Genomic DNA, 72,089 nt, shown 5'->3' on the forward strand with positions numbered 1-72,089 from the left:
CCCGTACCGTGCCGAGGCCACCTCCGGCTTCGCAGCTCCACGCCGCACCCCGGCCTCTACCTCTCCCCCCTAACCGCCGCCAAATCGCCACTCCCACCACCGACCCGAGCTCCACCACTGCCTGCCGCACTCCGGCCGCCTATTATCGCCATCCCCGTCCACCTCAGGCTTCGCCACCGTCACCGTCGGCGTCGCCACCACAAGGGCAAGCCCGGCCGCCGCCTATTTCCCCCTCTCCACCGCCGAATCTCCACCTTCATCACAAACCCGAGGCCGCCTCCGCATTCGTCGCCTCCGGCGAGCGGGAACGTGGGCCGAAGGCGGCGGTGGAGGTGCTCACGTGTGAGCTATTAGAAGATGATTGAGCTATTAGAGGATGGCACATATCTAGCCTTGAGCTTAATCGATATCGTGAGGCAAACAGGTTCATACAAGTATGCACTAGAGGTTCAGCCGATATGATCTTTATGTATGCCCGGTGGGTCAATACTTTCTGCTAGGGGCCGCTGTTGACGCGTGGACCGAAAAGGAGTTTTCAGGTTACAGCCGAGTGTACATGAACCTATAGGGTCGCACGCTTAATGGGCAGAAATAAGGGGATTGGATGGAGATCCAATTTGAGTTTAATTCGGATAGCGATCTGAATAGGAGTCCTACGGGCCTTGGAGGCCTGAGTGATGGATCCTATATATTCATGAGGGGTGTGACCGGCGGAGGTATTGCATCACGTGAGAAACCCTAGCCGTCACTCCCCTCCCCGAGCAAAACCCTAGATGCGCGCGGGTGCTAGCACTTCTGCGCGTGGCGTTCCGTCCCTGTACGTGTGGATACCGGTAGAGGCGCCACTGGTTTGCGGTGCTGATCGGCGTGGGAATACGGCGAGGAGAACGCACGAGGAGGAGAAGGTCGAGACGGTGCGATTAACTACTTCCTCTACATCGACGCGCGCTACTTCGCGAGAATTCCTTCGACTTCTTAGCGCCTTCTTCCGCTGCGCAGTGCGTTGAGTGGTAATGATCTACGATCTAATACTTGCATGGTTCCTGGTTTACGCGATACAAAATTTTAATTTATGCTATCGTAGCCTACACATATCCCAACATCGCCTTTCTTGTTCAACAAACACGCACAGAAATTGCAGTATTGAGGGATAGGAGGGGAATCAAACACAAACCCCAAGTGGAGGGAGAATCGAAATTTTAAGTCTCCTTGTGTCACCAACATGAAAGCCTACAGAGATGACAAGATAAAACTTTTATCAATAATAATAGAATAAACAGTTGATTACAAATGAATTATTGCAATAGGATTAAAGTGGAAATTAATCGGGAGTAAAGACGGAATGTTGCTGCCTAGGATTGAAGAGAAGGCAACAATAAGGAGAAAAAGATTCTTATGACCTTAATAAGGTGGTATCACCCTATTAACAGCAAGAGGAACAGGTGTACATGTGACATATTTGTTGTTAAAATAGACATGGAATAAAATAAAAGTTGAGTACTTAATGTAAAAATGTGAAAGCTATCCTTTTTGCCCTGAGAGGCAGCTATGGTGTTAGTATTTCCCTCAACCAGGTCCTCTATCGTCATACCATATGAACTACCTGAATGGGGTGATGATGGGATTCCATCTTATTCATTTTCAGCCTTTTGATCTTGTTGTTTAACATCAACCTCGGAGTCTTGTTGTTCAACATTATTTTCAATAGCAGCCAGTAAAAATGTAACCTTCAGCAAAGATATTGGAAAAAAAAGAGAAATCATCTACCATACTGGAAATTAAGAAACAAAGGAATTTTGATAAAATGATGTGCCGTAGCTTCAACTTTTGCTTGACTGTAGGCGTATCTTGATTTGTAATTTGATCTGCAACATCATTCCGCTATTTTCTTTCTGAAACATTTGGCTCCTGACAAATGTCGGGAACAACTTCTGTGGTATTCTGATGACAGTGTTAACTCTGAACCACCAATTGCATTAGACTCCCTGTTAAACAAGAAAAATATACATGCCATTATGCATCAAAAGTACCAGTGTATGCGGAAAATAAGCATGTGTTCCACTAAAGAGGATTACCAGTAAAGTAAATAATAGTCATTTGAATTTTTAAGGTTTTTAGAATATGCACTTGTTTAGTATTAGAATATATTTTTCATTCACTTGGTTACTAATACTATTTTGATCAATTAGCGCATCCTCTATCTTCGGCATCTTCAATTTATACTACTAGCCAAAAGACAAGACTTCAACACATCGCACTGCAGAATGTAAATTTCAAAATACAAATACAAGACTTATCAAAAGGTTGATATTTAGCTATGTGCACCTTTCCCCATCAATCTCATTAGCCTTTCCCTTTACAAAAGCATGGAGAGTAAGCACACCATCATAACATTTGATTTTACTTTATGTGGGCTTTTCAAGTACTCCTCTTATATATGGCTGAGTTCCTGCATCACTTTAACTCAAGTAATACCAGAGGAACCATACAAATATCATGCGACCGATGAATGAACCTTACAAAGTTCCTATGAAAATCATCCGGAATCTTAAGATATGCAAACAATAATTGTTGATCTTAAGAGATAATATAGACGCGATTCCAAAAAGAGTGAGCATAGAAGTCATATAGAAGAACCTATACTTGTTCTTATTTAAGCAAAAACTTGTTGCCACTGATGGAGAAGACAATTCTAGGGTTGGACGCAAGACTCATGCAATCAAAAAATGATTCTCTCATAGAGCTAGGAGGACGGTCACATGTAGTTGCGAAAGATGGATTTTTTTCACAATTCCTAAAATTATGCACTGTAACATTGCTCTTACAAACCTGTAAATTATGCCATATGCTTATGATTATGTGAAGTTAAGTACGCATCCATAACACAGCTATCTCGGAGGCATTGCGCATTGCACTGTTGGACCATTTGATTTCCAACTTCATCATCCTCCACACTACGATTACATGATGTTGGCAACTTTTTGTGACAAGTTGACAAGCACGATCGCAGCACCTAACGCTTTGCGGTGATCTTAGAGTCGCCAACCACCTTAATCTAGCAAAAGCTAAACCAAGATGGGTTTTGATAACAAAACCGGCTAGCGGAGCTGATTTTAGATAACTACCCATCATGTGGGCAAAACGGAAGGTTTTCAGGATAAACCTACAAAGAGGAGTCGCACTCTCGCAGTGGCGGCGGACGATTTACGGTGCAAATCGATAAAGATGGACAAACTAAGGAAAACTAAAAGCAATATGAAAAATGATTCAATTGATTGATTGTAGATTGATTTTTACAATGAACTGACCATGCCCTTATATAGGGGTTGGTCTTGCCCTCTACAGGCCCTCCTCCATGTCCAGTTCGGGATAGAATCCAAAGGAAACCCGAAACATGCCTTCCCGAGCAAGGAAACTTCGAGACCCGACGAAACAGTCCCGAACTCGGACTCTGCCAGTCAGACTGGCCACACACCGCCGGTCTGACCGGCCCACTGTCGGTGATCTGACCGGTCTATACACGATGGTCAGATCAGCCCTCACAGAGGAAAACCGGCAGACTCCCATACTTTGGCAATTTTCCCTATTTTATCCCTAGGTGCCAAATATGGGTGTAAACACATGCCCCCTGCCTTTTTTATGAACAACGTGAATCTAAAAGCATAGAACATGTTTTTGATCTTAGGGCGACAATTGAATTACCGGCCATAGAACCTCCTAAACGTCTTGCCAAACGCTCGGGAAGTATTTCTTCAAATATTTCCCGTTGATTGCTCGCTAAAAACGCTGCTCCTTGAAGTGTCTCCAAAAAATATGTGTTCCATCGAACAATACCGCATACTCGATAAGGACCCTCCCAACTAGGAGACCACTTACCGAACTCCCTGGATCGAGTACCCAAAGGCAAAATTGTCTTCCAAACCAAGTCTCCAACTTGAAACAACTTTGCTCTCACCCTTTTGTTGTACGACTTGGCCACCCTCTTCTTCTCTTTCTCTATCTCTTCCAAAGTCTTCAAACGCTTGTCGATGACTTCATCAAGATTGTCTCCCATTAATGTCTTGTAATCTTCACTTGATAAATCATCTTGCTTGATATAACGAAGAGAACCATGATTTACCTCAACCGGTAAAACGGCTTCTTGACCATAAACCAACTCAAAAGGAGTGACTTTAGTGGCACCATGTTTAGATATCCTATGTGCCCACAATGCTTCAGAAAGCACCTCATGCCACTTCTTTGGGTATTCCTTAATTTTCTTTTTCACTAGCTTCAACAACGTAGTAAGGAGAAGAACTCAACAATTTAATACCATAAGATTCGGCAAAACTCTTCACTTCCTTAGACATAAAAGAAGCTCCTTGATCTGTAGTCAATGCTTAAGAAATACCGAATCTATAGATAATATGCTTCTAAATAGCCAAAAATTGTGTTGGCAACTTTTTGTGACAAGTCGATAAGCACGATCGCAATACCTAAACGCCTTGCGGTGATATGGAGTTGCCAACCACCTCGATCTAGCCAAAAGGCCAAATCAAGATGGGTTTAGTATAAAAACGGTCAAACCGGCTAGCGGAGCCGATTTAGAGATCAAAATCAGCCTCTAGGCTGATTTAGATTGATATGAGGATAACAACCCGTCTCGTGGGCAAAACGGAAGGTTTTCAGGACAAACCTACAAAGGGGTGTCGCACTTTCACAGCGGCGGCGGAAGGTTTATGGCGCAAACTGACAAAGATGGACTAAACTAGGGTAAAATAGAAAACATGGTAAAAGAACGATTCAAGTATAATGTATTCGGGGTATTACAATTGAACCGGCCTTGTCCCTTAAATAGGGGTTGGTCTTGCCCTCTACAGGCCCTTCTCCACGTCCAACTCGGGATAGAAACTAAAGGAAACCCGAAACATGCCTTCCCGAGCAAGGAAACCCGAGACTCGACGAAAACAGACTCGGACTCGGACCCTGACGGTCTGACCGGCCACATACCTGTGGTCAAACCAGCCCTACTAGCTTTTCAGACCTCCCGCATACCTGTGGTCTGACCGGCCCTATGAAGGAAACCCGACACTTTCCAAACTTTGCCAATTTTCCCCTATTTTGTCCTTAGGTGCCAAATTTGGGTGTAAACACATGCAATGCAATTACATTGCGCTCAAGACATCATAAGTAATAGTGGCAATTATCAAGATATTGGAAAACAATTGCACGACCTAAACCCGCTTCACTTCTGTGGGCGATGCAGCTCGCGGTTTTGGTCCTTCTACTATTCATTGATGTACTATGCCTATCCTCTGTGTTTTGTGGTGATAGAGTGACTTATAACGGTCCTAGAGGTTAGCAGCGTGTGTGGTTCCATGGGGATTGATCCACTATGGTGCTTAGGTTGCTGAGGGGTGGCGATGCTCGTTGATAACTCTGCCACAAAAATGGCTAGCTTTGGTGGTTCGCGAGCTGGTTTAGGTGCTGTGCAAGCCGTTATGGAGATTCGGGGCATCGTGTGTTAATTCCCCTTGGGGCAAAAACACGGCATTAGTGTTGGACAGCTGTTGTGAAAAGCGAAAGCGATAGACATGTTACGTTGATCTAAATGTTGTAATTTCTTTTGCAACTCCCGCTAGTAAGAACTTGGAACAAATCCATTATGCATGGCTAGCTTTAACCTATACCATTTTTCAGACTGCAATTGATTACTTTCTCTCACAGTCAACCAAACTATAGCAAAATCCTAACATGCTATTTTCTTTCAGACTGCTTATTTTTCCAATTCCATGTTCCTATGTGAAAGTTATGGTTGTTTTAAGGTAGGTTTGTAAGTTATGGTTTCATGCTCACCATGTTGTAGCTCTGGCTAGGGTAAAAATTGCAGAATAGGTTATCCGGCCTAACAAGGAGGCTAGTGATGCAAGGCGATTGACACAAGGTGGCTTGCGACCTATCTAAGAGGGCTTGCGAAAGCGGGTTATTAACACAAAACGGCTTGCAATCCGAAACCAAGTAAAATTCAATCTCTCAATGCAGGCTCTCGCACAAAGCAATAGGTAGATCTAGAACTTCGAATGCGACTCTAACCAACGATCATTTGACTTGATCTAAGACACAAACTCGACACTAAGGACTCTGAAACAGAATTATGCAAAAGACTAAACGTTGTTGTAGGATAGGAAAACCTAAGACTACTATATTTTTGGCTTTTTCGTGAACTATTGGATGAAAGCGAAAATAATACTAAGGTAAAGATGAACCTAACATTATACCTAAAGCTCTGATACCACTTGGTGGCAACAAAATGCCCAATCTCCCGTCAGGTGAAGGTAACTATTGATTTAGCGGAAACTTGACACACATAATCTGGCTTCTGATTAACACGATTTGAACCCTGCAATCGTAGCACCATGTCTTCTCTAGTTATCAACCATGCTGAAACTCGATTGACCTCACCTAGAAGGCTAATCCTTGCATGTGAATCAAAGAAATAGTCTGCACTAAAATCGTAGCCCAGATTGCATTCGGACTTTGATTTCGATGTTCTACATATGTATGGAGAGCTAACGGGGCCACCTATCCAATGGATCTAGTTCCACTTCAAAATTCTTTTGAAGTTGACGGGTATTGTCGAAACAAGAAGGCGTCCACAATCTGTTCGAATGTTGCGTCACCGTCTTTGGGTTGTTGGGTTGTGTATTGTGTCGGACTCCAATACGAACCCATCTATAGGTGTCTAAGGTCGACCCTACAACCTATATATTCAGTAGTCATCATTGAGTTAGGGATGGGTTATGCTTAGATTAATTTTGCCATTGCAGTTTCGGCGCTAGTTCATTTTTTTAAACCCAAACTTTGAATTCTTGATTAATCATTCATCTGCAATTGAGTTGTCTTTCTTGGAGCCCTAGGTGGACTCGATCTTGATATGAGTTTGGCCTCCATCTTGGCTTGAACTCCCACGAGGACCTTATACATCTCCTAGCCTCTCTTCATGTGCTCCATGGTTCTCTCCATAGTTCCTAATCATAATTAAATCATTAGGTAGTAATCTATCCTCAAAGTCACATAAAGAGGTACTTAGGAATGACCTCACCTGTAAATTCAACTATTGGGCATGAGCTCTAGTGATTGGACCTTGCGTAGCAACTTGAGCAGTATTGTGTGCATCCAAAAAACTGATGTCCTCATCACAAGAATTTTTTTAGAAACAATATTATTTTAATGGAAAATGGCAAAATTAGTAGGCGCCGGTGAAATTTTGCAGAAATAGGACCCTATCGAACAATTGCAGTTCGATAAGGCTCCTATCGAATGGCCCGGGCGCGATTGAAAAGCCAATCAAACGGCTGCCGTTCGAGTGGGTCCTATTGAACAACTGGCCCCTGTCGAACAGCAGCCGTTCGACTGGCCCATTTACAGGAGGAATATTTTTTATTAATGTTTGTTTGATTAATTTTGTTGGCAATTATATGTTATATTAAAAATATGTGGATTTCAATAATTTATGTCAGGTGGGAAATTGTAGTATTTATTTGTTTCTTAAAATATTTGGATTATTGAGTTATGGGGAATTTGTAGTATTTATTTGTTTCTCAAAATATTTGGATTATTGTGTTATTAATTATTTATATAATGTTTATTAGTTTCGTAGGTTTTTTTGGTTTCATGGCTTTGTCGCAATTTATTTACCCTCATAAGACAATCACAGGTTGAAATCGCACTAGGGGAAGGTGAATAAAGAATAGAAGGGGAATGAAGACATTGCAGCGGTAGCACAAATCAACATAATATATGAAAAAGAGAATTAAACATAAGCTAACACATAGATGAACATAACCCATTCGTGCCGGATACAACAACATAACATACGAAAAGGCCGAACCGGGCAAATTGGGCTTAAGCTTCTCTACTACCCCCTTCTACGTTGTTCAGCGCGTATTGCAACTTGGTGCTCCATCAATCTCTTACTCCTGAATTGTTTGTAAAAATATTGCACCCATATGTCGAAGCTTCTGTACCACCGATAGCAAACCGGCATGTCAGTCATGTAGAACACAAACATTTGGTCTGTTTTGAACAATACACAATTTAATGTGCCGCAGAAATCAAAGCTAGCTTGATGTGTTCTTGCTTTCAACAAATGCAAAAGCAATAGGAACGAGATGGCACTACAACAAAACAACCTAACAGAGACATCTTATTTGTAGGATAGGGACGTTTTATTTCATCTCCCACAGATAACTGAGACGCTTTTATAAAGCGTCGTAGGAACGTCTCTGTTTGCACCATCTCAAAATTATAGAGACGCTTTTTAAAGCGTATCTATATTATTTAAGACGTTGCTAGAGACGTGTAAATTGCATCTCTATAAATATAGAGACGCTTTTATAGAACCACCTGCACAACGTCTTAATTAATATAGGCACGTACGTAAAGACGTTTTTTGCTGTCTCAATAGGATTTTTCTGGCTAATACTGTACGTATTTTTTTGCTAGTACATTGTATTTATTTGTATACAAACTTGTATTCTGATTTAAATATTCCATATATTTATTATCTATATGTATTTTTTATAACTATTATCTATATGTACATGGAACAATTGCACGTGAATCATATTCCTAATTGAAAGAGCAAATCTCATATTAAAAATTAAAATGTTGTAGGAACAGGGAGTTTACAACTAAATAAAAGGTCCATAGTTCTCAAACTAAATGGAGAAATAATTAACGTGCAATATGAACATATAAACATTCTGCAGTCTTGACTCGAGTCTCTTTCTTTTTCTAAATTGCTAGAATCATTCCACATGACTTCTTCAAATAGACAGTTGTGCGATCAGGCATTCCTCTATTCTTTTTCCTTTTCATAATCCTCCATTAATATCCTGCAGAGAAAGCAATAATAACTTAAAGTTGTGGACATGTGCACTAATAAAATCCAACAACTCAAATTCAATTAATCAAGTTAGAATTGGCCAACCTTAGTGGGTAGAATTTGTACTCCTAAGCTTTTTTACCTGAAAAGTGTAGATATTATAAATAATGTGACATATGCAAATATTACTGTGTGAAAATTATACTTAGAGTTGACATAATTAATCTTACATATGCGCGAGGCCAAGCAATGACATAACCAATTGCATCTCTTAATGTATTGCAATTTTCAAATGGTGGTCTAGGTAGCCTTTCATCACCAATATTTGTAACAGTATGAATAGCCACTCCATAATACTCATTTCCAAGCATGTTCCTTCCAACCACATGTGTGGCATCTGTGGTCACTAAATTTCCCTTTGCCACTAGTTTGTCTTTGTTTATTGCATTCAGTGAAAACAAGTAAACCTCCCTTTGACCCTATAAATTTGAGAAACAGGACATTATCATTCAAGAAACTAGAGCATTGTCGTTTATGAACATATGGGTACTTGGTTTTATCATAAACAATGGCAAACACATACTGATTTAGATGAAGTATGCTTGAGTACAGCTTCCTTTCTCTGAGGGACCTGTATTAGAAATTTTAACCAATCAAACTAAATGGATGTGCTTACTTGATTAGCATCACTATATATTGCAAGCAAGTATATGACCAGAATTCTTTGAATCTAACCTGTTTGGTTTTATCATGTGGTAAAATTGACTCCGCACAACTTTGACTGGTTCTAGGCCTCTTGACAGAGCTTTGAATGATTGACTGCTGCAATTGAAAGTTGACTCTATCATATAAATGTTAAAAAAGCCTCACATGTAATAGAGGAAGATTTTCATAGCACACCTTTGTAGTCAAGTTTTGATATGGTAAATCTTGACTAGAATAACTCTCTTTAGGTCTAGTTGAACTAACAGACTGTAACCTCTGCAAGAAATGATAAATAATAGAGTTAAGAATTTGGCAAAGTTTGATTCATTAATTTATGAAGTAAATACTTCTGTACCTGCACATTATTTTGTATGGCATTCCTATTGGTATGTGAATCCTCAAAGTTATTAACAGATCCATTTGTAATATCATTACGACTGTCTTGACCAAAACTATAACCCTGCAGTATTTTTTAAAAAGAACCATAGTATTGCCAACAAATGGCAGTGCATCAACATTCATTACTTGATCTCTACATATTTAGTTTTTACATACCTCATTGGTTACATGCTCATGGGTCACCAGTGATGATTCCGCGTTCCTCTGACTTGTTTTGGTCCTTTGGGCCAACTTTTCCAAACTCAGTTGCTACAATTAAACAGTAAAGTTATGTACATGTTTCAATCAAGCATAATCGATTAGCATGGTGGGATTTCTGTAGGTCACCTTGGCATTTGTGCGTTCATATGGAATAGATGGATTGCCCCGACGATCTTTGGCATTAGTACATTTAACAGAACATACTTGCTGCAAGTTATGATAAAGGACCATATTTAGAAAATGTGAAAGCTTGAATTAAAATTTATCAAGTAAACACTTCCTAACCTGCACATAATTTGATGTAGCATTAACATTGGCATCTAAATTCTCAGGGTTATGATCAAATCCATTTGTACTATCGTTATCGACTTGTTCAAATATATCAACCTACAACAATATAAATTAATCATAGGATTGGTAGATATAGAGCTTCAATGTTCACTAATCACACTTAGTTTGTATATACCTTTTTATTTCCATTGTCATGTGCCCTAGTTGATTCTGTGTACATCTGGCTAGATTCAGACACTTTGGCAGAGCTTATAATGCCTGATTACTACAATTGAAAGTCAGTTAGATTGTATGCACCAGAAAAATAGCACATGGTACAGCATAATGAGACTTGCATAAGGTACCTTGGTTATCATGTGTTCATGTGGTAAGGATGGTTTGCCACGACCATCTTTAGCTTTAGTATAACTGATAGAATGCAGCTCCTGCAATTTATGAAAAAGAACAGCATAAGGACTTCAGTAAAACATCAATTTTAAAATTATCAAGATAATACTGCACAACCTGCAAATTATTTGGTGTAGGATGGACATTTTCATATGATTTGTCAAGAATGTTTTCAAACTCATATGGAATATCATTACCAACTTGTTCAGAAATATCCACCTGAAACAAAAACATAAACCACATGATTCTTACATATTGTTTTGGTTCATTGACCTTTTCACAAAGAAATTAATATGGTGAATAGATGCTTACTTCCTTATTTTTTCTTGCAACCACAATGTTTCTCCAATTCTCTCCAGGGTATTTTTGTTCTATGAAGGTGCGCATGAGATTCATATCATCACTCATATCCTCTAATTTATCATCCATTGCCTTTATTTTTAATTTAAGCATTGCTTGTTCCTCAGATTGCCCAATAACATCTAGTCCCTGAGAAACCTTTAAATGGCTCCAATTCTTATGATCATAGTACCCTCGAAGTTTTGTCTTTTTTCCAACAACACTTCGAAAAACATCATTATAATCTTTGGGTGAAAGAACACCACTACTATCAGTTTTCCTTTTAGCTAATTCATGATAAGCCATGTCCTACATATAAATAAACATGCATGTAGTTCATCACAAGTGAAACAAATTGTATATAATGAAAGCAACTAATAACAAGAAAATATACCAGTACTGCCTTCATATGTGCATCTTTTTTCTTATGTGCTTCATCCCATAAATCAATCTCATGGACCTTCCCCCTCTTTTTTGCTTCCTAAGCAACAAAGTAAATTAGAAGATGGATCAATTATACCATTAGGAAGCTTCTAGTTTATAATAAGATCAATGTTTTAGTCAAACAATTACCCCCATCTCTTTAAAAAGCATAGCATGGCTTTTTCTCCCAGTTGTATGTGGATTCCTCTATTGTTTTGCACATTCAGAGTTTTTTTCACATAATTTCTATAAACAGAAACCAGAAAATATAAATGATTAGCCAACTAACTTGGGCTACAATTTTAAAATGAAAATAGAGACATCACCTTATGTTTATCTTGACCCCAAATTTCAAGAAGACCAACCCATTGAATTGCATTAACACCTTTTGGGACATCTTCTGATATTTCATTCAGAGTTCTCACATCAAGATTATAGTATCTATCCCTCAAACGATGTTTGTAAGACCTCCAACCTTTGCTAACTTTCATTAGGACCCAATCTCTTGTAAGTAGCTTCGTCTCAGATGGGTAGACAAATTTCGTCTTTATTAACATTTATAAATAGATGTTAGTTGTGAAAAGTAAAAACATGATATTTGTTAGTATTTAGTAAAAAGACTTCACCTCCACGTGGGCGACTATGCACTTTTGTGGCTCCACAAATAAATCATCGTCCCATTTTGGAATGTGCAATGGTGCAAATGTTGAATTTTGTGCCATCTTAGCAAGGTACGAGCCAAGAAGGGAACCTGATCTATCATTGGGAACACCATTTTCATCTGTCTCCACAATTACCCTCCCATTCTTTAATTGCTCCATGTTTTTGACATTAAAATTTCCTAGAATCTGTCATACCTCTCCATTCGGAACTACATGTAGGAACATTTCAACTATGGTTCACACGGAAAAGCATATACATAAAGACATGAGTAGGAAAATATAAAACTTACAGATTATATTAATTGGCCTTTTAATTGCGGAAGGCAACTCTGCTATTGCATCATCATCACTTTCTGAATTTTCCTCTTCAAGTTCACTGCCTCCATCCTGAAGTTCAAGATGCAAGTGCAAATTATCATCTTTATGTTGCTTATCGCTTTCATCTTGATCTTCAAAGTTGTAGTGCAAGTTTCCTTCTTCGCCTTCCACATGTTCTGCATGTTTTGCACCCTGGACATCTAGGTTCAACTTCCGCAAACGTCTTGGCACTCTCACCATAATTGTTAACTAAAGAAGAAAAACTCTGAAGTCAACCATACATCTAACCAAAAGTAATTGACTGCATAGGGAATTACTAGAAATACACGATGTACAAATTTACATATGCATGTAACCTTTTTCTGTGAAACAGTAATGTACTAATCAAGAAAGAGGGTAGTTAGGGCATTATAAATTATATGTCAAGAACTCAAGGTCTGACCGACACAGTCCGACCCCTACCCCTTGCCGGCGGCCAGCAGACTGCAGGAGACGGACGAATTTAATTAAGGACAGACTATGGAGAAGGGGTTTCCATCATCACCTAATAAATCGATCTTCTGGGAAGGATATCAGAAGCGGCACCTAATAGTTTGATTCAATAAAGAATAAAAGAGACAACAAGAAGAATTGGTAGAGATCAATTGAGTCACCTGCGCATCCAAGGAAGAACGGAGCAACGGCACCGGCCGGCGGCCGTCGCCAGATCCGTGTTCTGTTACGAGTGTGAGATGAGTGGGGAGGTGGAGGGATAGATATATATACTGAGCAACTTATCCAAAAGAATGCCGCGAAAAATTTTGCCCGGCGAAAAAAGAATGCCGCGAAAGTTTTTCACGTGGGCGCCAAAATGAATTAGATTTAGGAATGCTGCTGCTTGTATTTTATCAATACGATGTAAGTTAACGTAAGTATTGGTTATGATCTATTGGTTAGCTTGTAATCTATTTTTTTTCCATATTTTTCAATTACTATGAATATTCATCAATGTTTAGGATAAATTCAGTCAAAATTTTGACCATCAACTTTAAATTTGTAGTATTTTTTTCATAGTTCAATTATCTTTTTTTTTTCAAACTAAGCTTTTTTATATTACAGTAGCTCTATATTACTATGATAATACTTCTAAGGGAAATATACATGTACAATCTTTATTTCTTACCAAACTTTTTTTTTGAATATTTGAGTTTGAAGAGGAGGAGATGGAGGTGGTTCAGGGGAGGTCGGCGCGAACGGCAGTGGCCGTGGCGGGCGCGTGGCGGAGAGGCGGATGGCGGCCAGAGACGTTGACATGGCAGGGGCATGGCGAAAAGGTGGGCGCCATGCTGCCCGTTGTCTTCGTCATCGTCCAGCCCTCCCTTGGCAGGTGTGGAGGGGCAGCAAGGTGGAACTGCCGCGACGAGGAAGCATCGGGCGAGCGGTGGCGAAGCAGGACGGGGCGGCGTCGGTCGCTGGGGCTCGAGCTTGTCGCGATGGAGGAGATGGCAAGGACGGCGGGAGTGGCCACCGTGGCGCTCGCGGCAAGAGAGATCAAGGACGGCGGGAGCGGCGGAGGACGGCTAGGACGTGGCGAATCGACACGCAGCAGGAGCGGCGGAGGACAGCGAGGACGCTATTGGCGCGATGTCCATTGGCAAATTACCACGTTTATGAAGTGTTTTCCCCCAAAAGTGAGTTCGGGCGGTGTCCCACAGTTACAACTACGAAATCGAAGTGTACTATAGGAAAATTTGTCTTAACTAAATATCAAAAGGTTGCATAGCTCAGCGGTGTAAGTCATAATGTTGGAGGCGCATGCTTTGTGAGGTCCAGGTTTCGACTTTTGAATCCTACAATTTGTGCACGGTTAAATCTTTTTCTCCTTTTTTTTCTCTGACGTAAAATCAGTGGAAAAAGAAACCTACATTTTCATCTAAAAAAATATAGGGAGAAACTTACAATTTTTCATCTATTTTTCTCTGTGACATAAAATCAATGGAGATTTTTTAAAAACAAAATCTCTCAACACGAAAAATAGGGGTACCTTTTTCCCCTAATTTGTTTTCTCTAAAAAAAATTAGGGGAGAAACTTACGTTTTTCACCGCCGGATTTACTTTAACATTTGTGCGCAGGATGGAGAACAAAAATTTTAAGCAATGTGCTAGGGGAAGGAATAGAACCCTCGGCAGGTCAAATGTCTTGCGCGCGGTAGACAGTAATCAAATTTATGGAAATATGTTGGGAAATTAATATAAAACTTTGTAGTCCATAACTTAACACGAGCAGCAAGCATATATATATATATATATATATATATATATATATATATATATATATATATATATATATATATATATAAGTCCATCCCAACAAATGAAACCCAAGTATTATTAAAAAAATAAGTCCGAAGCAGGTATCATCTAAAAGTTATCAAACAATACTTGTAGCCCATTTTCACTTGGGAATTCATATAAAAAATGTCGCTATTTGTTGAGCATTGGTTTTCAGGTCCTAGAGGCCGGAGAACACCACTGCTGAGGATATCAGGACTCTGACAGAAATCATCTGGCAGTGTGGACATCTTGCTTCTGTTTGCATTGATACCCTGCATTTGGCAAACCTGAAACATGAAACAAGAATCAGTTAATTTTGTCTTTACTTTGTTGCTGCAAAAACAAGTGGATGTAATCTTCAAATATATGTCATCAGTATTAACTCCAGGCTTAACTCCAGACTGAATTTCTACATTTTATCAATAGAAAGTACAAGCCATGCAAATTTCTAATATTCTGAATTTCGGATGACGATTATCAACAATGAACAAGACAATAAGTAAACAGAAATCCTTGGTACCATCCTGTAAAAGGATTTCTCTATGTTTGCTTGCTTTCCTTCTATAAATGAGTGGCAGAGCTCCTGCCTTTTTCCTCTAAAGAAAAAAAACGAAAAGACAAAAAGATCCCTGAGCCTGAGTTTTCTTACCATGATCTACTCTGCTTCATCAGATGGCTGTTCCACACCCATATCAAAAAGATCCCTGGGCCTAAATCTCGTTACCACATGCCATCCTTCAGTATTTGGATCTTCAGAATAAAAAACTTGTTCCACTTGGGATGAAAACACAAATGGATCATCATCCAATTTCTCTCCAGTGTGTATCTTCCGAGAGAAGTTCACAAGGCTGAACCGAAATTCATCATTTTTCATACCAGCTCTGTGGTGGACATCATACCAATCACATCTAAAGAGTACTACTTGTAATTTCTATATGACAGCTCTACAATGTCTGATAATCTGCCATAGTAATTAACACCATCATCAGCGACGTTCACAACACCACTATTTTGAGTGCAGCGGCCAGCCTGACGGCTCATAGTGTGGAACCTGAAACCATTAATAATGTATCCACTGTAGCGAACAACAGTTTTGTTCGGTTTTGCAGCCAATGCTCTTGTCTTTTCATCTATTTCTGCACCATTTTCTAAAACCTGCATAAGAGTATCATTACTCTCTACTGTCTAAATAATTTCTTACAACAGAAATTTGAATGCACACAACTTTACCTTTTGTTCCAACCAATCAGCAAAGCTTCTATTGATCAACCTGTCAATGACGGACTGTGTTAAGCTAGTTGTATGAGGCAGTTTTCTTTTCTCTTCATCGAGAAATTCTCTGCAACAATCACATATATCAAACAATCTATTTTTCCATAACAATACAAAAAGAGAGAATAAGCTTGTGTAACGCACTTGCGAAAATCTTCAAGTTCATCACAGTGTCGCAAGACATATCGATGTGCTTGTACTAGAAATTGGTTATCAAATCGGGCTACGGTGATAGCCTTGCCGATTGATTCACCAGCACTCTCAAACATATACAAGTCCTTTGTATTATCTGAAGGATCAGGGTTTCTGGGTGGTCTTGTAAAGCGTGTGGTTTCATCTAAAAATCTCGAACAGTATGTCAGGCACTCGTCTGCAATATAACCTTCAGCAATTGAACCTTCTGGGTAAGCTCGGTTTCGCACAAGTGCCTTTATTCGAACAAATGATCTATACATATTTAAAAATATATGTTATTTCCAAGGAATAGTGAATATAAGAGAGGAAAAAACAATATAAATACCTCTCTAGAGGATACATCCAACGATAGTGCACTGGACCACCGAGCTTAACTTCTTCCACCAAGTGTACCAACAAATGCACCATGATAGTAAAAAAAGAAGGAAGAAAAACTCTCTCCATATCACATAGTGTCATCACAATACTCCGTTGAAGTTCATCAAGCTCGGATACATCTATTACTTTAGAACACAACTTCTTGAAGAACCGAGCCAATTCGTTAACTATATGCATCACATCTTTGCTAGGGTAACATGATCGAAGTGCTATGGGAAGAATGTCTTCAAGTAAAACATGGCAATCATGACTTTTTAGACCATTAAGAGTGCAATCTTTCATGTTGACACACCTACAAATATTTGATGCATAACCATCAGGAGTCTTAATGTTTTGAATTACTGAACACAGAATCTCTTTTTTTTCTCTTGACATGGTAAAGGGTGCAGGTAGCAATATTTGCTTTCCTTTATCATCTATTGTAAGGTGAAGTTCTGGTCGAATGCCAATATTTACCAAGTCAAGTCGTGCATTAAGATCATCCTTTGTTTTTGAACTAATATCCAACAAAGTTCCAATTAAATTATCACATACATTTTTCTTTATATGCATCATATCTAGATTGTGCCTTAATTTGTTGCACTCCCAGTATTCTAGCTTAAAGAATATTGACCTCTTTTTCAACCAATCCTCAGGTTTCTTTTTAGACTTACGTGGGTTATCACTTGATTTCTCCTTACACGTCTTTCTCTTACCCTTGAGTTTCCGATTGCTCCCTTTGTCATTAGTGTTTTTTTTGGCTTGTATTTTCCTTTTTGACATTTTGGCTATGCTTACCTTCTTACCAAATACAAATACTCTGCCCTGCAGCATTTCTAAAACAGAAGTTCCATTCAATGTTTTTGGTGCAATTTCCTTCTCTTCAGTGCCATCAAACTGACTACCCAATTCTCGATATTTGTGATCCGGTGGCAACCATCGACGATGACCCATGTAACAAAATTTGCCACCTTTTTTAAGACGAAATGATTTTGTAAGTGTAGCACAAGATGGACATGCATATTTCCCTCCAGTGCTCCAACCATATAGGTAAGCTAATGCAGGAAAGTCATTCAATGTCCATAATAATGCAGCTCGGAGAGAAAATTTCTTCCTTGCAGAAGCATCATAAGTTTCCACACCCTCCCATAGTTGCAAGAGCTCATCAACAAGTGGCTCCAAATATACATCTATATCATTCCCAGGTGAATGTGGTCCAGGAATGATCATGGACAAAATTAACGATGTTTGTTTCATGCAAATCCAAGGCGGGAGATTATAAGGAATAAGCATCACTGGCCAAGTACTATGCTTTGAACTCATATTCCTGAAAGGGTTTAATCCATCACTTGCAAGACCAAGCCGCACATTACGGGCATTAGCAGAAAAACCAGGATAACGAGTATTTAAATCATTCCAACCCTCACCATCAGCAGGGTGCCGTAGCAATCTATCTTTTGTACGGCCCTCCTCGTGCCATCTCATCTCTCCTGAAGTTTGTTCAGTTGAAAATAGTCTTTGGATTCTTGGTATTAATGGGAAATAACGCAACACTTTAGCTGGTTTCTTCTTTCCTTTTGATTCAACTGGATACCCATTTTTATCAGTTATCCAGCGGGAGGAACCACATACATCACAAGACTCTTGGTTAGCTTTGTCACCTCGAAAGAGCACACAATCTTTAGGACAAGCATGGATTTTCTGATAGCCAAGACCTAAACCACGGATGATTTTTTTTGCTTCATAACAATTATTCGGTAAATCTGCCTCTTGAGGAAGTGCATCAGATAGCAAACCAAGTAGTGCTGTAAAAGATTCTTGTGTCCATCCATGTATGCATTTTAGGTGATACAAATTGACTAAGAATGATAACCTCGAAAATTTATCACACCCATGATATAGTTTTGTTTTTCATCCTTCAACATCCTTGTGAACATATCTTGTTCCCCCCCATTATGGCCATCTCCAAATGTATTATTCTCATCCTCAACCATATTAGGTTCTGCATAGCTAGACTCAAAATAAATACCATCATCAACGATAGAAGCACTCGATATAGACTCAAAGCTATCTTCCCTGCCAAATGCAGCGTTTAGTAGTCCTTCCATGTTATCCAATCTTCCATCCCCAACTTCTACAACATTGCTCTTATGAGCACCGGAAATAGGAATATTCCTAGGGTTGCCAGATACAGGAGCGAATACTAATGACGGTGCATCATATTTCTCACCATGGTGAATCCACTTGGTATAGCTTTGAAGAATTCCAGCACATCTCAAATGTGTTTTAACTCTATCATAATTCTGTGTTATTCTGTTTCTACAATTCACACAAGGACAAAGGACCTTGGCATCATCTGGAACATCACAAAATGCAATGGATAGGAAATGTGCTACACCATCTTTATAGGAAGCAGATGTTCTGGGTTCACTCATCCAATCTCGATCCATCACTAGTTATATGGTATGCTGAAGTAATAAGAGAAAAAACATGAACCTGGTAATTAACATTATTTTCATCAACTTTACAAAAATATGTCCAAAATGTGCATAAAGTATGAACAGTATTTTCCAAGTCACAAAAATCATTTTTTCTCTGACTATTATTCACATAATTAATTGAATAAACACTATGTAAAGTCTTAACGCTGGCACTAGCAATTGATCCACTGACCAATTCTGACTTAAATAAAAAGAACGAGAAGTTGATTGGGAGATTTGAGAAGGGCATAAAGATGGATACATAAACTTATTATGTTAATACTACGCAAGTTTCATAGTAGAAGTTCAATATACAACTGGTAAAAGGTAGCTTCATCTTTGCGGTACTTATATCTATCATTTCGATCCACCTTAATCTTTATGGTTCTTATATCTTCTCTCATTTAAATTGATTCAAGTTAGTTGTAAGAATTATAAATCATATGAAGGTCTGACATTTGTGATCTCCGTATTCTCTCGCTAGCATAAAACAAATTAAATCAAGCCAACCAATTTGTAGTGAACAGTACTCTTGGCATTTAACGATTAACCAACATAAATAGGGAATAAAAATGTCTAAATCACTAAATGAGAGATTAACATTTTGGACCTGGGGCTGGATAGGAGACAGAAGGAAGGAGACGACGGCTTGTTTCAGTTCCTAGCGTCCATTGCTCATCAGTGGTGGATTTAGGATTTAGGATATGGGTGGTCCGATCTATTTTTTTTAAACACAGTAAATCTAATAATTCTAATATATATAATGTAAGTATATATAATATAATAGACCAAATCACCACAAAATTTACCATGATATATTAATAAAACATCTTAAAACATATAAAATCAGTAACTAAAAAAGTACACAAATAGATAACCTAAAATTGTTGGTGTGGACGGCTAATCGGCTGATCGACTCGACGACGGCTCCTCGCGGCGGCGGCACACGCTCCAGGCTGCAGCAGCGGCCAAGGCGGCGGCGTGGGCTTGCCGGTGTGGGGGCTCCTGCCTGCTGGCCGTTCGTGGCGGCGTGGGCGTCAGGGCGTGGCCGCGTGGGGTAGCCAGGTGCCGGGTCAAGCGTTGGCCGGCGGCGCGGCTCGATCTGTGATCGCGGCGAGATCAGAAAATCAGAAGAGATCATGTATGGGACAAAAATCACAGGTCCCTGTCGCGGATACACACGATCGATCACAGGCATGAAGGCAGGCCAACCCACTTCTGATTACCACATGACGCATGTTTGCAGAGTTGCAATATAAAAAAAAACTGTGTATTTACATCCAAAATTGTCCATGGTAATGAGTTGGTTAGTGTCCAAATAATTATAATATTATTATAATGGTTTTTATGATGATGATTAGAAACAATCTCAAAACTCATCTCTACAGATGAGACGTTCCAAAACGTCTCAATATTCATCTCTAAACGATTTAATGTTGTGCTAACCTGTAAAGCGTCTTAAACTATTTTAATTTTACTTGTAAAAGCGGAGACTACTTACGGAGCGACTTAAGTAAAACGTCTTAAAACAATAGTTTTGTTGTAGTGTGGCTACCCGCCTCGACTCCGATCGCAGTTAAGATTGTTCCTCTGTACTTGCCTGTCATGACAGTATCATTAACACATAGCAAAGGAATGCAATTTCTAATGGCCTCCATCATGCACCCAAATGACCAGAAAGCCCGATGAAGAACATTCTCCACATTTTCATTCTCCCCGTCGAGAATAGCCATGTGTGTGCCCGAGTTTCTTGCTTGCATGACCTCCAATAGTAGGGGAAGATTGGAAGATTGTGATAAGAATCCTTATAAGTTCCAAACCTCATCTCCAATGCTTTATGTTTACCTCGTCGTACGATATCTCATATGCGTACTCTTTTTCTACGTCATGCATTATTGTGAAAGGCGACAAAGGTGTTTTTCTAACCACTTTTGAATAGACCATTTGTGCCACAAATGCGGTTGTCATGTTCTCCAACAAACACGTATGATGCTTAACCCTTGAAGCTACCCATAAATTTTTATTTTGAGGCTTGTAACCATGCACTCTCCAAGGACATCCAGGCTTTGTGCACTTCACGTCATACGTCGTCTTATTTGAAACCTTCACCCTAAACTCATGCTTCTGCAGAAATGCCAACCTCTTCACCACATCTTGTAACTGACCTTAGTCATGAAACATCTGTCCAACTCTTACCTGCTTACAATCATAACACCAGTGGGCATCTAAACCATCGTTAACCCTCAGACGACTCATCGATATGGTCATCCAATCATCGGGTATGTTGGTTTCGTTGTCCAACTCTGTTGTATCTTGGCCTTCCACGTATTCCTCGTTTTCCAATTTCATATGATCCATTGCAGCGTCATTCTCCTCCACTGCGTCAACAGGCAAAAGCGAATCCGGTTCATTGTCGTCCGAGTCATCGACCGAACTATTACTTTCACGAACAATGACCTCTGCCCATGCATTAGCCTCTACTACCGCTTCCCCTTGACCTTGAGCAGTCCGCCAAACATTTTCCGCTTGTGCACCTCCTATCGGAGTTTCTTCCACCTCAGCATGACTTGACTCGCCCGATCGATCAACATATGTTGTCTTCTGCCAGGCTATACCCTTTCTCCCTTACTTTAGTAACAAAATTCCTCCAACTCCCAGTTGATGCAACCTCCACTACTCTCCATTGCTATCCATGTTGACCCCTTATTGGCCACACGGTTTTTATGACAAATTTCTGCAACACTGGATCTACCCCAAACATATTATACAACGACCCTAACACGTCGTTCAAACCCATATGCTCCGGTGCATTCATACTAGTATGAACAAAGGCATATAAGGTCAAATCCACCCTGCTATCACATATTTGTATGGGAGTATCGCCATAATACAAACGAATTGGCATATCACCTGACATCCTGATAAAACTTGACACAAAGTCTTATTATAGGATACTAACCGTCAACTATCTTCACCTAACGTACCTTAATTTAAGACATCGATGATTACGATATTAGAACTAATTGTACATTGCCATCTACTAACTTAGAACTAATACTTACAAATAGCTAATTTAATAATCGTACTAAAATATACTAACTTATACCTATTTTAACACATAACAAATTAAATGTATGTACTACCATATACTAACTTAGAACTAATTTTAGCATACGATTAATTTAATATCTCTACTAACATTTAACAATGACAAATGTTAACAAATCGTACGATATGTACTAACATTGAACAATGCGAAACAATTAACAAATCACAAGTCTTATTCTTTCTGAATAAAAAATCATAGGCCTCATACTTAGGGATTAGAAATTTATACCATCACATCGCTGCTTCCGGCTGTCATCTTCATTTCCTCCCAGTCGGCGCCGCCCGGACCTTCTCTCCAGCCGGCCACAGCCTCCCCTCACTCCCTCCGTTGTGCCCGGTGACGGCAAAGGCAGTGATGGCAATGTGGTCCTCACGAAAACAATTTTGACGGCACTGGGCTGGGCCACACGATTTAAAGGGCCCAGTTGAACGCCCATTGTTCGACAGGAGCGGCGATGGGGGGTGGAGGGGGACCTGTCGAACTCCCGGTGTTCGATAGGCTGTGCGGCGCTGGGTGATGGACCCAGTCGAACACTCGTTGATCGATAGGAGCACCTGTTGACCTACTGTGGTTCGACAGGCCGCACTCGAACGTTAGCCGTTTGATAGGTCACCTGTCGTTCCTCCCCCGTTCAATAGGCATCTATTTTGCGAATTTTCGCCGGCGCCCACTAATTTTGTGATTTTCCATCAAATTAATATTATTTCAAAAAAAATTTCTCACCACAAAGGGTTGCCGTTTATCTGTACTAAAGTGTAGTATGTAGATATTATATAATATTAGGCCATGTCTTGTGCAAGTTAAGTTTATGTCATGTGCAAGTGTAGATATCTGGTAATTATGAAAAAAATCACATAACTGATAGTCAACATGACTATTTTGTTTTTTTGTCTAGTTTCTAAGGGTTAATTGGATCTACGCCATTGAAAATTTTATGGTTTTGAAATATACCATTACTATTTACTCCCTCCATTCCAAATTGATCTAAATATTTCATAGGTACACTAAGACCAACAAAAGCTAATAACTCCCTCATACTATATTTACTCTAGCAACAAACTCGATGCATGCACCACTATTTCCTAGCCAATAGCAAATCAAGATATTGCATGGGGTTATAAATATTTGTGTGCATGGATGCATGCATCAATGTCCGTTTACTCCAATGCACAAATAACGAATAGACTTAATAAATGAACACAAATATGTAGATTATTTAGGAATAACCTAAAAAAACTATATGTAGATCAATTTGCAATGGAGGGAGTACAAATTTGGAGTCATGCCATTGCAATTTAACAGATATTTAAGAAATGCCACAACATACCCCTTCCATACACTAAAATGTATTTTTGGACCAAATTGCCCATTATCTTCTTCCTCCATCCCACTTCTCTCCCCATTCTTTTTCCTCCTATTCTCTCTAGATCTGACTTCCCAGTGCAAGCGCAGTGGAGAGGTCCGGTGGGCAGCACCGAAGAAGTCAAGCCCTGCTGCTGGCACCGTGCATGGATGAAGAAAAAAGAGAAGACAAAAAATGCATGAATAAAAGAACACATCTCTGCATTTGCTGCTAGTCCTATGTGCAACTAGTATGAAACGAGCTTCAAGGACACATCAGCGGAAGTGATGGGGAACTTGTGTTTCCAGCAACAGGTCAAGCTTCCTAGCATACAGGATCACTTGGGTGCAGCGGCCGCCACCAAGGTCGTCGTGCTCCTCGCCGAGCGGGTGCTTCGCCGCGCCCATCGGAGGATGGGAGGAGCCAGGAGGACACCCGTTTTAGATACTGCTACTGGTCGGGTCAATGCTGGATCCAACCCTGCCGGCCACTGCCGGCTCTAGCTACAAATCCAGAGATAGATAGGAGGAAGGGGAATGGAAAGAGAAGGGGATGGAGGAAGAAGATGGGGTCAATTTGGTCCAAAAACAAATTTCAATGCACGGAGGGGGTAATCAATGGCACATCTCACATATGAGTTAAATTGTAATGGCATGAATCTAAATAGACAAATACTAGTGGCATATTTCAAAACTGTAAAAATTATAATGGTATAGATCCAATTATCCCAGTTTTTAATCATATATGCCATGATTTTGAAATCAAGATCTCTGACTCTAGCTAATATGGAAAAAGAGTATACGCTAACCAACTTAATCCATAAATTTAACTTGTGCATATAAGAAAAGGTGGATAATAAAGCTTAGACTTTAAAACTAATATGAGACAGCTCATTTGGTCAGCGTACGCTTCCCCACGTCTATACGTACGCTTCCGCACATTCACTCAAATTTCCCTATGTCTACCAGTTGCGCCATTGCATCTATCAGTATTTACGATCGAATTAGCCATCTAAATATCACATTTTCTCAATGCTACGAACCTGAAAAATTAAGTAGACGATTTGATTGGAAACAATTTATTAGAAATAACATGGCAAAGTGAAGAATATAGAAAAGACAACAAAGTGAAACCATCTGCACTAAAACAAACAGGTGGTACCAACCGAAAGAAATGAAGGAGAAATTACCAATATAAAATCTAGCAGTTGAAATTATTTTAGATAAAGAAAGTTCTATTAGTCTTTGACCATTACAACAAGGTAATATAATTAATCTAAGAACACTCCCAGCATGTATATATTTAGGATGGATATAGCCTATAATTTAGAAAATGAACAAAAATGAATAACAGCCTGAAAACAAGATTCATGCCGTGGTGAGCTACAAGCCTACAACTGATAGATGATCTTCATGTTCATTCACTGCCATAGCAACGAGAATAATGTCCCTCCAAATGCAACAGTTTCACAACACAATGACACATGCACGTCACATGTCCCTCCAAATGCAGCAGCTGCACAACACAATGACACTGTCATCAAATTACTCAAACTCCAGATAATTCCTTCAAAATGAAAACATTGCTAGGTAACTAGCTAGCTGGAAAGTGATACAAGTCAAGGTAACTGGTTAGGAAAATGATACAAGTCACATAATCAGGTAAGAGTTACAAGAGATGCGACTATTCATTGCAGTAGTTCTGTGGATGATAAGGTAGCTGCATAAAAATAATCCAGGTCAGCGTATGCTTATGTGGAGGGGAGAGAAAAGAGGAGAGCAAGCTGATCGAGCTCCCATACAAGAATCAAGGCATAGCACATGAAAATATATAGGAGTTATCGCTAGCCAATAATCGATGCAGGTGATTTTATATATATTCACGCATTTCGTGGACCTTCTTATGATTTCCTCGATCTCATGTGGTCAATCCTCACATCGGGTCACCTCGTTTTTCTGTTATGGGTGTGAGTAACCTTGATCTCGATCACTCTTCAATTTGGAGAAGATGAATGCTTTTATTGACTAAATGATTTTTTATTACCTTAAAAAATTTATCTGAATTCTCCTTGTGAATATGCTGTAGCAGACTCGTGTTGTTTTACCGTAAAAGAAAATTGAACTGACTAGATCGGCCGAGCAATGCACATACTCAGTCCAAACAGACTGTGATGGATAGAGACCACAATATTATCCATGCATATCCCTTGGTTTATAATTAATGCCGATTGAAGAGCAAATACAGTTGACTTTTAAAATCGAAAGTTGAAAACTAAACAATAAATACGTTTACAAAGTCAGACCAGTAGTTTGTCAGCCACGAAATTAGCACCAAAAATATTAATTAATAAGCCCCAGTCTCTAGGAGTTAAAATAAGCCAGCCACACCAGATTTCTCAATATAAACGAGAATGCATTGTGAAAATATCTCATTGGTGTTATGCTCCACCTTACACAGTGCAAGGTAGGATCAGGATTTCTTTGGAAGCCCTTGTAGGAAATGAAGATCGAGCACGACCTCCACATGATCAAGGGGGATGGAGACACAAGCTACGCCAGGAACTCTAGTACCCAAGTTTGTACCAACTAACCCTTTCGCCCCAATTAAAATTTGGCACATCTTATATATTTCTTTCGTTTTACTTTCGCTGAATCACATGCTATAACATATCATGTGCACTGAGTAATAATTTCACTCGTTGGTGTATGACCAGTACACAAATACTTGACGAGTACAGGTATACAAAATATGTTGGAAGTTATGAAGTATACATTGCATTGGATGTGGCAAAATAGTATTTCTTCACAATTTTTTTGCATGTGCATTTGTTATTTGTTTATGGATTAGCTAGTAATAACAACATTTAGACTTGCTCATGAAATTAAGAAGTACTAGCCTGTTCGATATCTATGCTCATGAAATTTAGTAATAACAACATTTTAATTTCTATGCTCGTGCATGCATGTGTGATAGAGAAAAGCCATTCTCGCGACTAAACATATGGTTGAGAAGGCCATGAAAGGAGTATTCATGGAACTTAAACCGCAGTCAATGGTCGTCGCTGACCTAGGCTGCTCCTCTGGTACAAACACACTTCTCTTTATATCTGAGATGATTGCCATGATAAGTGAAGAAAACACAAGCGACAATAACATCAGGAAGTGCCCCATGGAGGTCCAATTCTTCCTCAATGACCTACCCAGTAACGATTTCAACCACATCTTCAAGTCTCTTGGGCAGTTTGAGCAATCAATAGTGCAAGATTGTGCTCGCATAGGGCTAAAACCTCCTCCACACTATGTTGCCGGCGTGCCAGGATCCTTCTACACCAGGCTCTTTCCTTGCAATAGCGTCCATATATTTCATTCATCCTTCAGCCTTATGTGGCTCTCTCAGGTATATCATATTATTTTTTGGATGAATTCTCGCATCTCAAGTAGTAGTGTGCATTACCATATTCTCATATAAACAAAATTTTGATATTTGAGGTTTTTATGATCTAGACTTGACTGGCTAGCAATGGTTGTTTGGACAGATCCCAGAGCATCTTGACAGCACCATGAACAAAGGCAACATTTATATAGGGGTGACTACACCGCCACTTGTAGCCAAGCTCTATCTTGATCAGTTCGAGAAGGACTTCTCTCGGTTCCTTCAGTTCAGGTGCATAGAGCTTGTGTCTGGTGGCCAGATGGTGTTGACATTTCTTGGAAGGAAAAGCAATGACGTGGTTCATGGGGGTGGGATGATGAACATTTCCATCGAGTTGCTTTCACAGGCAGTGCAAACTCTTGTAGCAGAGGTATGGCTACTGATGTGGTACAATATTTTTGTGTAAATTACTATAGCTTACAATAAATTATACCTCCCAGTATGTTTCTATGGACCACAAAATCACTTACATTAAAGGACAAGATTTACTGGGAGAATAAATATTTCCTGATTCTTCATTATCTTACACAATAGGGTCGTGTGGAGAAGGAGAAGTTGGACTCTTTCAACCTGCCATTTTATGGCCCTTCTGTGGATGAACTGAAGCAGCTAGTACAACAAAGCGAGCTGCTCGACATCATTGACATCCAGGCCTTTGAACTGACTTTTGATCCCATAGACAAATCAGAGCTGAAGGAAGGCATCACCACCGCACCAGCGATACAAGACAATGTTCATGAGGCCACCGGCCATAACATCGCTGCGGGTTTAAGAGCGGTGATGGAGCCGCTATTTGCAAGCCATTTCGGGGAATCCATAATCGACGATCTCTTCACGTTGTTTGCATGTAATGTCATCAGACATCTTGCGAGTGCAGAGGAGATGAGTAGTGTGACAGCCATTTCATTGTCATTACAGGCAAAGGTGGCAAGGTGATAGCTCATTGGGTATCATACCCATCTTTTCTATATAGTTGCAACCCATGCAATTGCTACTACAAAGGAGCTACCACATTGAGCCAAGTCATCATCAATTTGTCACCCATTAGATTTCATCATGACGTTGAGCAGTTCATTTCAGATGACATTACTCATTTATTTGCTACCCACATGTACTTACCACGTTTGTCGAGAAGTAAGCACACCCTTTAGTGTGGTCCCAAATTTCAATAGAAATAATATTCTACTTGACATATTTCTACATATACAACTATGAAAACGATTTATCTATACTAACAAACTTCACAGAAAAATATTATTTTAAAATAATATTAAAATAACATTCACCCGTCGCAACGCATGGGTATTTTTTCTAGTAAAAACAACTATAACAATATTATTAAAATAGCATTCTTTTTTTATAGACATTGCTTTTTTTTTAATCAAGTTCACAATATTTCCGACACTTGCTTGTCCTGGAAGTAAAAACAACTTGTAACAACATCAAGTTGATTGGGATCTGAACTCTTAATGGAAATAACCAAAATCTTTCTGATAAGGACCTGGATGTTGAAAGCTGTAAAACTAACGAAGCCAAATTCATCAATGAGCGGAGCAGCTGTTTGATTCCCCCACAAGGAACTTTATGATTCTTCTCCTGTTTCTTTTTTGGCTACAAAGAAACAATTGGTGAAGAAACAAGGAAGCAACAGAACAACAAATTAGTGTTTTTTCAAATACCATATGGTGATTTAAACATGAGATCTGGAAGGAGCTACCCAAAAATTTGAACCAATCGACAGTAAACAACCACTAATATATACGAGCTGATAATTATTGCGAGGCACAAAGATGACATGCCCAAGTTGTCAATCGCCATCCACGGCATCATTTCTTCTGCAAGAAACTGATAATGGAAGCAATAATCACTAATCTGCAACCAGCAAATTTGGATACAGGTGGCATTCAGAAAATCAATCAAAGTCCAAGCTGCAATTCAGATATACTTATATATATATCCTACCGGCGGAAAACAAATCACAATGTGCCACATTCTGATTAAAGCGTATGCATATAGACCAGACGAGCCGGCCAATAATTGGTTTGAGCCATCAACTTTTATTATCATTGATTTAGTTAAGATTTCAAATTAACATATTAATTACAATTAATATGTTAAAAAATGAAAGCTTATCTAAATCAATAATAAAAAAAGTCATGATTTATGAAAGGCAAGATTTATAAGTACTATCATGAAATAACTAAATGGGCAACTTGACATCAATTAATCATGGTAAAAAAGTGCTTACAGATACACGTAAGCACTTTCTATTTCAAGTATACATTTCAAGCACTCATCAATTAATCATGCTAAAAATAATGATTAATGGCATTCTATATAAGTTGTTAATTAGAAACACCGAATCTGTAGTTCAATGTGTGCCTGCGGCCAAATGGTTTCACGATGTGAACGGTGAACTAGCGGAGCGGCAGACCGTACGTGATGGCGTGGAGCAATCAGATGGTTGTAAGATCTCACTCTAAAGACTATACATGGCATATGGCGTACATACATAATTAAGTTTGGCCCTAATTGAGATGGCCTCAAGTTTCTCCCACCGCCCCTTGCCCATGCCCTTAAGTGGGGGATTGCTGATATGCACACTACTAGACAACTGATTTTCATTGTAGTACCGAAAAACACAAATATCTCAGATCTATTTTTAACCAATACTAAAGATATATTTTTTAGTACTGGTTAAAATGCCCAACTGTACATTGCAATCTTTAGTTTCGGTTGATAATACCAACCAGTACTAAATATCATTTTTAGTCCCAGTTCAAATATTGTAAGACCGTGTCAATCAAGCTGAAGTTGTCAATGGATCAAATATTTTGCGAAATATCAAAATGATCTGATTTTAATATTTTACGCAATTTTCTTCTCCTCCGGAAACAAGATGTGTGTGGGCTATTTTCGTCATTGGATCGAAATAGTGCATGTATTAAAAAAAACCCCAAATGGCCTAAACATATGGAAATTTCAAGATGTTTCCGGTATCTTCTCCTAAGTATATGATACAGAGAGAGAGGGAACAAACAGAAGAAAGAGGAGGCTTCTAGTGATTTCTCTTAAAAACATATAGTACAACTTAGCTATATTTATAGTTGTCTAGGACAATCGATACTTTGTAAACAAATTAACTTATATTAAAACCTTCTTAAAAGCTAAGGTAAACTAATAGACCATATACAGAAGTTCTTAAACATGATCAAAAGTCACGCAGAGCTTGACTATGTGGGTAGTTAAAATTTGAAGTAAATTTCTCAAAACTACGAATATTTTGGTCAAATTATTGTAAAACTATAGATTTAAGGTGATATATCATAAAACAATAGATTTAATAATAAAATTATCACAAAGGGTTTAAATCCATAGCACTAATCACTAATGTTAAGTTTGCGTTATAAATGTCCAAATTTTGTGACTAAATTTATATTAAACCTATAGTTTGCGATAACTTTGTTATTGAATATATAGTTTTGTGATGTTTTAGATTAAATCCGTAGTTATGTGATAAGTTACATTTGTAGTTTTATGATACATCATATTAAATATGTAGTGTTGTGATAATAATGATCAAATATACAGGGTTGTTCCCACAAAATGGCTATCCCTCAGCAACCAAACCCTCCATTCCCCCATTCTCATCACCAACAATTTGGCCGGTCTGCTCGTCAAGACGTGAGCAGATTCAGAGAAAAATAGAGTATAATTCATGGATAATTTTGTGGCTGGCGCAAGACACTACAACTATTTTACTCCTAGGAATAATTAATATAATCAAAGTTAGGGTCCTTGATACCTCTTCCTCCACCAGCTCGGCCTCGTATGACCGACTTTATCTAGTTACAATAATTAAAACTTAAACGCGATGAAAAGTTCACTCACACCTAAAACACAAAACGACACACTGTGATGTGAACGGAAATTACGAAAGGTAATCTAGGCCACCGAATTGGGTATCCAGGACCTTCTTATCACACTTATAGCCAACGAAGCTATATCAAGTTTGAATTGTAAACTCCTCTGAAAATCTGAAGATTTGGCTACCCATTTTAGGTTTTGGCACAGCTCTGTTCCTACCCACGAGATGCAGAATCTTCAACAGAGATCGCTCTAACAAGCTTCTTCCACCTATCCGCCTCTAGCCCATCGCCCGCTGTCCTGCTCATGCCCCTTAATTGAGGAAAGGATGGATGTTGACATTTTTATTAATTAAAATGATCAATAATATCATATAAAGACTTGTGTAAAATGAGGTTAACCAATTTATTATGAATACAAAGCAGTGGGTAATACCAACCCAGCATTATTAATTTAAGCCTATCCATTTTATTAAAATATAATTGTGGTATCATGCAAGTTATGTACAGGGTCGTCCCATATATATAAATTGGAGTATGCTTTCTGAAGCTTTCATGCTACCCATTACACCGTTCTACAATTTTCTGAAGAGTAGAGACATCAAGTTAGGAATTAGGGTTTTTAGCTAATAAGCATATGTAGCATGAAGATCGAACGCGAGTTCCACATGGCCAAAGGGTATGGAGATTCCAGCTACGGCAAGAATTATAGGATTCAAGTTAGTTGCAACTCTTTCTTTTTGGACTGCTTTTTTTAACTACTTCCTTCCAGATCAAATCTAACCTATAGCAAATAAATAACTTGTAACAGTTTTTGAGAGGTATAATATAGGAATATACCACATCTTTATGTAGTTTTTGGTGTATTCCGGTACATTTCCGGTATTAAGGAACCGGGAGGTGTCAAAATTTAATACTTCACTTGTTTTTATAGCATAAGATGTTTTGGATTTATCCTCAGTCAAATTAATGCTTATGAAATTTGACTTATCAAATTTGAAAAAGTTTTATTTAGGGTAAACTGAAAACGACATATAATATGGGAAGGATGAAGTACTAAATTAAAATTATGTACCAATCTCTATGTTTTATGAGTACTAAAAATACTCTACAAACTAAATATTTATTTATATTGTCTTAATATGTGTCTCTTCATAAAAGTCTTCACCATTACCTGTGTATTTGTGAATTCCAACACTCTCTGTATATTTATATATCAAGTACATAACATCATATTTTATTCATGCTCTTCAAATTCATTTGATTACTTGTTCAATAAATTTATTGATTTGCCTCTATGTATGGCAGAGAAAAGCCATTCTTACAACTAAGGCAATGATTGAAAATGCCATTAAAGAAGTATGCACAGATCTTCAACCTCAATCGATGGTAGTTACTGACCTGGGCTGCTCTTATGGTGCAAACACACATCTTCTGATCTCAGAAGTAATCATGGCAATAAGCAATAAAAACGCTATGAACAATAGCACCATGGAGGTCCAGATATTTCTCAATGACCTACCAAGCAATGATTTCAACCACATCTTCCAGTCATTGGAGCAGTGCAAGCAGTCCATAGCCCAAGAATGCGCGAGCAGAGGTTTACAGCCACCTCAATACTACGTCGCTGGTGTACCGGGCACCTTCTACAACAGACCACTCCTCCCTTACAAGAGTGTCCATCTATTCCATTCATCATTCAGCCTTATGTTGCTCTCTAAGGTGATAAATGTTTGAGAACAAGCTTCTGGCAATGTATCTGGATGCACTAGCCCAAATTGTTTTTAATTTGCCGACGGGTCTACGGCAGTGATAAGCATATAATTTGACACTGACCTAACATTGGTGATCGCCATTGTTTTATTTCCACGGACAGGTCCCTGAGCATCTTGATAGCTGCATGAATGAAGGCGAGATTCACATAGGGACGAGTTTGCCACTTTTCGTGAGAAAACTCTACTTGGACCAGTTTGAGAAGGATTTCTCATGGTTCCTTCAGCTGCGGTTCAGAGAGCTTGTTTCCAGTGGCCAGATGGTGCTAACGATTCTTGGGAGGAAGAGCGATGACACGGTAAATAAAAACGGTCTCCTAATGGGGTTGCTGTCACAGGCTCTACGGAACCTTGTAAAAAAGGTACGGAGAGTGTGCTATCAAATTATTACCCGCACCAACCTAGAATTTGCACACGCATATTTCAAAAATGATTAACAAATAGAAAACTCAAGTTATTCAAGGGATTTTGAACAATCAAAAAAAATATCTAATATTGTTATTTTCCTCATGGTACAGTTAACAAAAAAAATGATCCAAGCCATTCCAATAATATTATCTTGATTATCACGAGTATATGTAAAATGTCTAATCTTTTCCTAACTCTATCTTGATTATCACTCTTATCTAATAATTATAGGAATTAAGAAGAGGTACCATCTGACTCTACTTCGTGCAGAGACTCTTCTTCCACTGATTGTTCTTTGCACAACAGGGTCGTGTGGAGAAGGATAAGCTGGATTCCTTCAACCTACCAATGTATCGTCCTTCGACAGATGAGCTGAAGCACTTGGTGCAACAGAGCGAGTTGTTTGATATCGTGGACATGCAGATCAGGGGCAGATTCCACTGCCTGGTGACCCTGGGCAGCGGCCTGGTCTCTTTGGGAAGACACCAATAGAATTTGGATGCCTTTTGATTAATTGGAAGCAAAATTTTCATAGCATACACTTGATGCAATAAAATTATTGATTTGCCATTGATCTAGGTCTTCACTATGAACACTGATCCCACGGACGACTCCGAATTGGGGGAAGCAACTGCCATCGCCGGACGTCGAGGCCAGTGGCCGTAGAATCGCCACGGGCACAATGGCAGTGCTGGAGTCCTTGCTCACGAGTCATTTCGGGGAGTCAATACACTGGTGGAGAAATCATCTTTGGTTGGTCCGGCAAAATCCACAATAGTCCCGGATCCAAAAAGAACCGGGAGTAAATATTGTTTTTAGTCCCGGTTATAAAAATTTTGATCTTTAGTCCCGGTTGGTAACGACTAAAGATGATCTTTACTCCCGGTTCATCCCCTGTCAGATGCATGTCAGGGAGCCGAGGAAGATCACCACTTTAATCATGGTTGGTACTACCAACCGGGATCTTTAGTCCCAGTTGATAGTACCAACCGGAACTAAAATTAAACACGTAGTATATAATCCCTATCCCTTGTCCTCTCCTCTACAGTTACAACTTAATAGATCGAATCTCACCCCCTCTCCTTAGATCTATCCTCTCTAACTCTCTTCTCCAACTCCTCCCCTTCCTCCTCTCCTCCCCCTTCTCTCCCCTTCCTCCTCCCCTTCCCGACTGGCCTCCCCTTCTCATCTGGCGGGCCGGCCGGCGGCAGGGCCGCGCGCTGCGGCGGCCGCTGGCGGGCGGCGGGGCGGCGCCCGGCGGGGTCGCGCCCGGCGGAGGGTGGCGGGCGGCGGGGCCGCGCGCGGCAGCGGGCGTGGCGGGTGGCGGCCGGCGGCCGGTGGGGCCGCGCCCGTCGTTCGTGGCGACCGGCGGCGGCAGCGGCATTCTTTTTTTTTTTAATTTGTGATGATTCACTGAGATGTATTTGACTGAGAAGTTACAAATTTGTGATTCATTGTTTAGATCTGTGATGTATTTGAGTAATTTCTTAGGATATTGTGATGTATTTGATTTGTGATGTATTTATTTGTGTGTATAAGTAACTTTGATTTGTGATGTAGATTTGAGATGTTACTTCGATTTGTGGATTGGGGGTTTGATTTGGGATATGTATCCCACTTGATTTGGGAGAAAATAAAAAAGAAAAAAAAGAAAAAGGGGATCATCTCACTGCCGCAACCCTCTCTTTAGTCCCGGTTGGTATCCTCTCTCTTTAGTCCCGGTTGGTGTTACTAACCGGGACTAAAGATCTATTTTTAGTCCCGGGTATTTGAACCGGGACTAAAGATAGCGATCTTTAGTCCCGGATTGGTAGTCCCGGTTTAAAAACCGGGACTACAGGGGTTGCCAACCGTGACTAAAAAGTATTTCTCCACCAGTGATAATTGACGAGCTCTTCATGGAGTTTGTGCGTAATGTCACTAGCCATATTGCGCATTCAAGGAAGATGAGACACAACACGGTCATCTCGCTGTCCTTGCGGCAAAGGTGCTAACTAATTAAGTGGCCAGCGGAATGAAGATCGTAGGGCATTGCTCAGAATTCAGTTTATATATATCTTCTTGTTGCTTTATAATGGAAGAATAATCATACAACCTTGGGAAATGCCGTTTACATTTGTAGATGAGATGTTGTATGGTTGCAGTTAAGTTCCTATGATTTTTGTGCTTTGTTTCCAGCCGAAAATTTGACAAATTGACCCTTTCATCAAACTTATTACAAGAATAGACCCTGTCAAAAACTAATTTTAAAAATGAGCTGTGACCTCAGCGTCATTGTGGTTGGCGCTGAAGTATGACGTCTCAGTGTCAAGATTTTTGGCATTAAGATATTGTTCGAGGTGGCACAAAATCGCCACGTCAGAAGATGTCAGTGCCAGCTGCCGTGGCGCTGACGTCTGTACTGACTAAGTAGTTTTGAAAGCGCAATTCAACATGAAGTTTGGCTTAGCTCAGTGATAGGTTCATGTGGTGGCATTATGGAGAGCATGGTTCGAACACCACCTCCTGCATCTTGTTACTAAACTCTTTTTCACTTATCTTTAGTTCTGCATTTTAATTTTCTTTTTCGAAGCTCAAGTATTATCTTTAGTTCTGTATTTTAATTTTCTTTTTCGAAGCTCAAGTATTTTTTAGTCCATTCTTATATTTTTAAATATTTACTAAATGTGTTACTTCTTTTAAATATTTTTAAAAATGTGGTATTTTTTTAAAAGTTCAAGTGTTCTTTTAATTTAAAAAACACGTGACATTTAAAATAACTCTTACCCTTAGTTCTCGACTTGTTGTTTAAATTTTCTTTTTAAAACCTCAAATTTTTTTTAAAGTATTTTTAAAAGTTGACTCTAAGTATTTTTTTAAATCTATTCTTCTATTTTTAAATTTGTATTGAATGTGATATTTCTTTTAAGTAAAAATTAATTTAAATAAAAAATATGTTATTTCTTTTATAGTTTAACTTTTTTTTAGTTTAATCAAAGCACATGACATTTTAAAATGAAAATAACAGAACAAGTAGAGCAAGTCAAGAGAGAATAAAAAGAAACTGGAAAACAATCGGCTAGTGGGATACGAACCTAACACCTTGCGATTGGAACACATAAGCATCACTACCAGGCTATGCACCCTAAGTTTGTAAGAACTTCCGCTGACCACATTTTATACTAAGAAATGTCAGCGCCAATGCACCTCACGCTGATATATCTTGACGTGCCGATTTCACCTCGGACAAGATGTTAGCGCTAAAATTGTTAACGTTGTGACATTATACCTCAGCGCCAACCCCAATGAAGCTGAGGTTGTGGCTTATTTTTGAATTAGTTTTTGACACGGTCTACTATTGTAATAAGTTTTATGAAAGGACCAATTTGTCAAATTTTCGGTTGTTTCCAGTACAAATAGATAAATGAGTGTGTATCTCTAGTGAGTGTGGGGTGCCAGTTAGTGTGGTCCTTGCTGTGAACCAAACAAGCTAGGCCTTCTTTAAAACCTTGAAGAACATTGAAAGTTTAGAGGATTTGTACTTTAAGCATGATTTATATATATCTATACATTTACATAATTTTTTTTAGAATAAGACGAATGGTCAAACATATGTTCAAAAGTCAACGGCGTCATCTATTAAAAAACAGAGAGGGTGTATAAGATATCATAAGATGCTCAATATATCTCATCTAGCTCCAGGGGAAACAAAGTCCAATTGAATGCAGGGCTGTGGACATTCAGTTTCCTACCGATATTAATTTCATAGAAACATGTGTAGTGGCCTACACTCCTTTTCTTGTTAAAGACTGGAAAAATGCTGAACGTACAAATTTATCTATACGCACCATCGTAAATTCGTAATACCTTTGGTGAATAATGCAAATAAGATGAAAATACTACTTCTATCTAGTTCACCAACTATATGCCTTCTTGCCATCCGCCCATCCCTAGAAAGACTATTATTAATTTGACACTACTATAAAACCCTTAATAGGTTCCGGCATATAGGTGCTTACGTTCAGCTATGTCAATGAACTTAATAAGCATGAGATAGAGGCACATAGGCTCCTCCCATGACGACACAGATCGGCGATGACGGTGCTAGCTAGCGGCTCAACTGGGGCTGGGCATAGTGAATTGGTCTTGCTTGTGTACCTCTTCATCTTACTAGTGTTGATTTGTGATGGATAGGGATGGGGAATTTTGTTGTTGATCTAACATCAGTGATGAATGGAATTAGGGGCTGCTCGAAGGGGGGCGTGTTGAGATGGTCGTTAAGTACTAATTTCGATAATCTATTGCCTCAATTGAAAAAAAAAAGGAAACTACCATTTCTTACACGCATATTAGTTTCTGTTGACGAAAAATCCGCGCTCGGCCGATGGTGCTAGGTCTGTGTTGTTGCGAACTAAGTCGACGAACAAAACGGCCAAGGAGATCTGTTTAGCTCCAGTGCAGGTTCAAAGGTTGATGTGATGCGGGCGTGCCAGTCAATTTGATCCTGCAACTGATAAGATATACAAATATTTTTTTAGAATTTTTTGTGATAATTGCTAGTTGGCGTGCATGGAAAACTTGTGTGTACATGATATGCTCCCTTCCATATATGCATGTGTTGACGAAAAAATTGAACACACCGGGCTGAGAGATCTGCTTAGCTCCTGTGCAGGTCCAAATCTTGATGAGATGCGGACGTGCCAGTCAGTTTGATCCTGCAACTGACAAGATATGCAAATAGTAGATCAAAACAGCCGATCGGCTGACAAGCCGATGGAGTAACTCCAGCCGATAACAGATAATAACCGATGCCGATACCAGCCGATAGCGATAGGGTTTAAGCAATCGACTATATGTTCAATGTAGATAATGATATAAAGGCAATCGGCTGATGATGATGTAATAAAATAACAATATAATCTAGTATAAACCAATCGGCAAATAATGATATGATAAATAAGCATCAATCCGAAGGTTAAAGCACACATCGGCTGGAGGTCCGATGTCACGAAATCCACAAGATTAGATTAAACAGTGAAACCTTTGTTGTCATCGGTTAAATCCAATTTATATGTATATGCAATCCTTATGAGCCGATGCAACGTCCAGATAACTCACCGGCTGAAACCCCGATGAAACCCTTATTGGCAATCAAGAAGCAGGCTAGAGATTATGGTTCTAAGGACGACTTAGTAGATCAAACTTAACTGATGCAGCACTAAGTATGAAAAGAAACATAATATCTAGACAATCAAGCCGTTGATTGATTTTCAGGGTGGTAGATGCCTAGACTAATCTAATCTAGCAAGGCAATTTAGCCGATACCGGCAGAAACCCTAAAGCAAGAGACAACCGATAGAGCTAGATTGAGATGCTAGGACTAGATTAACATAGACATATGATAAATAGCCATGCAAATATATTATCCAAACTACAGTAATTCAAGAGGTCGAATGTCCTGATACATCTTGAACGACGCCGACGTAGACGATACAATTGCCTGGACCGGCGGAACATTGCACTTATCCTTTCGCCGGAGATCGAAGACGATGCAGCCCCGCGTCGGGTGCCAAGTTCCGCCGGAACGTAAAAACAAAAGTAGAAGTAAAAAGGGTGGCGGTGCGCCGAATTGTATTGATCGTAGCGATATATTACATAGACCCCGGGTTGATACAAGTCATTATCGGCCAAGAAAGAAACTTTTGTAAAGATAAAAGGAAAAGATAAAGTCCTTATAGGACACTAAACACACTTTCCTAAAGATAAAATGGAAATTAACAAACTATTCCTAATTAATAGATACAACTGTCTTCTTCGGACTTGATCCATACGTGGCAATCATCATGAAGCACGTCAACTCAATCCGACAATTATTCCAATATCACCTTGCCAGAATCGGCTACATCGGCTTGCCTTGTCCGATTCAGTAACTGCCGATGAACACTGTACCCGATGCGGTTCCGAAGCCGATTCATACCCTGTTTCCGTTATCGATTTCCTCCCAAATCCGCTTTGGCCTTAACTCCAAATCCGATGTAAATTTACTAAATTTGGTCGTTAACAGTATGTAAAGTGGCTGCCCTGATTGAACTATTCCAGTTAAGAGCACTGCCGATCGACTAGTGCCTACGGAGGTGAATGAAGCCGATCGATGGATGCTACAACCACTAGCAATACATGAAGAAGGTTGTGTCCTCACCAGCTCTCCCTGATTAAATGAGAGCAATTTCTTAAAGGACCACTTTCATACGCAGGACTATATATCAAGATCTCTAGTCTAGCTATACTATTATTTTTCCGTGTCAGCTAGACTCCATGTAAGATCTCAAAATTTAAAATGTAAGTATGTTCGGAGGCTTTTAAGGCTAATTAAGAAAGTATGCAGAATTGAGTGATTTAAGGTTGTGATTGGTTACACAGAAAATATATATGTGAAAAAATGCAAGAAGGTTGTGATTTGTTGATATGACAGTTAGTTGAAAAATAGCTACATTTTAAGAGAAATTTAAACTCAAGAAATATTTTTATTTAGGGATGAAGGAACGAAGGAAATATACGCCAACTAACTTAACAATCCATCAATTGAACTTAATTATGCGTATAAGACAAGGGGATTATGAAGCTTATACTTGAAAGCTAATATTTAACGGCTTGTTTGGTGTACGAATGGGAAAAGAAATTGAATATATATATTTTTTCACCGGTTTTTATAGAAGCTAGGAAGGTAGCCCGCGCATCTGCGCGGGCATCTTATTTAAACCATCATAATTTATGTTATTAGGATTGTGAAATGTTATGACTTTGCCTCTCGGTGAAAAAAAAATTAAAGGTTCCTTCGTAACACATGATTGAAAAAAAAGAATAGAAAAGGTAAAAAATATGATAGGAATACATGTGTAAAATGTGTAAAATAGAGTATTGAAAAGAACGGATGTTTTAATGGAGTGTAGAAAATCACGGGAATTGAAAATTTATTAACCCACCTGGATCAAAATATCATCTATCAATGCATAAATTATAACCAAACAAACTTTCCATTAGCAGCTTGATTGCCTTAGATGCTATGTGAAGGAATAAAACATGCACAGACATCTTGTTTTTATTTTATTGCCGTAGGGATATACGACGACTTTTACTTAAGATGTTATTTGATCATAGTTTAAATATATAATATTTGTCCTAAAAATATTTTTAAGTAGTTATGATACTTTATAGATTGTATAGATTTATAAACCACCAAGATTATTATTTAGAGCTCACTCTATGGGCACTTTGTTAATATCGTTCAAAATTATACAACTATATCTTTTTCTTTTGAATATGAGTGTTTGATATTTTCAAAATTAAATGTTAAGTGTTAGTTATTCTAACAATCATTGACATATTTAATTAGGCACTAAAAGACTAAAATCATAATTATATTCTATATGATGACTGAGTCCGGCATCATAACATTATGCGTGCATTATAACTCGTCACATGTTCTAAGTATTTTCTTATTTATAAAGATATAAAAAATATATACTTCAAACTGATAATTTGTATATTTTGATATGAGTGCGCAATAAAGCACATTTGAGCAACATAACCATTTGTTTATATTAAAAGGTTGAAACTGTACCTCCATTATTTATAAGAAAGGCAGTGATTAATGTAAACTTATTCCTTAAAAATCTACTTACTACTTCCTCTGTCCCATTTTTAAGTGCAGCCATGATTTTCCGTGATCAACTTTGACCGTCCGTCTTTTAAAAAACTTAAAAAAATTAAAAACGTAAGTTACAAATAAAGTAACTATTCATGTCTTATTATCTCATAATAATAAAAATATTAATTATAAAAAAATCCAAATAAGATGAACGATCAAAATTGGGCATGAAATTTTATGGTTACACTTAAAATAAAACAGGGGGAGTACGAAACATCTTATCTGTCATTTTTTTTACTTTTAACCTAATTGAATTATTTAAAATTATGTTGTACGTAAGATATATGCCCTGTATATATGGATGTTGGAGAGGGAGGAGTGATTATGTACGAGAGGGAGTGGGAGGTGGAAGGGACTTGTGTTTTGAAGGATTGGTTTAATGGTTAGAAATAATGGGTCCACCGATTTAACTTAGAACGGATAGCTAAGTATTTTTCTTTTTTCTTATAATTTTTATATGATTTTTTCTAATTTATTAAAGTTCCATGTAGAGGTTTAGGAGCATTATGGATGATGTTTAATGGACTTAAATTTTTTGTGTGTGTTTCTTGCATGGTATAGGTAGAAAATGATTTTTTTCCTTCAGAATTGCTATGACATATTTGTAGAAACCAAAGGATAATACAGTGATGAATCAATAAGGAATTCAAATTGCATACTGTTTTTTCTATCCTATAATCCGAAGCTTATAGCTTGATTTTTAATTTTAAACCCTAAATGTAGCTTTGATTTATTTTTTTGGATTTCAGAATAAAAAAAAACAGACATAGAGGGTTGTGAGGCCAACGTGTTTCCGTACTTACATACGGTGCTTATGTGCACGTGTATTTAGTGATTTTTAGCGATAAAATTAACTGTTAGGTTTTCATGATAGATCTAATGGTTTCTAACGGTGTATTTATTTTTTTATTTTAGAAAGAAAAATAAAAGAAAAAGAGGGACATGAGGCCAGCTGGTTACGTACATACGTACGTGCTGTGCTTGTATATATGCACGTGTACGTGGGATTGATAGAGATAAATTTAATTGATCGTTTTTAAAAATAGATTTATTGGTGGACAACAATGGGTCCCTCAGGAATAAATTAAAAAAAATCGACGGTTAGATGTTTTGCCTTCTTTTGATTTTTTTAGAAATAATTATAGCGCCACGTGGAGGCTTAGGAGTATTTGTAGGGGTTGCTATGTGGTGGCTTAGGAGCGTTTATAGTAAGTTTAATGGACTTTTATTATATAATAGATAGAAAACATAACATCAATTATATACATGTCGGTCCTATGTGCTGGTGCTGCGATGTATTTTGGATCATAGACATCTTTAAGTAAAGGAATACAATAGTATCACAAATTGGATATAAATTTAAAATAATTTAAAAGATGGAGTGTTTAAAGAGCGTTGATAGGATATTTTATATTTATATATTATAGGTGTAATTTAACTACGTATATTTGTAAATTTGTAAATTGTATGAAATAACGTCGATTTTTCTTTGGAACAGTACTACGTTCCTTTTTTTCTTTATTTTTCTCTATCTTATAAGTACATGCACATGGTCTTCTTTTTCTTGCGGCAAACAATTAATGGTTTAGCTCTGGGACTATCTAAAATTCTGGCGACAGATTTTTTAGAAAATATCTTTCAAATGTAATTACAGTGTAAGTTATATGTAATTATAATGTAATTTCTATGTAATTACAGTTTAAGTAATGTGTAATTTTTGTTTTAGTTCAAATTTGGATAACTGCTCACTTGGTTGAGGTGTGATGCGTGCGACCAGTTGGTCCTAGGATCGAATCCCGATCTTGCAGTTTGTACTTTGTTTTTTTATCTCTGGCAACCAGCACGCATCTAATCACGAAATCAATGAACCAGAAATCGAAAGATATCCATAGAATAAATCTGTCGACAGATTTGTAGCCTTTCCAATATATTTCTCCTGTGGAAGGAAGGTATTATTTTTTAATAACAGATGCAATCTAATGGTTTAAAATATTGTGACTACCAATTTAAGTGAACATCAACGGTGAGATTAGATAGTGCCATGTGGCAATCTAGGAGCGTTTGTAGGATTGCTACGTGGCGGCTTAAGAGCGTTTGTAGGAAGTTTCATGGACTTTTAGTATATAAAGATAGATAGATAGATATACCGTTCTGGTGAAAAATACCCACATACGAACTTACTACGAGATCACATCTATGCGTACGTAGCGAAGTCACACAAGGCTGAAAGCCTCATAACTATCGGATAAGGTCCCCTTCACTGGGCAAAGGTCACTGATGTGAGAAAATATCTCACTCAGGCAAAAGACCGTCACGGATGGATGTTGTCTCAATCAGGCCAACAACAATGCCCGTCACAGATGAGTATTACCAGTCAAACCAGCGTAGTTAGGAGCCCGTCACGGATGACTAATCTCAATCGGGCACACCACTAAGCCCATCACAGATGAGTAGTCATCTCAATCGGGCATTAAGATAGAGCCTGTCATCGATAGGTTTGACCCACGTGTTGAGTAAAATTAGTTCTGGTTCGGATGACTTATCTCTATTGGGCTTATTCTAAAAGCCCGTCATGGATGACTTATCCCTAACGGGCTTGACCCTAGAGCCCGTCACGAATGAGTTATCTCTTTCGGGCATTAGCTAAATGCCCGTTAGGGATGAGTTTGGAATTAAAAAAAATAAAATTTGTTAATTTGGCTAGCCTCAGGCCTTTGCTAGCCATACCCGCTACAAAAATGGCAGAAGCACATATATATAGTCCCATTACTAGCAAACCCATTCCTAGCATCAATTCACATATACCATCACATCCACGGCCAATTCATATAGTCCCATTCCCAGTATCACAGCAGCCGATTCACATTTATATTCCATCACAGCACACATCCGATTCACAAAATCAAACTCATGCATTCACATCCACAACCCATTCACATATATATGTCATTCACATCCATTTTTCTCTCTAAACCACCGACATGCATCAAAACCTGCAAAACTAAGTTATAAATTGCAGCAAATTTATATGTAATTAGAAATGCAAGTATATACAGAAACAACATGCACAATTGTATTACAAAGAATATTTACAAAAAATAAATGTTTGTCACATAAGCATTGCAAATGTTCAACCCTTCGGAGACGAGCTACCTAGGACTTTACTCTAAACATCCCTTTCGGTGACAAGAGATCATCTAGTATAAATTGTGTTATCTCCTCACTAATGATATTGAAGTTGATTTCTGGAATCCTTGAAATTTTTCCTGCATGTGAGGCGCCAAGTTAGTCTACATACTTGAAAAGTTGTCTGCCTGCAACCCATCTATGTCTTCTGGAACTATAATCTTCTGACTGATTGCATGGAAGAAGGCACAAAGCCGTTGGATCATGTGATGGAATTATGGTGGTAGAATGCCTCTGATAGCAACTGGCAAGATCTGTGTGATTAGCACGTCGCAATCATGAGACTTCATTCCAACCAGTTTTAGATCCTCCAATTTAACGTACTTATTCTCACGCAATAGCTCGAAGGAACTTTAATATATGGCAGGCATGATAGCATTGTGATCTTGTCATCCTTCAATAATGTGTGGCAAGCTGGTGGGAGGTACACTCTTCCTGTCTTCTCATCCGTCACAGGCTGAAGTTCACTGCGAATATTCATCTCCTATAGATCAAGACGCGCATTCAACCCGTCCTTTGTCTTGCCAGGCATATTCAGCAATAGCATGAGCAAGCTATCGCACACATTCTTCTCTACGTGCATCAGATCAATACAATGACGGACCTCAATATATTTCCAGTAAGGTAGCCGCCAAAATATGGATCTTTTTCTTCCACATCCTCTTCTTGTCCTCCTTGCTACGTTTTCTTTTCTTCCCAAACTCATTAGTAATGTCCTTTACCATGTTGTGTACCTGATCTCTGGACAAATCCTCAGGAGCAGACCCAAGTTCTCACATACCATTGAAAATTTTCTTCTTTCTTTTAAACCATCTTTCTTGATTTCTTCAGCCATCTACTACGTGTATGTTCCATACAGTCAGAGCATGCCTACTTTCCTTTCACAATTTGTACAGAAAGATTATCAAGTGCGGGATAAACAATAGAACTCGTAGCGTGAAGTTCTCCTGACCATATGCATCTCATGTTTCCACACACTCTTTCTAGAGAATCTCAAGGTCATCGATAACAGGCTATAAGAACACATCGATATCATTGCCGGGTTGTCTTGGACCTTGGATTAACAAGCACAACATAATATATTTCGAGGCACAACCATGGCGGGAGGTTATAGATCGCAATAAGAACTGGCAAAGTGCTGTGAGAACTGCTCATGTCTCCGAAAGGATTCATGCCATCCATACACAAACATATCCTCATATTTCTGGGGTCGGCGGCAAAGTCTTTGTGCTTTCGATCGATATTCCTCCATTGAGTTGAATCCATAGGGTGTCTTAGCAAACTGTCATTCCTTCTCTCTGTGGCATGCCAACGTACTAACTTTGCTTCATGAGGGTTGGCAAATATTCTCTTGAAATGATCAATGATTGGTAGATACCACACAACCTTCACCGGACCACCCCGCTTTGACTTCTTTCCCTACCTCGTGCTCTTCTTTTGCTTGTATCGAGAAGCCTTGCAGACAGGACAAGCATCTATGTCCGCGTATTGCTTGTAGTACAATATGCAGTCGTTTGGCCATGCGTGAATTCTCCGGACCTCCAACCCTAGGGGACACTTGACCTGTTTTGCTTCATATGTCGTCTCGAGAAATGTGTTCTCCTCAGGATGCATGTCTGTAACACCCTGAAAATTCGACCGACAAAAATCAAAACTCTAAAAATACGGATTTTCAAAAACTTTTTAAATTTATTGCATCATGTCGATCTTATTCGCCTATTTTATTTGGATTTGATCTCGAAGTTTATTAATCGTGAGTAAAGAACAGTTAATTAGGAATAAACCTTAAAAAAACAAATTGGTAAAATAAATATAAATTAAAATAAAGATTAGGTATGGATAGGAATAAATAAAATATTATCGCGACCATATTTGGATCAATTAAATTTAAATACGATGGAATAAGAATTAACCCTAATTAAAAATTCAAATAAATTATATAAAAATAAAATATGAGTAATATTAATCTAGGGTGAATCCATTAGTTGAGATAACACAAATATTGAGTAAAATGCATATATGCAAAAATTAGGAATTGTGGAATCAAATTTATATGGGAAATACACTAAAATCGGGATAAATAGGAAAAGTAACTGTTCATTGAATCATAGGTGTTCGATTTCGGTCCCTAGCCCTAGACCCTTCTTTGCCACGCGCCCGGCCACGCCCCGAGCCCCGCGCGCCGCTGCCTCCGCGCGCCGTCGCCATCGTCGCCTGCCACCGCGCCGACGTCGCCATCGCCGCCGTCGCCGTCACTGCCCCGCGCCGCCGTCGCCGTCACTGCTCGCGCCGCGCGCCGCCGCTACCACGCCGTCAGGCGCCCGCGCCCCCCGTCGCGCCGCCTGCCCGTCGCGTCGCCGCTGCCGCGCCGCGCGCCGTCGCCGTCACTGCCTCGCGCCGCGCGCCGCCGCTGTCACGCCGTCCTGCGCCCGCGCGTCGCATCCGTCGTGTCGCCGTCGTCTCGAGCCCCGCGCCGCCCTGTCGCCATCGCCGCGCGCCGAGCCCCGTGCCGCGCCACGCCCGTTCCATCGCCGCCTGCCGTGCACGCCTCGCGCCCCGAGCCGCCGCGCCGCCGTCCCGCCGCCCCGCGCGTCCACGCGCCCCGTCACCGCCCATCCCGTCGCCGCGCGCGTTCCATCGCCGCCTCAAGCCCGCGCCGCTGTCGCCATCGCCGTGCCATCACTGCCCCGAGCCCCGCGCCGCCCCAAGCCCCGCGCGCCGCCCTAAGCCCCGCGCCGCCATCACGTCGCCGCCCGTCGCGTCACCACCGTCGCGTCGCAGCCCCTCCCCCTCTCCTTCTCCCCCTTTTCCCTATAAACACCCCCACCCCTCTCCATTATTCCCCACTTCATTCCCTTCTCCTCTCCCTCTCCCCCCTTCTCCACGCGCCGCCGTCGTCGTGCCGCAGCGCCGCCGTCTTCGAGCCGCTGCGCCACCGCCACGAAGCCGCCGCGCCACGCCGCGACTTGTGCCGCCGTCGCCATCATTGCCGCCGCGCCGCTGACCTCGGTGACGCCGCACCGCACCGGGTGCCGCGCCGCGTCCTGTGCCACCGTCGCCGTCGTCGTCGCCACCGCCGCTGTCGGTGAGCCGTCTTTCCCCCCCCCCCCTCCACCTTGCGCCCACCGCTGTCGCTGCCCGGGGGAGCAAAGAGCCGAGAGAGAGAGAGAGATAGAAAGAAGCCGGGAGGGAGGAGAGAAAAAGAAAAGAGAGGAAGGGAGAAAGGAGCCGGGAGAGAGAAAAGAGGGAAGAGAGAAAGAAAAGGAAAAAGAAAAGAAAGGAGAGAAAAAGAAAAGAAAGAAAAATAGAAATTAGGGGGAGATTACGGAAGTTTAGAAAATTTAAAATAATTAGAATTTAATTATAGATTAATTATAGTCGTAGAATTGCAAAATTTAATATAAATTATGGATTATTCTTGGTAATTTCTATAAGAAATCAATTCGCGGTAGTAATTTAGATGTAATTAATAACTAAACAAATAGATGAATTCTTATAGATTATTATAGATTATTTTTGGGTAATCTCTATAAGTAATCGATTCATGGTAGAAATTCGGATTTAATTACTAGGGATCTTAGCCGTGTATTATATTTAATCATTTAGTCATAGACTAAATTAAGTCGTATAATATTTCTAGGATTTCGTCCGATGTTTAGCTCGCGATAGAAATTTCTAACCTATTATATGGATATATTGCTCGGGTAGATTAAATTAAAAACCTATGACAACAAAATATTTATACCCGCAAAATAGTTTAGGATATATAAATCGAAATTGGGTTTGCCCTAGTTCGCGAACAGTAAAGTTAATATAAAAGAATCGACTTTCGCATTCGACTTCCATTTGGATTTATTTGGATTTTTATTTGAATTCTAACCGAATTCAAATCAATTTTCGCACGTAACTATAGAGCCCGAGGGAGTTGCGGATCCAAGTGAAGGCCAAGACCCACAAGACTTTGAGCAAGGCAAGTCATCACTATTCCTTGAACATGTTGATCCCATTTGAAAAATTATTTTGTTTACAAATAAAATTACATGCAATGATGAACATCCTACTTGTGATTATGCCATGCCTTGATTATTGTTTACCCTTAAATCCTTGTAACCATGATTTACGTATAAGTCCCTAGTCAACTATGACAAATGCTTAGAAATGCTACTCTAGATTTATGCATACTCATATTTATCAAATGTTATATGCTTGGGCAATTACCATTGGGAAGGTAATTGAGATGCGGCGTGTGGAGACATGAGCGCCACATTGCCATGATGTTGATGATATGATTTGTGAAAGGAGAAATAAAATTAAACAACTGTTTTCGACTGGGGCGGACGGAGGATTTGGGTGGTATCTGGAAAAGGCTAGTACCGTCCCCGGTCAATTAAGGACCGAGCCATGAAGTTAAGCATGAAACGACCCTCGTACAACCGCACTTTTCGTATGGGTATAGACCTAGCGGAATAGATAGCTGAGCGGAGGCAGTATCCATGCATAGTGGTTTCTTGATGTGTGAGGCAGGGGCTCTACGGTGGGGCAGCCATTGGTAGAACCGCGAGGCGGGTGTCTACAGTGGTGTCGCCATCGGTAGGACTGCCATGAGAGAATTTAAACATAATTATAACTTAATGTATGTGTGAGTCTTTCCTTCCTGGGCGCGCCAGAACTCCTCTCACTGCTAGAAACCGTGTATGCCTAGAGTGCAAGAGGATGTAAAGTTCATGGAGCGGGTACTGCCAATGCGAGGTTATCGAAAAGCTTTGCCGTGACGCGTCTCATGTGTTGGGACGAGGCTCATATGTTGGGCAGTCGCGGAGTGCGGGTAAAGTGTACATCCACTGCAGTGTGAGTAAACGAAATCTATTCGAATAGCCGTGCTCGTGGTTATTGAGCACCGGGACATGTATTACACTTGGCTAGACTCTAAATTCTTAACTTGTGTGGGATGGGATATTGCATGATGATTTCTATGCTGATGAAGCCACTTCCTGAGAGGCGGGAATGTGGACGTCCTCAGAAAACCATGACGACTCAATGGCGGGAAACTATCCTTGGGTTCACAATGGATGGTGGACAGAACCGTCATTGTTTAATATGAACACTGGTACTAAAATTTGATCAGTCTGTGCTAAGTCTTAGGCTTGTGAAAAGAATTACAAAACTTGCTTTGCGCAAAAGAACTATAGCCATCCTTTGAATACCACTGTCATGTGCATTATTGCTGTGGTGGCTTGCTGAGTACGGTTGGTACTCACCCTTGCAATCTACAAACTTAATCAGAGGTCGGAGATGAAGCTTCGGAGGATCCCTACGCTTACTACCAGGAGGGTGATGAAGACGATGGCGCCCAGTAGGTCTTAGTTACGGTCGTTGCCTGTGGCAATGGCGTGCCGCTGCCTTAACTCCGCTACCTTACCTACTTCTGTTTTTGGGATGTATTCCGGACCGTTCAGTCCGATGATTTAAGACTATGCCTGCGGGCTTATGATGTAATGATTCGTACTAGACACTCATGTATGTGCACATGGTATTTCAGCTAAGAATTCGTGTGTACCAGACTACTTAATCCAGGGAAATGGTACTGTTTACACGATTGATTCCTGTTATAAAAACGGGGGTCCACAATGTCCTTCAGTATTCCCAAAAGTTCTATAAAACTCTTGTCTGTCCATCCACTACTAGCCTTCAGCTTCATTAGGTCCAAGGTTGCTGACAATTTGGTATGTTTTGGCTTGCATCCGGCGTATAGAGGAGTCTCCAAGTCACTGACCAACATGCTGAACTTCATGGAATCTCACTCGTTCATAGCTGGGTCATCAACGTCACGTAACATATCTTGCAGCAAATTAGGGTCCACATCAACCATTTCACCGTCCAATGGAGATGAGACAAACATGTCATGCTCATATTTGTCTCCTTCTTCATGATTGTCAGCACCACTTCCGTCTGCCCCTGCACCATCAATTCCCAGATGTTGCTCTCCATGCTTCACCCAACATGTGTATCTCTCCATGAATTCCCAGCGTATCAAGTGAGCATGTACTTCCTATTTGTCTTCATACAAAATCTCATTTTTGCAATCCCTACATGCACAACACATGTACTTGTTGTTTCTTCTACTGCTATACTCCTCCGCGGCATTCATAAAACTTAATACGCCATCTCTATACTCCTTATACTAACGCTTCAAAGAAGTCGTATACATCCAACTTCGATCCATCGCTGAAAAATGAACAAAATATTACTTAACATCTTATAAGATAAGTACTACTAAATTAATAAGAAATGATTAGTACCCTTTTACTTACTTTTATGATTTTCCGGTTCTTCTTTGGAAAAAAAATACAAAAAATCGCCCCCTTCATGAACAGTGGGAGATAAGTACAGACAACAGACTGGTGGAGTATATATAGTGTGCAAAATATATCTCAATCGGGCCAAAAATACGACATCTCTAACGGGCATAAATAGAAGCCTGACACCGATAAGAGTCATCGGTGATGGGCATTAAAGCCATCTCAATCGAGCCTTTTTTGGTGCCCGTCACCGATGACGCTCATCGCTGACGGGCCTAGTAGTTAGGCCCGATTGAGATATATATAGGTTTGTAATCTCAATCGGCTCTAACTGTGAGTCCGTCACTGATGAGTATCATCTATGATGGGCTATAGGTATATGCACCTCGATGATATCTGTACCAGTACATCTACAACAGTTTAATTTAGGCCCGATTGAGATGACTTCGTTCTGACGGCCTACGTTGCCCAGGCATGTGACGGGCCGTCACAGATGAGAGGATATGTACAAGTGAGCATTAGTAATTAATTATCTGTTATTATTTCTTCAATCAGAATAATTATCAATTAAGTAACAACCTAAAAAAAGTAACAATAATTAATAATTAATTGAGTCATCAGCTTCTTATCAGGCACCCAGATCGCTACGCGCGCAGCCAAGCGAACTCGCGCACGCGCGGCAGAGAGTTCACGTTGTTGACACTGATTTTTGAACATGTATATTCGTTTAAAATCAGTGTGAAAAACATATGAATTTTATTTTTTATTTGTCGTACGAATGGTTGTCGACGTCTCTACGTGCCTCGCTCCACACCTTGTCTCTAATATGTCTTTTCGTCTGCCAGTCGCACACATACATCTATCGATATACAGCACCCCAATGCAATTTGATTGACCAAACTACCAAATAACCTTAACATTAATTAGCTAGTAATTTCACTTAGCTGCAGCGTAAAAGATAGTTCATATAAAACTGCAATATGGTTACCTATAAATGTTACTGATCATATCATAGGCTTACTGTGAATTCACAGAGTATATAGCTTAGCTAGTCCATCGGATATAATTCTAAAATTTGACAGGATAATCGTATTTACGGTTAATTATTTCTTAAGTAGTGGATGATATGCCCCGTTAACATTGAGGCGTTAGTGGTAATGTTCTTATTCTCAAGATATAATGGCGCATGTAAATTTGACATTTTTATTGCTACCACAGAAAATTCAGAAAAATGATTTTTTATGACTTGCTAGAAATCAGATGGCCAAGGAGAAAGAACTCATACCTCCCGACATGCAAAACAATATAGGATAGGTTAGCGCATCATTAATTATGTTACACTTAAAATTTATTTTCAATATGGCAAGAACACTATAATAAAGATGAGTAAGCTATCCTATATGCTATTTATAATCAAGAAAAATTAAATTACTCCACGAAATGAACCGATGGTGGCAATAAAAAAAGAGCAGAAGGATGCCAATATGTCAGCTCTCGAGATGGAGGATGCTGATGGTGAGTGAGAACTGTCAGGAGGAATTACAAGAGAGTTATGAGAAAATAAATGGGATTAACCATGGTCAATTGTCTAACTGTTGGTAGTGGCATTTTCTACTAAAAAGTTGCTTTGATGGTAGAGTTTGTATTGCTAGCTGTTTCAAACATATGCATGCATGCGGTGACATATAGGACAGGAGGAATGGAACTAATGGTTGCTACTGACATTTGACATTAATCTATTGGCTGAAATAAATAAGATGATATGGTTGTCTAGAATCACAGCTTATGGGGACAACTATATATAGGAATAGTAAATTGATTTGATTAGAAAATTTGAACGGTTTGCTACCAATAAATACCATTATAAAACACCTAAAAAATAAAAGGAAAAATGACATTATGACAAGTTCCACGCTACAGCGAGATACAAAGACACGCAAGCAATCATCGTCTTTACTCATCGCTGTGGCAATACTTGGCCCACGAGAATGAGCCTCTAAAAGCAAATACTCTCAAAATAAACGACACGCGTGCGTGCCCCCGTTGCCACGATCCAATGAGCAGGTTGAGGAGCAAATTTTTGTATAGCTTCATAGAATGCCTTCAAAGAAATATTCCCAGGTAATCAGCTACTTCCTATTTCATATTATAATATTTTCTAGTATTGTATGAATGTAGTTAATACTAGAAAGTCTTATAACTTGAAACGGAGGTAGTAGCTAGCAAAGTGACACTAGTCAAAGTTCCACAAACAAGACGACTTGTCATTGCAGTAGTTTTGTTAAGTTGAAAGTCCTCAGGCTACTTTTTTTTTCTCTCTCTTATATGGGTTTAGATACAGTACAAACGTGGTTTTTACAACCGACCATAAGGAGTTATTATGCGCGGTCAGCCACCCACCTAGACACACACACTTGTGAAGATAGCGATTCTCATAGACTGGTATCATCAATTTTCATGTGTGTTATTTTTTACATAACTGTTTGCAAAAATCGAGTTTCGCAAGCCGTCTACTAAGAGGACCACATGCAAAAATCAATTTTCGCATCTAGACTATGTTAAGATGATAAACAATCCTAGTTACTTTTGGTAAAAAAATAATTTATAGAAAGCCCTGCCACTCTGTAGCAAAATTGACATCTAGATCCACGTCAAAAACAGACCTAAAACATCTAGAGATTCACCCATACCCAACGATCGCAAATTAAACAAGAGCATCAACTTTATCACAAACAATCTTATCCATATCACAGCGGAAGCAGAAAATTATCCAAATCCATGGCACCGCCGACCTTGCCGATCTCGTCCCTAATCTCCCCGCTGACAGATCCGCACCTACCGAGGTCAGCAGCAATGAATTCGCCGCCACTCTCGTCGTCACAATAGGTCACATAAGTTGATTGTGGAGAATACCACCACTCCCGTAGCCTCTAGCGGCAAATCCACCCTTCCCGAGGCTGGAAGTGGCAGATCCACCGCTCCTAAGGCCATCGACATCGTCATCGCCGCTCCCATAGCCTCTGATGGCTGATCATCCCCTCCTAAGTCCAACAATGGTGGATCCGCCGCTCCCAAGGCCTCAAACGGTGGATCCACTCCTCCTGGGCCGACGGTGATCTACCGCTCCTAGGGCAGCCGTTGCATCATCGCTGCAGCTCCGGAGGCCTTTGGCGGAAGATCCACACCTCCCAAGGTGGGTAGCACCAGATCCCTTGGTCTTGTAGCCTCTGCCGCTCCCATTTGCCACCGCCATCGCTGCTCCCCACTATTGTCGCTGAAGCTAGATTCGGACAACACACACCACTGTGCACATTGGCCGGATCCAATGAGGGGAGGGGAAGGAGGTTGTGCGCGGCAAGCTCAAGGAAGCAGTGAGGGTAGAGAGGGAGGGTGAGTAGAGAGGACAGCGCTGAGGGGAGGGCGCTTCTCCAGGCATGCCTATTTTTTCAATTGGTTCTACTATGTCTGAATGTGAAATTATAATTCTCACTGGCCTGCGAAGATAGTTTTTCTAAAGTGGTATCACTCTTTAATATGAACAGGTCAATTTACTTAATGAATATTTTATTGTTTCAAGAGAATTCACTGGTGCAGTTCGATAGAACAGTCGACAGACTCAAAGTCCAAATTGGCTGCGATGGATAGAGACCTCAATCTTATCCTTGCATATTCGTGGATCATTTATGACCGTTGAATAAAAAAAGTTGATTTTTGAAATAAAAAATTCAATACTAATCAATACTATGTTTGTTCTTTATATAGTTGGTACCCACCAATACTCAAAAACTTAACATGTAAATATATTACATCATCATCCACTAAACAAGTGTTCCAGATCGTATCTTCTTATGCAAACATAACACTTGGTCACCAAGTTATTATATTCTAGAGCTCAGAATCAGTATACAAGTATATCAAATCCTCATCCCTATATCGTTTTTATAATATTTCAAGATATGCCCATCCAAGATTTTTATAATATTTGTATTCATTTATCATACATTATGCAGCAAAACACGAGATATCACATATTTGTCAAACATGAAACCGACCCAGAGTAATCTTAATTAATAAGCCCAGTCTTCATGACTTCAAGATAAGCCAGTACACAGAAGAGATTTGTTAATATAAACTGGTACAAGTGGTGGAGAGAGCTTGTTATTGTCATGCTCCACATTGCATGGTGACAGGTATAGTGATTTAGGGTTTCTAGCAAAGCACTTGTAGAAAAATGAAGATCAAGCTTGATTTCCACATGATTAAGGGGGATGGTGACTCAAGCTACGCAAAGAACTCTAGTACCCAGGTTTGTACCAATGAATCCTTTCTCCCCGCTAAATTTAATTTTGGCATGCCTTCTATTATTTTTTACTTTTGTTGAACAACACTCATCACATGCTCTGGGTATATATATGAGCCTATATTGGGATGTTTTATGACTATCAGATACACAATGCACTGGGTGTGGCACAATAATTCTAATGTTTAATTTTCACTGTTATTTTTTGTTTATGGATAAGCTAGTACTAACAATATTTACACTTGCTCTTGATATTAAGGAGTACTAGCTTATTGAACTAACACTGTATTAATATGGTCATGCGTGCATGTATACTAGGGAAAAGCCATTCTTTCAACCAAACCAATGGTTGAGAAAGCCACGAAAGAAATATGCATGGATCTTCAACCTCGGTCAATGGTCGTAGCTGACCTAGGATGCTCCTCTGGTGCAAACACGCTCCTCTTTATCTCTGAGGTCATTGCTATCATAAGTGAAGAAACCCCTGCTAACAACAACAATAGGGAGTGCCCCATGGAGGTCCAATTCTTCCTCAATGACCTACCCAACAATGATTTGAACCACAATTTCCAGTTGCTAGAGCAATTCAAGCAGTCAATAGTGCGAGATTGTGCTCGCAGAGGGCTACAACATCCTCCATACTACGTTGCTGGCGTGCCAGGATCTTTCTACACCAGGCTCTTCCCTTGCAATAGTGTCCATATCTTCCACTCATCCTTCAGCCTCATGTGGCTCTCTCAGGTGGATGACCGTATTTATTTGTTCACTTATGGCATCTCCTGTAGTTGCGTTTGTTAGTATATTCTCATATATATACAAAATTCTGACATTTGATCTTTTTATTATCTAGACTTGACTAGCAATTTCTGTTTTTACAGGTCCCAGATCTTCTTGGTAGCAGCATGAACAAAGGGAACATTTACAGTGATTTTGCCTCCCATTATCTTTTTACAGACCACAAAATCACTTACTAAAGATTTTTGATTTAGAATAAAAAAATATTTCATGATTCTTTTATTATCTTACACAATAGGGTCGTGTGGAGAAGGAGAAGCTGGACTCTTTCAACCGACCAATGTACGGCCCTTCTGTGGATGAGCTGAAGCAGCTGGTACAAGAGAGCCAGTTGTTCGACATCATAGACATCCGGGCCTTTGATTTAACTTTTGATCCCATAGACAAATTGGAGTTGGAAGAGAGCGCCACCGCTACAACAGGGAGACCATATAGTGTTCATGAGGCTATCGATAACAACCACACCACAACTTTAAGAGCGGTGACGGAGACCCTATTGGCAAGCCATTTTGGGGAGTCTATAATGGATGATCTCTTCACGCTCTTTGCATGTAATGTCACGCGGCATCTTGAGAGCTGTGCGTGGGAGGAGAGCAGCATTATGGCCATTTCTGTGTCACTGGACACAAAAGTGCGAGGATGATAGCCAATTAGGAACATAAGAACTGGTTGAGAATTTAGATATGGTCTCGGTAGCCCAACCAGATCAGTTCAACCTGTTGTCTACATGACAGTACTGAGTCTTGATCCAGCAAGTGTCTCCTCCAAGCTTAGGGCTAGTCCGAACCAGCACTGTTCACCCTCAGAAAACATGATGGATTATTAGCACATGATTATGTATTAAATATTATAAATTATAAAAAAATAAAATTTATTTACAGTTGAGTAGTTTAGTAACTGTGCTAATATATAGAAAATGAGGAATTTGCCGTTTGGAGTTACTGAGAACAGTTGAGCCATCGTTAATTACTTTCTTAGCATTTTCCTCGAGCTATTGCGTTCGCAGAAACGGAAGTTGCAAATTATACACTACTATGTTCGTTCGGTACGTACCGTTTAGTAGTTTAGTATCCGTGCTAATAGAAATTGAGGAATTTCCCAATTGGAGTTGTTGAGAACAGTTGAGCCATCGTTACTATTGTTAGCATTTCTTCTCGAGCTATTGCGTACGCAGAAACAGAAGTAGAAAAAAAACTAACGCAAAGAAATTATAACAGCATAGCACATTAATTTGGCTAATACGTTATGTGAACTGACAAACAAAACAACGGCCGGAATTTTTATCATAGGGAATTTGCTTTATACCACTGAATTTATACTACCGATATTGTCCCTTGCTATAATATATCAGTGAATTACTGTTTTATTATAGAAATAGAGAATTGCAGTTATAATAAATCATTGATTGAATAAACTCAGCACTTAACATATAATAAAATCTCTCTTTTATTAAGGGGTGAATGAAGACAACATTATACGTACTCACTCTATGTTCGTAATACTTGTCGTTTTGTAAGAGTCCGATCTCAAAACTTAAAATCTTTGATTATGGATAATTTTGAACATAGTTATCTTAGAAATATAAAAACCATATGTATGTATTAGTACTTTAATAAAGCATATATTTGTTAATTATATGTATCAGAATAGAAAATAGTGCTCAAATATGTATTTTAACTATGTTCTAAGTCTAGAAGGAGTACATTGTCAACCTGCAGGAAGTAGTATACAGTAACATGGATGTTGAGTACCGTGACATCAACAGGCTACCAAACAACTAATCGCTCTGCTAACGGGCCTTGTTTGAATGTTTCTAGTAGGTGTTGCATCTCCTGTAATATCTAGCTCCACGACCAGTCCAGATTCTCACCTAGCTTATAATAAAAATATGTAGTTACAGAATTAAAATTATAAAATAGAAGCCCGAAGCTAGAAAAACTCGGTTTTTATAGCTCCACGAACAGTCCAGATTCTCACCTAGCTTATAATAATAGCTTATAATAAAAATATGTATTTACAGAATTAAAATTATAAAATAGAAGCCCGAAGCTAGAAAAACTCGGTTTTTATAGATTCTCAAGAGCTGGTTACAATCGAGGTATTCCTCGGAATCCAGTGGTGGCCAAACGCCCTTAGATGATTGCGCGCTTATGACAAGACATTAGTCTGTCACATCATTAAGCCCCTTAATTATCTAAGAGCTTTGTGGTGATCGTATGCAATCCACTTATAAGAGCAGGTACAATAATAGCAGGTTATAAACCAGCTGCAAACATATTTTAAGAAGAAAAATGAGAAAAGAGAATGGCAGCAGGCTACAGATTTGTAACTAGCTGTAACACGGACTCCAAGACACAATGTGTGTATGACAGGTGGGACCAGGTATTAATAGTGTAGTATGTAACTATTGTATGAATGAGCTATTAAATTGGCTATAGATGAATTGAAGCTAGTAGTTGGCTATACTATTAAACTTGCTCTTAGCGTTAGTTGATTGCCTGCTTGTTGTTCCATAGAAACCAATCATAGAGCAGCGAGACATGAAATTCCCCGAGCATCGACGCTCGGCGGTAAGCATAATTAAGGGCCTGTTCACTTTGATGTCATTTTTAACCTTACCAAATTTTAGTAAAGTTGTAAAAAAAAAGGCTACATTTAGTTTGCTGCCAAATTTTGGCAACTATATAAGAAATCTTGCTAAAATTTTAGCAAGTTGCCAAAATTTTGGTAACTATGCCAAAATTTTGGCAATGCCAAAATTTGGTAAGGTTTTTTTTGGCATTAAAGTGAACAGGCCCTACAAAACCGGGTTTTTTTTTCACTAAGCTTCCCTATAGGCATAAAGCACCCCGTTGACGATGGCCAATCTCCAGTCATTGATCAACCTCTTCCCTGAACACCTCCTCGCATATTATCGAACGAGTTATGAGATATGAATTTTACAAGAGTTTTCGTAATTTTATTTTGCATGGGCCCCATTTGATTCCAAAGTATTTGGGCCTTAGATATTTAGAATTGAAGTCAAGTTGAAGACAGGGGCGCCCGTTTGGCTTGGTGGAAACAGAGAGCAAAGAATTGCAAAAGTCTACTCTGCATCCCTCAAGTATGTCCGTAATCTTTATTCGCGTCTCTCACCCACAAACAAGGTATATAGGGCCCCTCTACTCACAAAACCAAATCAGTGTACCTCCATAAATGGTTTTGATGGCACTTTCCTCTTATGTGGTGACTATGAGGCATTTTAACCTGGTAGTATTATGTTATATAGCATCTACTTGGCACGGTGGGACTCCATATGTCAGGGATACCAATGTGTCATCCACCCTCTCTTCTTCATCCTCTCTTTCTCTCTCCCGTTCATCTCTACTTCTGCTCACGCCAGCATCATCAATCCGCTCATCCACCTCCCACAAACACTCACTGCCTCCCCCTCCCCTCCCGCGTCCCACTTCTACGGTCAAAGGTGCACGTGAAAACTAGGGTGAGGACCACTTGGCAGCGACGCCCGCAGCGGTAGTCAGGGGCGGAGCTAGTATATGTTAGGGGGGTGTCTAGGAACCCGGTCAAGAAAATTTTTTAGCTATATCTCATCTATTTTTACCATGTATACACTCCCCTCAATACAAACTTAGGGCCTATTTGGCATAGCTCCAGCTCCAGCTCTAGAGCTGGAGCTCAGCCAAACAGTTTCAGCTCCACTAAAACTGGAAGTGGAGTTGAGTGGAGCTCTCTCACAAAATGTACTAGAGTTGTGGAGCTGGGTTTAGGCAGCTCCACAACTCCACTCCAGACTCAACTCCTGGAGTTAAATTTAGGAGTTGGAGCTGTACCAAACAAGCCCTTAAGCACCCGTATCAGCTTAAACTCGATCTAAAGTAGAGTAAATTAAGCAAGTGGCACCACCCTCTGTTTCGCTCTAGCTCCGCCCCTAGCGGCAGTGGTGTTCGTCAGACGTGAGCGGATTTATTGATTCGTCAATCGATTAATTCCTTAGTTTGGTCCAAGAGGGAAGTGGTCGGCGAATCCACATAAGCGGCAAGCCGGCAAGGGGAGGTAGGTGGAGCGACATCTGCCGGGTGGAGATCGGCCTCCTCTCGAGCAATTTCAAATGGTTGTTTCACCAAAAGAGCAGAGTACTGTGCACCTTGATGGTCGATTTTGGGCCAGTGAAAAGAGAGCATCCCCCATGTCTACAGGCTTGAGTTGGCCTACAATCAAAATGGTGGTCAGCGTTGGTGACATCAGCAACCCCATCTTCTGGGGTACGATCGGGTTGTGCCCACCGGCACTGGTTCTTATGGGGGCCTCCACTTCTCTAACCATTTTCTCTGTATTGAGCTTGCCAACAAGAGAGAACGACATGGTATCCCGGGTTGGCAACGATGCCCAGCGGGCGAGTAGGCGGGCAATGGCCAGGCTCGAACTCGATGGAGCCATTCTTGCTGGTCAGATCTCGAGCTTGTTTGTCACTAGTCAAGACTGACACTTATATCGCTAGATCTGCAACCACCACCACCACGCTCCTCGATGGTGGACTGCTCAACTTTCTCCGATGTGGCTCGGGCAAAGCCGGCACCCTACTCTGATTACCCTCATCATTGTTGCTTGGCTCCATCCGAACGAGATGTCGAGAGAAGGGATGGTGATTAATGGAGAGAGATAAATGAGATGGATAGGGAGGAAGATGAATAAGTACTGCTCACTGACAGGTGGGACCTAGGTCCCATTGATATGTTACTATTTTGCTTCTAGTTCCATAGAGGCTACACATAGGATGAAAAAAAGATCAACAAGCCATGTAGGCACCTTAGCTAAAACCGATGTCAATCCTAAGGAACATGATTTACAAGTTGGGGATGCTCTAGCGTAGCTAGTCCGCTGGAACTGTAACTAAGGATGCACTTTCATCAAAGAATTTGACATCAATGCATAACAGAATACGAGAAGATAAACATACAATACAACTAATTATCATATAGCTAGGTTGCCTGGCCAAATTATAATGGTTCAATGGTAAGGATGTCTACCCATCCACCGACTGGTGGTAGGCTCCTAGTTAGAACCATCCTAAAAAATCAACAATCCTACAATACTCAACCTAAACATCAACACAGCTTGTGAAGGAATCTAAAACAACAACGTACGGATCATACATAGTTTGCGTCCCAACTCCATCATACATGTAAAAAAACTAACATCAGCCTGAGTGTCTCCCATTACTAGGAAACAAATTTTTGCAAATTGGAAAAACAAATTTTGGCAACCAGACATCCACCCCTCCTACATGATATTTACAAGCGGCCACCAGCCCCGTCTGCGAAAAATCATTTTCGCAGGCGGCCTCTCCATCTTCACAATCACAATAGCCACGCTTGTGAAAATATTCTTGGCGAACAAAAAAAAAAGAAACCCGCCACCACCCCACCCGCCGCCATCCTTTCCCCTCCGGCTGCGCCGCCACCATCCCTTGTCTAGGCAGCACCACTGTCATCGCCCTTTCGCCAAATCTGGGAGGGACAGGGAGAAGGAGGGGAAGGGAGGGGAGGGGAGCCGGATCTAGGAGAGAGAGGGGAGGGACCGCACTGCCTCCTTTGTTGCTATTGCCGGCTATGGGCAGTGTCACCACTTGTTAACAACGGAATTTTGCATTAGATTCGGAGAAGAAGAAGGAGGATCGAAGCGGATTTGGTGTTGAATCGTGTTGGATTTGAAGTCGGACTACGCATCGGCTAGAGGCCGTATCGGCTAAAGACAGAGCATAAGATTGATCAAGGTTGATAGGGTTGATGGCCGATACAGCCGATACGACATGACTTGGGCTCGGCATGGGCCTAGATTGGAATAACCGCCATCGCCAATTAGAGATAGAGCTCGGATAAGGCAATTGTATCTATTAATTAGAATATTTGAGTTAGTTTATTAGAGATTTGGCAAGAGACCACCGTATATGGTCTTGTTTGTATCTTATCTTTAGAAAGGTTCGAGTCGTGTCCACAATGGACTAGTTTGTACTCGGGGTATAAATATGAACCCCCTAGCAATGTAATATGGTAGCCAATCCAAGACAAGTTTGGCGCATTGCCACCCTTTTTACTTTTCTTCGTTTTCGGTAAGTTCTTCACAAGAGGTACCCCGTCTCAATGGCCCGCGCTATCGGAGCTAACATGTCGCTTTAGACATGTTAGGCTCAATATCGCGAGTCATTACTATCATATGTCTTAGTTAATCTATTCTTAACTTTTCATTTTAGCTCTATCAGATGCTGCTCGCTTTAGGGTTTATGTTGGTTTCGGCTAAATTGTCTTACTAAATTAGATTAGCTAAGGCATCTACTATCCTGAAAAGTGCCTAATTGCTTGATTGTCTAGACTATATGCTTCTTTTCATACTTTGAGATGCATCATTCCTAGTTGTGCTTAGATGCAATTGGACGTAAAAATGATAGTATCAGGGTTTCAGCCGATCTTACCTAATATGCATGCTTATCTACCTGTTACATGCATATTCGTCACTTATATAGATAGATCGTTTTATATAAGCATATCAAGCTTTAGTCAGTATCGGCCAGGTTCTTGCACTATCATGCATGATCATTGTTTGACATGTTTATATAGATCAATCTGTGGATATAGGTTTGTACTAGAGTATTAGCTAGTACATTATCTTTCTTGCACTGAATACTGTCACATCGGCAACTTTTATGATATTGTCCTGAACTAATTTATCAAACTTAATAGACAGCATTACAGCCGATTAGGCATGTTTAGAGTTTAATATTCTTTTATATACTCAGTCAATAGCCAATTTGGTCTAACTCCATCGGCTGAGACCACCAACGATACGCTACCGGCGTTTCGGCCGATCGGCTATCGGCTGACTAATTCTGCTTTTGTTTTTCTTGCTGATTGCATGATCAAATTAGCTGGCACGCCATTGACACACTCGAGGCTAGCCTTGGACCTACTGGAGTTAAGCAGATCTCCCATGCCGTCATGTTTTCACATCAACACCACTATGTCCGGTCACCCCTCCACTGGATCTGGGGAGGTAGAGGGAGAGGGAGGGGATGGAAATCATGCTGAGAAGAGTGGAGGGTGAAGTGAGGGAGCGAGGGACTTGACCGATTTATGAGGCCTTTGACTTTTTGTAGGCGGACATCTCCATTTTCCGTCTATGAAAATCAATTTTCACAGATGTGGTCATAAGAGATCCGCCTGCAAAAACAAGAATTATTTTTAAGATGTGACTTTTAAAATAACCCTTATGTTTGCAGGCGGACCTCATAAGACCACGCCTGTGAAAATCGATTTTTTTTACCTTTAGTTATTTTTGCAAATGTTGGTTTTATATTCTACCTGAAAAAATAAAATCATGATGTTGGAAAAAAAATCGCAAAATCTAAATCGAGAGCGCTCTCGATTTAGTCATAACGAGCGACGCTAGCCATTGTCCAGATACGATCAACCATTGTCCAGATATGTGTCTTGAAGAATCTTACTCTACTATAGTACTAATTGATCAAGCAAGTAGAAAAAATATTCCTACCATCTATGCTTCAAATACAATTTTCTCTTAAACTACTCATCCGATCTACGATCTGATTACACCATTGTGTTCATAACAATTAAATTTTTACAACAAGATCTCACATGATTATATTTTGATAAAAAATCACAAATTACTTTTATAATATATCTAAATTACTTTTAGATTTCACTAAGTTACTTCTTAAACATATAAAAGTAAATTCAATAAAGTTTTAAAGTAATTAACATATATTATAGAAGTTACTTTCTTTTCTTTTTTTTGTTATAAGTTACTTCTATTGTATATGTAAATTACTTTTAGGCTTTATTAAATTATTTTTATATGTCTAAGAAGTAATTTAGTGAAATCTAAAAGTAATTTAGACATATAATAAAAGTAATTTATATTTTTTTATCAAAATATAATCATGTGAGATCTTGTTATAAAGATTTAATTGTTACGAACACAACGGTGTAATCGGATCGTAGATTGGATGAATAGTTTTAGAGAAAATTATATTTGAAGTATAGTTGGATAGTGTCTATCATATATGGAGTGGTAGCTGGTCTAGACAAATCAGCTACAACTAGCTGTTTAGTCACGTCTAAAAAAAATCATTTTTATAGTATTGTCGTCATCACGCAAGACAATTTCTGATGCAGCACGTCAGCCTACACTACCGCAACAGAGGGCGCCCTCGAAATCCTCTGTAAAAGAGAGATTTTCCATTTCGTTTTCATTGGGTGCCACGCACTGTAGTAGTGAGCAAATTCATCACAGTTTGGATGGTTGGCTCAACCTATCAAGCCACATGTTAAGCACGGCGTGGGAAGAAAAGAGCGCTACGCTCACCGTCCTGAAAAAGGATGATAAAATCGATCCTCTTGTGAATCACCCTCCCAAAAAATAGTAGTGCAAAACGACGGACGTTTTGGCGCGTAACAATCTAAAAAGCTGATTACAATTGTGTGCTATACGAAAGAATGTTTTGCGCAATTTTGATATCTCTGTCTAGTCCCACGTCATCTAGTTCGGCCCTTCAAGATTTGCGTGTAATGAAAGAGTTTGAATTGTTTGCAGTGCATCTTCATTTGTTTTAGGCTCAAGTTTGTGTTAAAAAAAAGGTAATGTCTAGAATGTTGTTTAACTATTAATTGCAGAAATAAACTATTTATTAACCTCATAAAACATCCCTTATATTTTAGTTGCCAAACTAATCTTTCATCAAGTTCAATGAGACCAACGTATGAAGTGGTTGGAAATTAAAATGTGTTGGAAGGTAATGAAAGTGCATAGAGTGCTTAAAAACTCAAATGGCACGTTATTTAAAATTTATTGCAAACTATATTTCCTTTGGCACTCTAAAGGATATATATGCTGTCTCTTGTTAATTTAATTAGTTACCTCCCTTGGCATGGATGATTTTAAATACTGATGCCCACTATTACACATACAAAATGGACATAATTTCTTGAAGTTAGGATACCTTTGATCTGCTTTTGTTTAAATGTATGTTAAGAAGACTATCTCAATGCGTATGTGTGTGTGCATAGTGGCGTTTTTTCATATGGGTCTTCCATATAATCAAGAAAATAATTAGTACTATAGAAAAGTGAAAGTGTAACTTTATCATTAGACAATGTGCCACTGCTCTCGTCTTAAATCACATATGACACAAAGCCAACCCTAATGTGATTGAAGGATTCACTCAACAAGAACTAAGCCGGGGCTAGAGTAGGATAAATGATTGAATTACCTAAAAACTAAAACTTTTAACGGAATTAAAAATTACTCCCAAATTGATGGAACTCGTTATAACCATGTTAACACTAAAATTTGGTAAGATTATTATAGGATACCAATCCCAAAGAGATCGACAACCATATGTTTTTACACTCTCTTTTTAGTACCCATATATCTAAGGCTAAACTCTGTACTTTCAGACAGAGGTGATAGTATTAAGAGGTGGATTAATTGTGTGTTAGGACCAGATTGACGACTATGCTGGACAGCTGGTTTTGGTTAGGACCAGTGGGTGGTCAAACGTCACCGCACCCCCTCCCCCCAAAATATGGAGTAGTACTTGTTTTCTAAAATTAGACTTGCCAGTTGTTACATTTACATATATTTGCTTGCGTCTTAGCTTAGGCGATGGAGTGTTTTTTTTTTCTCTTTTAGACTAAAAGACACACAGACCAAGGCTAGGGAGGAGGTAATTGGCTAGTGAGTATACGTACTAAATCAGTTAGAGTAAGTTAATTTCATCCCAAAATGAGACTACTACGAAAACTACTTTTGTAGGCGGTCAAAACTGGTCTTCGCAGGCCGATGGCCACCTCACCCCCTGTTCCTCATTTTGCAGGTGAACTTATGGTATAAAAAAAAACATACCAGCCTAGAAATAAGGCCTTATTTAGTTCGCGAAAATAAAATTTTTAGGTGTCACATCGGACGTTTGATCGGATATCAGAAGGGGTTTTCAGACACAAATGAAAAAACTAATTTCATAACTCGTCTAGAAATCTCGAGATGATTCTTTTAAGCCTAATTAAACTATCATTACCACATGTGGGTTACTGTAGCATTTATGGCTAATCATGGACTAATTAGGCTTAAAAGATTCGTCTCGTGATTTTCATGTGAATTGTGCAATTAGTTTTTTTTTATTTATCTATATTTAATGCTCCATACATGTGTCAAAGATTCGATGCGATGTTTTTGGAAAAAAAAATTGGGAACTAACAAAGCCTAAAAAAGGACCTTCTCTGCAAAGATCGGTTTCCTTGTAGTGTGAATTGATTACATGTTAGATCCCCAACGGCAGTGGCAACTGAAATTGTCTGTAGCAATAATATTGCCTTGTTGGATTGAGTAATGAGTAGTCGTCCCTACTTGGTTTGTTGCAATGAATTGCTCGTGTCGATCCTCGAAGGAGACAGGAAACTCTTTCTCTCTATCGATCAATCTGGCCATGGCATGTTAGGATAGTGAAAAGAAAACTACTACCTCTCTCCTAATTTAAATACAGTTGCGTATATCCGTGTCTAACTTTTAACCATCTATCTTATTTAAAAAAAATTGTTATTTATATTTTATCATCTAATAACAACAAAAGTACTAATTATAAAATTTTTTCATATAAAATGGATGGTTAAACGTTAGACATGATCAGTGAAAAAACTAAATTTTCTTTGGGACAGAGGTAGTAGGTCCGAATGCCTAACATACTCGTGAACCTGCATGCCCACGTGGTGGGCGTGCAGTTGTCCTCTCCTCCTAACATCTTATCCATGCACGTTCTAAAAAGACATCCTCAAAAACCACAGCAGAAAAAACCGGCCCCTAAGAAACCGAAAGAGGATAACCAGTTCATCCGCTCATCTTCTTCTCTAAATCCCATTAAAATGAATGGGTAGGACCATAGTAAGAAGAAAGCGATTAGAAAAATAATAAGAAAAGAAACAGGAATGATTATGTAAAATTCTTTGTAAAATCACTGGTGGAGAAACCATCTTTCGTCCGTCGGCCGATTTCCACAATAGTCCCGGATGCAATAAAAACCGGGGCTAAAGATGATCTTTAGTCCCGGTTCAAAAGGGTAACGGGCATATTTGATCTTTAGTCCCGGTTTGTGTTACCAACCGGGACTAAAGATCATCTTTAGTCCCGGTTCGAATGCTGTCAGGACCTGTCAGGCCCCCCCGGGATCTTTAGTCCCGGTTGGTAGCACCAACCGGGACTAAAGATCTTAACTTTAGTCCCGGTTGGTAATACCAACCGGGACTAAAGATCCCGGTGATCTTTAGCCCCGGTTGGTGCTACTAACCGAGACTAAAGATCTTAACTTTAGTCCCGGTTGGTAATACCAACCGGGACTAATGATCCCGGTGATCTTTAGCCCCGGTTGGTGCTACCAACCGGGACTAAAGTCCCACCCCTATATATATGTCTTCTTCCTCCTCCAGCTGCCCGAGCAAGCTTCAAAATTTCTTCAAAAAAGAGGGGAGGTCATGCCAAAATTTCTATTGAATTTATTTTGGTGATTACATACAAATCGGAGGTGCCTAAAAGGTTTGCAACTTCATCATCCAATGTTTTTTTTGTCATACTACATTTGCACCTATGTTTTGCACACTTTTTTTTGTCTCCAAAATTTAGTTGTAAGTTGATGAGAGAGAAAATGTGTGTGGGGAAGAAAGAATATATAGAAATTTAGTTCATTTGCTAAACAAGGTTTTATAAAATAGTTGAGGAGGAAAACTCTAGTGAAAGTTAATATTAAATAATAGAAAACAAACTAAAATAAAAATTAAAAGAAGTAAAACACATTAAAATTAGTTTAAAACTTTACAAATAGTTTTTAAGAATTATTTGGTGTAATATTTTATGATTTTTGTATGAATAAAGATATCTTATAATTATTGTATGACTGTCATTATTGTAAGAATAATTATTTGTGTGCGGTTTTTTTTGACTCATGTAGATGGATCGGCAATGGATGTACGCTGACCGGCGGTCCAAAGAGTTTATTGACGGCGTGCACTATTTTTTGAGAGTGGCCGAAGCTAACAGGCAAAGGGGTTTTATTTGTTGTCCATGCAATAAGTGTAAGAATCAGAAGGAGTATTCTGCATCCAGGACTATTCATTTCCACTTGTTTGAGTCGGGGTTCATGCCAAGCTATAATTGTTGGACATCCCACGGAGAGCAAGGTGTTGAAATGGAAGAAGATGAAGTGGAAGACGACAATATTCCGGACTTTGCTCAGTATGTTGGATTTGAAGGAAATCAAACGGGCGAGGAGGAAATAGCTGCTGATGGTAACGACGTTGCGGATGATCTTGGTCAGATGTTGCAGGACGCTAGGGAAGACTGCGAAAGTGAAAAGGAGGCCCATAAATTGGACAAGATGTTGGAGGACCACAGAACTTCGTTGTACCCAGGTTGCGAGCAGGGGCACAAAAAGTTGGATACCACTCTGGAGTTGTTGCAATGGAAGGCAAAAAATGGGGTTAGTGACAAGGCATTTGGCGATTTATTGAAACTCGTCAAGAACATTCTTACGGGGGGAAACAAATTGCCCGAGACAACGTACGAGGCTAAGAAGATAGTCTGCCCGTTAGGACTGGAAGTTCATAAGATTCACGCATGTCCGAACGATTGTATCCTATATCGCGGTGAGGAGTATGAGAACCTAGAAGCATGCCCTGTTTGCAAAGCACTACGATACAAGATTAGACGGGACGATCCAGGAGAAGTTGACGGGCAGCTAACAAAGAAGAGAATTCCTGCTAAGGTGATGTGGTATTTCCCTATAATACCACGGCTAAGGCGTTTGTTCAGGAACAAGGGGAATGCTAGAATGTTGCGATGGCACGCTGAAGAGCGTCAACAGGACGGGATGCTGAGACACCCCGCCGATGGTTCGCAGTGGCGAAACATCGACAGAAAATTTAAAGAATTTGGAAAGGACGCACGAAACATACGGTTTGGTTTGAGTACGGATGGCATGAATCCTTTTGGAGAGATGAGCAGCGGCCATAGCACTTGGCCCGTTACGATGTGTATCTACAACCTTCCCCCCTGGCTATGCATGAAGAGGGAGTACATAATGATGCCGATTATTATTCAAGGCCCCAAGCAACCTGGTAACGACATCAGCGTGTACCTAAGACCACTGGTCGAAGATCTTAAACAGTTGTGGAAGAAGGAAGGTGTCCCCGTGTGGGACGAGGACAAACAGGAGGAGTTTAACCTACGAGCGCTGCTGTTCGTAACCATCAACGATTGGCCTGCACTTAGCAACCTATCCGGACAGTCCAACAAGGGGTACAAGGCTTGCACTCACTGTATGGATGAAACAGAAAGTACGTATCTTAAGCACTGTAGGAAGGTTGTATACATGGGTCATCGTCGATTCCTTGCAGCAAACCACCCGGTACGGAAGAAAGGCAAGCACTTCGAACATAAGGCCGACCACCGTACGAAGCCTAAACATCGCAGCGGGAAAACAGTGTTTGCTATGGTTAAAGATCTTAAAGTAGTGTTCGGAAAGGGGCCTGGAAGCCAGCATATAGAGAGCGAAGATGGTCACGCGGCGATGTGGAAAAAGAACTCTATATTTTGGGAGTTACCATATTGGGAATTCTTGGACGTACGCCACGCAATCGACGTGATGCACCTCACTAAGAACCTTTGCGTAAACCTTCTTGGCTTCCTAGGTGTATACGGAAAGTCGAAAGATACACTGGAAGCACGTAATGATCTGAAGCATATGGAACAACGCGGCGACCTTCACCCGGAACCAAAGGAGAAAGGAAGCCATTACTTGAGTCCAGCCAGCTACACTCTTAGCAAGGCAGAGAAGGAAAGTATGTTTGAATGCTTGGAGAGCATAAAGGTACCGTCTGGATACTCCACGAATATCAAGCGAATAATAAGCACGAAGGAGAAGAAGTTCACAAACCTAAAGTCTCATGACTGTCACGTGTTGATGACACAACTGCTACCAGTTGTAATAAGGGGTATCCTTCCAGACAATGTCCGGGCAACAATAACAAAGCTATGTGCATTCATGAACGCAATTTCGCAGAAGGTCTTCGATCCGGATAGATTAGAAGCCCTTCAGAATGAAGTGGTGCAATGTCTCGTCAGTTTTGAGTTGATATTTCCAACTTCATTTTTCAATATAATGACGCATCTGCTTTGTCACCTTGTGAAAGAGATCCGTATTCTCGGGCCTGTCTACCTACACAACATGTTTCCTTTCGAGAGGTACATGGGCGTTCTGAAGAAGTATGTTCGTAACCGTGCTCGTCCAGAGGCAAGCATCGCCAAGGGTTATGGAACAGAGGAGGTCATCGAATTTTGCGTAGAATTTATCGAAGACCTTCGCCCAATCGGGGTACCTGAATCACGCCATGAAGGGAGACTACGGGGAAAGGGAACTCTCGGAAGGAAAGCAATAATGACGGTAGACAACAATTTATTCCGTAAAGCCCATTTCACTGTTCTGCAACACTCTTCATTGGTAGCTCCTTACATCGAGGAGCACTTGGCTCTAGTTCGCGCCAGGAACATCGGTAAGTCCGATGCATGGATTACACGGCATCACATTGATACTTTCCCCGCGTGGCTACGACAACATCTCATGGGTAACGAGTCGATCAACCAACAACTTGCCTTCCTGGCGAGGGGACCGTCTGGGTCGATCGCGGCATTCCAGGGATATGAGATCAATGGGTACACATTCTACAAGAGAGCCCAAGACATGAAGAGCACGAACCAAAACAGCGCTGTTCGTGTCGATGCCATGGGACACGATGGAACAACTGCCACGTATTACGGTGCCATCGAGGACATATGGGAACTTGACTATGGTCCTCTCAAGGTTCCTCTGTTCCGGTGCCAATGGGTTAGGTTGACTGGTGGAGGCGTAATGATTGATGACAGTGGGATGACAACTGTTGACCTTAACAAGGTTGGATACTCGGACGAACCTTTTGTCCTTGCCAATGATGTAACGCAAGTCTTTTTCGTGAAGGACATGTCTAGCAAAGGAAAGAAGGGCAGAGGGCCTGATGAGCCTAAGCGTCAAGTGGTTCTCCCAGGCAAAAGAAAAATCGTCGGAGTTGAGGACAAGACTGACGAGGATTACGATCAGTTGGATGGGCAACCCCCTTTCACGGTGACGATTGACCCTAGCATCCTCCTATCAAATGAAGACACCCCTTACTCACGCAGCGATCACAAGGAGGGAACAATAGTGAGGAGAAAGCACGTGCGGTCAACCGTCACCGCCGATGTAATGCCGTAATTATTGTGTACACGATGTAAACTATTTTGGATGTATTGATTATCCATATAAATCAATTGATGTATGGCATATGTTAATTACGCACGATTATTAGAGGTTTCAACATGTTTAAATCATGTATATGTTAGTTATATGTGATACTTACAATTTTTAAAAGTTTTAAATCACACAGGTGGCAATTTCATATGTATGTTAATTAGAGTTTTTAACATTTAATTTACTAGCATTCATATGCTAATTATAATTGACTAGAGGATTTTTAAAAGTCTTAAATCACGCAAGTGGCAATTTCATATGTTAATTAGAGTTTTTAACATTTAATTTACTATCATTCATATGCTAATTATAATTGACTGGAGAATTTTTAAAAGTATTAAATTTAATATATTTTTAAAACTATCATTCATATATTAGAGTTTTTCACAATTTAATTTACTATCTTTCATATGCTACTTATATATGACTATTCGAATTTTTAAAAGGTTTAAATCATGCATGTGGCATTTACATATGTTAATTAGAGTTTTTAGCATTTAATTTAATATAATTCCTACGCTAAGTACATATGATGATTACAATTTTTATTAATTTTAAATCATGCAGTATGTACATTAATATCTTAATTAGAGTTTTTACCAATATAATAATATCATTCATATATATGCTAAGAATATATATATATTGGAATTTTTATTAATTATAAGTCATATATTTGCTTATTACGATTTATCCACTTAATTTATTACAGACAAAAATAATTTTTCGAAGTAATTGTCATCAATCTTTGTACTTTAAATAATGTTAATGCATTAACTTCTATTTTATAAACACATATGTATGCGAAAATCATATGCAGTGCCATAATCTTTAGTCCCGGTTCTTAACCCTAACCGGGTTTAAAAAGAATTTCGAAATAGCGGGAAAAGATATTTACTCCCGGTTGTTGAGAACAACCGGGACTAAAGATCTTTTCTTTACTCCCGGTTGTTCTCAACAACCGGGACTAAAGATATCAAGATATCTTTAGTCCCGGTTGTTCTCAACAACCGGGAGTAAAGATTTTTTCTTTACTCCCGGTTGTTCTCAACAACCAGGACTAAAGATATCAAGATATCTTTAGTCCCGGTTGTTGAGAACAACCGGGAGTAAAGATCCAGGGGTATATATATTCCCGGTGCGCCCTCGTCTTCTTCACCAACACTTAAAAGTTTTCGGCCGATCGATCTCTCTCGGCCTCTCTCCTTCGCCGCCACTGCCTAGGGCAAATCCCCGCGCCGACGCCGCCGTATCTCGCCGTCGTCTCGAGCTCGTCGTCCTCGCCGCCGCCTCCGCCTCCTCCGCT

The 72,089-nt window shown here is 39.8% G+C and overlaps 5 protein-coding genes and 1 long non-coding RNA gene across 6 annotated transcripts; 3 read left to right on the forward strand and 3 right to left on the reverse strand.

The window, feature by feature from the left end:
- Window positions 1-8,607: 8,607 nt before the first annotated feature.
- LOC136354141 (uncharacterized) lies at window positions 8,608-10,402 on the reverse strand. The gene is made up of 9 exons (XM_066305823.1): window positions 10,298-10,402; window positions 10,127-10,219; window positions 9,927-10,031; window positions 9,767-9,847; window positions 9,602-9,688; window positions 9,450-9,497; window positions 9,097-9,345; window positions 8,972-9,008; window positions 8,608-8,876 (listed from the first exon to the last, which is right to left on the reverse strand). The coding sequence occupies exons 1-8, from the start codon at window positions 10,400-10,402 to the stop codon at window positions 8,973-8,975; spliced, it is 804 nt and encodes a 267-aa protein (XP_066161920.1). The 3' UTR covers window positions 8,608-8,876; window position 8,972.
- A 235-nt stretch (window positions 10,403-10,637) lies between these two features.
- LOC136354112 (uncharacterized) lies at window positions 10,638-11,068 on the reverse strand. Its single transcript, XR_010737867.1, has 3 exons — window positions 10,967-11,068; window positions 10,807-10,887; window positions 10,638-10,727 (listed from the first exon to the last, which is right to left on the reverse strand). It is a non-coding gene; the product is annotated as an uncharacterized lncRNA (long non-coding RNA).
- Window positions 11,069-15,559: 4,491 nt separating this feature from the next.
- On the reverse strand, window positions 15,560-19,178 carry LOC136354142 (uncharacterized). Its single transcript, XM_066305824.1, has 6 exons — window positions 18,620-19,178; window positions 17,527-18,533; window positions 16,321-16,604; window positions 16,135-16,243; window positions 15,956-16,059; window positions 15,560-15,785 (listed from the first exon to the last, which is right to left on the reverse strand). The coding sequence occupies exons 1-6, from the start codon at window positions 19,176-19,178 to the stop codon at window positions 15,560-15,562; spliced, it is 2,289 nt and encodes a 762-aa protein (XP_066161921.1).
- Window positions 19,179-26,089: 6,911 nt separating this feature from the next.
- On the forward strand, window positions 26,090-28,220 carry LOC9266985 (anthranilate O-methyltransferase 3). Its single transcript, XM_015761238.3, has 4 exons — window positions 26,090-26,233; window positions 26,633-27,055; window positions 27,195-27,461; window positions 27,626-28,220. The coding sequence occupies exons 1-4, from the start codon at window positions 26,159-26,161 to the stop codon at window positions 28,025-28,027; spliced, it is 1,167 nt and encodes a 388-aa protein (XP_015616724.1). The 5' UTR covers window positions 26,090-26,158; the 3' UTR covers window positions 28,028-28,220.
- Window positions 28,221-31,625: 3,405 nt separating this feature from the next.
- LOC107277266 (anthranilate O-methyltransferase 1) lies at window positions 31,626-33,803 on the forward strand. The gene is made up of 5 exons (XM_066305825.1): window positions 31,626-31,676; window positions 32,266-32,679; window positions 32,834-33,028; window positions 33,444-33,605; window positions 33,717-33,803. Exons 1-5 carry the CDS (start codon window positions 31,626-31,628, stop codon window positions 33,801-33,803), a joined length of 909 nt encoding a protein of 302 aa, XP_066161922.1.
- Window positions 33,804-54,317: 20,514 nt separating this feature from the next.
- Window positions 54,318-56,297, forward strand: LOC4350232 (anthranilate O-methyltransferase 1). Its single transcript, XM_066305462.1, has 4 exons — window positions 54,318-54,615; window positions 54,928-55,350; window positions 55,488-55,533; window positions 55,643-56,297. The coding sequence occupies exons 1-4, from the start codon at window positions 54,541-54,543 to the stop codon at window positions 55,705-55,707; spliced, it is 609 nt and encodes a 202-aa protein (XP_066161559.1). The 5' UTR covers window positions 54,318-54,540; the 3' UTR covers window positions 55,708-56,297.
- Window positions 56,298-72,089: the final 15,792 nt, after the last annotated feature.

The sequence above is a fragment of the Oryza sativa genome, chromosome 11 (genome assembly GCF_034140825.1).
Source record: "Oryza sativa Japonica Group chromosome 11, ASM3414082v1".
In the NCBI taxonomy this organism is placed as follows: Eukaryota; Viridiplantae; Streptophyta; class Magnoliopsida; order Poales; family Poaceae; genus Oryza; species Oryza sativa.

Bases quoted from the DNA above. Each gene is read 5' to 3' on its own strand.
- LOC136354142 (XM_066305824.1), bottom strand. From the start codon at position 19,178: ATGGATCGAGATTGGATGAGTGAACCCAGAACATCTGCTTCCTATAAA. The intron at 16,605-17,526 runs GTAAGCATAGCC...GTTCGAATAAAG, and splicing joins TATTTGTATTTGGTAAGAAG to GCACTTGTGCGAAACCGAGC. The intron at 15,786-15,955 runs GTTCCACACTAT...TGTCCACCACAG, and splicing joins TACATTATTAATGGTTTCAG to AGCTGGTATGAAAAATGATG.
- LOC107277266 (XM_066305825.1), top strand. From the start codon at position 31,626: ATGGCCAAAGGGTATGGAGATTCCAGCTACGGCAAGAATTATAGGATT. The intron at 31,677-32,265 runs GTTAGTTGCAAC...TATGTATGGCAG, and splicing joins GCAAGAATTATAGGATTCAA to AGAAAAGCCATTCTTACAAC. The intron at 33,606-33,716 runs GTCTCTTTGGGA...CCATTGATCTAG, and splicing joins TGACCCTGGGCAGCGGCCTG to GTCTTCACTATGAACACTGA.
- LOC4350232 (XM_066305462.1), top strand. From the start codon at position 54,541: ATGAAGATCAAGCTTGATTTCCACATGATTAAGGGGGATGGTGACTCA. The intron at 54,616-54,927 runs GTTTGTACCAAT...CATGTATACTAG, and splicing joins CAAAGAACTCTAGTACCCAG to GGAAAAGCCATTCTTTCAAC. The intron at 55,534-55,642 runs GTGATTTTGCCT...CTTACACAATAG, and splicing joins GAACAAAGGGAACATTTACA to GGTCGTGTGGAGAAGGAGAA.
- LOC9266985 (XM_015761238.3), top strand. From the start codon at position 26,159: ATGAAGATCGAGCACGACCTCCACATGATCAAGGGGGATGGAGACACA. The intron at 26,234-26,632 runs GTTTGTACCAAC...CATGTGTGATAG, and splicing joins CCAGGAACTCTAGTACCCAA to AGAAAAGCCATTCTCGCGAC. The intron at 27,056-27,194 runs GTATATCATATT...TTGTTTGGACAG, and splicing joins GCCTTATGTGGCTCTCTCAG to ATCCCAGAGCATCTTGACAG.
- LOC136354141 (XM_066305823.1), bottom strand. From the start codon at position 10,402: ATGGTCCTTTATCATAACTTGCAGCAAGTATGTTCTGTTAAATGTACT. The intron at 10,220-10,297 runs GTGACCTACAGA...GTTTAATTGTAG, and splicing joins ATGAACGCACAAATGCCAAG to CAACTGAGTTTGGAAAAGTT. The intron at 9,009-9,096 runs GTAAGATTAATT...TACACTTTTCAG, and splicing joins TTGCTTGGCCTCGCGCATAT to GTAAAAAAGCTTAGGAGTAC.